The sequence below is a fragment of the Psittacula echo genome, assembly GCF_963264785.1.
Source record: "Psittacula echo genome assembly, chromosome: 5".
NCBI lineage: Eukaryota > Metazoa > Chordata > Aves > Psittaciformes > Psittacidae > Psittacula > Psittacula echo.
Window position 1 is genome coordinate 21,283,293 of NC_137739.1, and position 72,089 is coordinate 21,355,381.

The 72,089-nt window shown below is 40.8% G+C and overlaps 1 protein-coding gene across 1 annotated transcript; it reads left to right on the plus strand.

The window, feature by feature from the left end:
- Window positions 1-39,374: 39,374 nt before the first annotated feature.
- FGF3 (fibroblast growth factor 3) lies at window positions 39,375-45,258 on the plus strand (the record flags this gene model as incomplete). Its single annotated transcript, XM_080618503.1, has 3 exons — window positions 39,375-39,615; window positions 41,453-41,556; window positions 44,518-45,258. 3 exons carry the CDS (start codon window positions 39,375-39,377, stop codon window positions 44,848-44,850), a joined length of 678 nt encoding a protein of 225 aa, XP_080474629.1. The 3' UTR covers window positions 44,851-45,258.
- Between the last annotated feature and the right edge of the window lie 26,831 nt (window positions 45,259-72,089).

The following is a 72,089-nucleotide window of genomic DNA, read 5'->3' on the forward strand; positions in this document are numbered from 1 at the left end:
TGATATTTGATGGCAACGTCTGTTTTAAGAAATGCTTTACTTTTATACTGATACAAATTATGGGTTAATTTCTTTTTACACTTTCTGTAAATATCTTCTAAACTGCAACTAGAGTAGAGACAAGGAATCAGTGAGGGAAAGGTAAGGTCAGTGCATCAGGTTCTTTCACCTAAGTTTTCCAGGCATGATCAAAATAATTGTTATAGTTTGGTTTACTTTTTATTCTGGCAGTAGCCCTGTAAGTGGGCCTTTGTGTTAGGATTCCCCTATGGAACTGCCCTACTACCATTTGTCGCATCAAAGACCTTCTGTTTACAGCTATCTCATGGCACCTTGTGGCTACAAGGTTTTGTAGTTCTCACATTTGTTGAATGTCAATGAACTATAAAACAATTAGCTGAGAATCAGACCATTTAACCTGAATCAATTTATGACACTGTGTTTTCTCAGTGCTGGCTTCATCACCTATGTCAGTACTATGCAGGCAGTCCCATTTATACCACTTTAAAATGGACTTGATCATACATTAGTTAGCAATTTTTCACAGATGGCCCTCCAGAATAATTTCACAAAGAGCTGTATAACTGAGAAGATGAAAAGAAGCTGGATTTCACTGCTGGTTTAATATGTGCAGCTGTTTCACCCTGACATCCCTCTGCTAAATGTTCATGAAACTCCATGTCCTAACACACCATTTAAAACAAAACAAAACAAACAAATAAACCAAAAAAAAAAAAAAAAAAAAGAATTCACTATTCTCCTGAGCATTTCAGCTCCAGATAGGAATGATAGTCCAAAATATATCATCTGGTTTAAGTCCCATATAGCTGCCACTTAAAAAGAGAGCTTTCATAAAGCACTATCAAAGGATATGAACTCTAAGGTAATTAAACTGGAGATTCAGTTGCATAATGATAATGATGATGATGATGAATCTGATGATGATAATAATAATATTCATAATAATATTCATAATAATAATGTAAGTTGGGCTAGACTAACAGAGTCTCAATCTAGAAATTCAGCTGACCAGCAGTAAAGACATGCTTCTAAAGCCTGTACTGGGTTTTCAGAGCATGGACTTTGGTATCCTCAGGGGGAGAACTGGATTCTGCTCAGACTTCAAAACTCCTGAAGAAGCAGAGGAAGGGAAAAGCAATACGAACTTCAAGAAGGCATGTAATAAATGGACATTCTTTTCTGCTGATTTTAACTATGGGTGCTAACCCCATGAGTATGGATGGTTTAGCAAGTCCCTGCAAAAGCAAGGGTGCTTAATGATGATAAAGTTGTCATCAGCCTGAACTGACATTGCTGTGCAAATACAAAGTAACTTTTTTTCTTGGCCTTCTTCATTTTGCCCAGGAAATTCTCAACACCCAAAAAAAGACGTCAGCCATCTTATGGCCTCTGCCTTAGAATTAATAGTACTGACACTGCGTTATTACTGTTAATACTGAGAGCACTGATCATAGCACAACATTTTCTTGTTATTCAGAGTATAAAAATGACCTGACAGCTTTTATTCATATAAAACTTTTAACTTCTATGTGAAAGAGGGGATGGGAGGCATTGCCTTATTAGAGCATATAAGTTTACCTCTGCGTTCGAGACATGGGCCTGAAGGCCAAACAATCCGTTATGTGCACAGATATATGTTTAAGTGGGAAGTCACACTCTGCTTTAATAATAACCAAAATGCTGAGCCAATCATGACCCAATTGCATACATGAATAAGCATGTGCTGCTACTCAGCCATTAATTCTGGCTAAGCCATTTTAATAAGAATAAAAAGTCTTAGCCATCCTTTCAGATTGGTTAAGGTTCTACAGTAAGTACTGAATTTTTGTTATTTTCCTAAAAGAAGTTATCTTCTTTCTTCTAATAACTAACTAGCACATGAGCACTTCAGGGAATTAAAGCATATTATAACCTAATGAAGGAGGCTACTCCAATAGAAGGTATTTGTAGTGGTCATAAAAATTGCCAACGTGATGGAAATAAATAAAAAACATCTTATGAAATCTTTGTCATTTTAAACAGGGCATCTTAAGGTGTGAAGTCTCTACGGTTGGTGCAAGGACTGGCTCTGGTATTTGCCAGTATTGCTTTGTGTCTAATCAAATGTGGTTGACAAGGCACAATACTGAATTTCTTCATATTAGGAATCAGTGCTCCACAGCACTACAGAAAAATTTGTAATAGACCACATGAAAAACATGTTCTGCTTCCTCTTCTTGCAAAGCTTTTTTGATTTCATGCTGCTCTAAAAAGTTCAGGATTGTGTCTTCCAGTGATATCACTCTGAGTGGGAAAAGATTCTTATGGGTGGGCTTTGAACTAGTCATCTACAAGTACTGACAGAGTTGTCTTCACAGTGTTATTCTTTTGGGCAAAACCACTTCCTCACTGCCAAACATCTAATAAGAGAACTGATAGAACAAGACCTTTATCGTTAATCCTCCCATACATCCATCCATGCAGTTTATGGTCATGTTAATAAAAACTAAATGTAAGAATCAAAGAAATTCTACAGTAAGGAAGACTTAGACACGGATTTGCAAAACAATCTGGAAGTTTGACTACTGAACATCTATTTTTTCTGGTAAGAACAGCATTTCAGTTCCTTTATGTTTAGATTGCAAAATAGCATTTGGAAGTTTCATTCTGAGAAAAATGAGGGATAGGTTTCTCAAGTGACTGTTGAAGAGGCAACAATCAAATGCTTCAAAGTTTTAGATCTCAAGTCAATCAAGATGCATTTTCAAGATAACAGAAAGCTACAGCCTATCTTGATCATTTTATTATGGGATTTTCACACTAATGTTTCACATTCAAATTCTTGCCTTATTATGCTTAAACCAGATGCTTTTCTAGATCTGATGCTACATCTTTAGCCCTTCTTAAATATGTACCTATTAAACATAACCCTGCTAAGAGTACTTACTTCAGTGCCTGCCAGAGGAGTAGACAAATGAGAGAATCTGCATTTTCCTGGAGGCCTCCTGAAGCCAGGTCCTTGTCCTATCTCTTGTAGACCTTGTAGCTGGCAGAAAGAGGAGAGGGAAGTATTCAAGATCTGAGTTTTAGAGTAGCATAAATCAATGTTTAAGTTAGCCAGTTAATCAAAAGAAGTCAAGAAGTAAAACACAATGCTTCAGATTATAGCAGCACAGGAACCCAATGGTTTTGGCTTCCTCTTGGAAGCAAACTGGCCTGAGACAGAGCCCAGTTCTTGTCCTGGTGTTAAGTCAGGAAGAATTCTGCTACAACGGGACCAAAGCAGAATCATCACTGATTTCCCAGTGCAAACGCCTTGTGTTATAGATCAGGATGACAGGCTGTCATATGTAAGTCTTTCCTGTAAGCATAAGTTGGCCAGGTTCTGAGCTGGCGCTGAAGGGTATAAGGTTATAATAGTTAACATACCCTTGAATGGCAGAACGCCATGGGTCATTGGTAAAATGGAAGGCTTAGCAATGAATCAAATTGTATCTGCCAAGTATATTTATTTTTCTGCTTGCTAAGTGTTAAAGAGTCCTGGTGACACTGATAAGGGAACTGTTACTTATATTTGCAGAGCCTAAATACATCAGGTCATGACCCCAACTGGATAAGTGGTAGCTAAACCCTTATGGCTTTCAAACAATAGAAAAAATTACAGCACTGGTAATTGGGCACCAGCTATGGAGGAAAATGTGAATGGCCATAAGTACAAAAGCAGATTATGACTTTCTGACTCCTTGGCATGCTTTAGTGAGTATGTGGACCATACCACTTTAGTTGATCTTCACAAAGGAATTGTCTTTGAACAAGCCGAGACTGACAGCTTTTTTCTGACTCTGTGTGAGGTTAAAGTCTGGGACCCAGCACTCATGTCACTGGTGCATGACAAAAAGTAGAGTAGTAACACTTTAGAAACACAGTAGGCCTTCTGCTTCTTCTGTTGTTGCCTGGACAGTCCAGTGTTCTTTCGTATCACAACAATACAATAAAGGTGCTAGCCATAGATTTGGTCAAGGATGAAGCTGGCATAACAGACTTGCAATGGTGCAGAACTAATCTGCAGCCGGGCCTTTCCTGTGTGATAAGCCTACAACCAAGTAACCTAATCTGCATTGGGAAATCACACACACAAAAAAAGTGCCCAGCATTTAGTGATGGCCTGAATTTTTTCACAGTCATTTGAAGGCTTCCATTGGGGTCCTCTAGTCATTTGATGTGGCAATTAGCAAAAGGACTTCTGTACTCTACGGAGATGAAACAGCCCTCTTCAATAATTATTTTACACCTTGAACAGAAAAAAAAAAAGCCCAGAGAGCAGATAACATATTTACATCAAACAGCAAATGGGTTGAGCTTGTAACTATCGATTTTTGTTTATTAAAGCAAAGTGTTACTTTTCCCATGAGAAAAAAAAATCCTTGAAATTATAAGACAAAATTTCCCCATATTGTCTCTAGGCTCCCCACATTTTTATCTAAGGCTCATAACCCTGTCTGGTTGCTTTGATCCTATAGCATTTTTTAATTCTCCTTTTCTTTTAAAGCTCTATATGAAATATTAGCAACCTGAAGGTGAAAAGTGTCAACACCATCTGATCTTGTTTTTTGTCCTCAGAGCCAAACACACTGAAATATAAAGTATGAAACTTCCTTAGTACTCTTAAAAGCTCCCTTCCTCCCCATCAGTAACTTTATACAAAGTACATGTAAGAAAGAATAGTTTGATTTCTCCTTAGTCAATACAATCTGCGCTGGAAAAGCTACACGTGCAACACAGTAACCGGCTTCATTCACACTTCTAGGAGACATCATGATTTGCCATGATTCCTCCAAAGTAACTGTAATTATCACATGGAGTGGCAAAACCAGTTAACATCCGTCATCTCCAAAGTAGAGTGAAGAAAGCATAAAATAGCCACTTCTTTTCCAGTGCAAGATCAGTCAGATTTTATTAGCAGGAAGATCTGCTGGAACTTCCCTCTGTTCCCTCAGTTAAACACGTGAGGGAACTGAGACTTGCAAGTAGCTCTCTAAGAACAGCAGAATAAATTATGTCAGAACTTAACAGTTCCTAATTTACTGCACTGTTTTTATTCTTTGAGAGAGAGAGCAAAGCAATCAGGCTTTTAGCACTGTTAGAGAATTTTTTTTACATTTTCTTTTTTTTTTTTTTTTTGTTCGTATCCTGCCTTTCTTTGTAGATCATAGAATCATAGGATCATAGAATGGTTAGGGTTGGCAAGGACCTCAAGGTTACCTAGATGAGCAAAGACTTAAGCATTAGTAGATACAAGCAAAGATGTTTTACAAAATAAAAAAACCCAGATATTTAAGCCTGGTTTTAGAAATTTAAACAGGTAACATTTTATAGTTTAGCTTATTGAGGGAACTGTACATGGAACTGGAGATTCCTTCATTGGCAATGCAGTTTCCTTTGCAGGAAATCAGGCTGGCTACGTGTTGACTTGCCCAGGATATAATTAGAGGTATTCTAATTCGTTTAATAGGCTTAAACTTCAACAAGGGAAGTTCAGGTTTGATATGAGGAAGAAGTTACCCCTGTGAGGGTGGTGGGACATTGGAACAGGCTGCCCAGAGAAGCTGTGGCTGCCCCATCCCTGGCAGTGTTCAAGGCCAGGTTGGACGGGGCTTGGAGCAACCTGGTCTAGTGGAAGGTGTCCCTGCCCATGGCAGGCAGTTGAAATTGAATGATCTTAAGGTCTCTTCCAACACATACCAGTCCGGGATTCTATGGTTCAATTTATTTATCACTTGGTCAGAATAACTGATGAAACTACATGCTTTTTTATATTGCAACATTCCTCTGCAAATATGTGTTTTCTTCTACTTATCTTCTTGCACTCTAAAGAAAGGGGTTAAAGTTACTTAGACACATGGTCATTGCACATGTTAACTTTTCACCCACACTGCAAAAACCCCTGACCCAACTAGCATGCTGTTATCAGCATTTAGTCCCAATGAAAGAAGTATTTTTTTAAAGGCAGAATGAGTGAGCCTAGTTACATCCTCACTTGGATAAACTGCATCCAAGGGAGATAATCTTAAAGGTCTTTTCCAACCTAGTTGAGTCTATGATGGTATGAGAGAACAATTAAATTCAAGATGCTTTTTTTTCCAGAAAGAGAGGCAATAATTCTACCAATTTCATTGGCAGTTGTTCTTCCAGTTGGCATTTTCATTATAAAAAATGTGTTTATTTTTCCACTCCCAAGGAGTTACCTCAACATATGTTCTACAGATCGTGTTTCACAGCTCCACTCCTTTGTCTAAACTGTGCAATGTTTTCTTTTATTAATTATGAGCTTTTTGATGAACATTTTACATGAATACAAAATATGTCTAACTCAAAGTCAATAAGTTATTTTGGTGTAAGAACTCACATTTGACAACTCAGAAATCACAGCTTGAAGCTATTTTCATTATTTTCATTAAAATTTGTATCCATTTCTGCCAATGAACATGCAGATTGATGCAAAGGACCATAATGTTTTCAGCTTTTGTAAAAAGTAATTGAACTAACATGTACCTGAGTCCTGGCAAGCAGCAACAGACCCATCAGAAGATGTGAACACCAGGAACTTCTTGGTTTTCTTCTTACATGACTGATGTACATTAGGAGATGTGCACTACCCATCAAGTATTAACCCCTGGGAAGCAGTGAAGAGCTTCAAATCCTTTTGTCCAGGAAAACCAGAAGCTGAAGGTTAAATCTTTGCAGGCCCTCCCTCGCCAGTAAATCACCCAGCCTAAGAATAGCTATTACACAAACCAAGAGCTATCTAAACATGGTTTAGCAGCACCCTTATATTAGACCTTTCCATGCACACAGACACAACACACTCTCTTGGAGGACAGGCAGAGCAGTCTGTCAGTAGTTTGCCCATATCAGCATCCAGTTATTGAGGGATATATTTCTCCTCTTCATGCAGTGGCCTCACTCCAAAATTGAGCATAAAGAAAATCAGGTGTGAAGGCACTACAAACTCATCTTCACTTTGACAATCCCTAATGGTGTTTGGGGTGCCATTCTCTAAAAGAAATGAGAAAAAAAAGATGTTACTCTGATCATCAGAGCTTTTTCACCTCTGTACTGCCAAGGCCTAACTACAACACACAAACTATGTGGTTTGTATGAAAGATGCACCATACCCAAAGCATCTGTCATTTCCTGCTACTTTGAATACAAATGGTACTGACTGGCTAAGTAAGAGGCCTGCAGGAGGTGAAAACACCTTGTTAGTGTTTTGTAGGAGAACTGAGCCACTCTCCTTAGGCACAAGAATTCCCAAACACCTATCAATAGCTGACCTGCTGTCACAGGGAAGAGGTGTAAATCGCAAATGGAATTGCTGGAAGCAGCAACGGTACTGCACTTGTTTAAAATACAGTCTATATGAGCACATAGAAAGATAAGAACACAGCATAAGACTGAAGGTAGAAGAGAAGAGCTATTATTACCCAAATAAGCTTCAGGGTTCTATGCAGGAAGCAAGAACCACAAGAAAGAAGAAGCTGAGCTATGAAATGGTGTATGCTTATCCTGAGTTTAAGGAATAAAAACACAGATAGGGACAACGTATAAAAGACATTGGAACACAGTTTCGGGGCTTAGGAGGATCTGGAGCAACTCACTGTGTCAGCTGGGCCCATACCTCCTATGCAACATCCATCTATCCTGCTTGAAAATTCAACAGTTTGTATGATTGTGCTAGTTAGAGAAAGTGGGGATAACAGGTCAGGCATAACCACTCAACACGTGGTACTTACCTGAGTATTTATGCAGATATCTCTGGTTTCATAGTCTGTCCTGAGCACCACATTAGTTAGGCTGTTGCTACACTGATACAGATGTGTTAATGTGGAAGTAAGTATGATAAGTCTTTATCTGCCAATATGGCAGAAGCAAAGGGGATCTTGTTAATGCATTGAAATATCTCAAAGGGAAGTGCCAGAAGGATGGTGCCAAACTCTTCACAGTGGTGCTCAGTGACAGGATGAGGAGCAATAACCATAAACTAAAATGCAAGAAGTTTCACCTCAACTTGAGGAAGAACTTCTTTCCATTGAAGATGGCAGAGCACTGGAACAGGCTGCCCAGGGGCTCAAGGAGCTTCCCTCTGAAGGGAAAAGTTCCAAACCTGCCTGGACATGTTCTTGTATAACCTGCTCTTGGGTGGCCCTGCCTTGGCAGGGGGTTGGACTGGATGATTTCCAGAGGTCTCTTCCAATGCTAATGGTTCTGTGATTCTGTGAAATTACCATAATCCTAAAGTGACACTGAAGTGGAATTTTGTTCATGACAGCAGAATGAAGCATTTCATTCAGAAGCACTCTTCGTGTGTGCCTTGAAGGCAGCATGCTTTCCTGTCTTGTTGACTTCAATAGGATTCAGACTACAGCTTAAGTGTTTAACTGAGATACTAGCTTTAAAAACCTTTTTTAAGGCCGTAGTTACATGGGAACGTTGCACTAGTTTGACCTACGTTATGAATTTAATTGATTTAGGTTAATCAGTGCAAATTCTTGTAGGAATATATTCATTTTAACATAAAAGAGCAGCTGTTAGTTTGTCTTAAATTAGCTTAGTTTTAAATGAAATTAGAGGTGGTATTAATTTAATTACCTAATTTTTTAACCAAGCTTTAATAATGTTGATTTAAAAACTGACTGAAGTTAAACCAGTGCACTTCTCCTGTAGACACAAGACTTTTGACCTTGTTGCTTGAATTATGCAGTCTTCATTTTGTAGTCTTCTTGTACAGTGGGTGTGGGGAGAAGCCGACATCATTACATGTGTTCACTTGAGTCCCTTAACAATAATAGCCAGTTACTTTTGTTTGACCTATGATATAGATGTGTACTTCTAAAGACATGTTTGCAGTCTGCTGCAGTGATATACATGTACATACGTTCTTTTAACTGCCAGAGATGTAAAAAACATCAGAGTTAGGAAATGACAGTGTGAGTGGGTGACAAGAAAGAATCACAACATCCTCAGACAGTCTTCTGGGCACAGAGTAATCTGAGGACGTGAATAGCAGCTGTGGGTTTTCATTGCTTACAGCACATCAAAATTCTGACAAATTTCCAGATTGGGGCAAAATAGCTAAGAATATGAAGGGGCTTTAATGCGGGCTTAGGATAGAAACCTCCTTAATGGTTCCTTGCCCTCCTCCACCGTACTGCCCTTAAGGAAAAGAATGGTTAAAGAAGTAACAATAGGACAAGGGGAAATGGTTTTAAACTTAAACAGGGAAAGTTCAGGTTAGATATTAGGAAGTTCTTCCCTGTGACAGTGGTGAGGCACTGGCACAGGCTGCCCAGAGAAGCTGCGACTGCCCCATCCCTGGCAGTGTTCAAGGCCAGGTTGGATGGGGCTTGGAGCAACCTGGTCTAGTGAAAGGTATCCCTGCCCATGGCAGGGGATTGGAACTGGAGGAGCTTTAGGGTCCCTTCCAATCCAGACCAGTCTGGGATTCTATGATTCTATGAAGTCTCATGCTTTACTTAATTGTCTTGTACATCAATATTTATAATGTTGTTTCCTTTGACTATACTGCAAGTATGGTATCTTTCAAATGGCACTTGCTAATACGTCTCTCATATCTCAAACCACACAGATCTAGATTTTGTTGCTAAGGGCCCTTGTCTTTTCCTGGGTGCTGATGTTGATCAGTACAGAAGCCATAGCACATATCTTATACACATTTAGACAAGAAAAGACCCAATACTGAAAGTATTTATGGAATTTTCAAAAAGAAGGAGAGAAACAGTCAGTCCTCCTGAGTCTAAATGGTCCACAATATCATATAGCTAAGACTCGCCACCATCCAACACACACACAGAGGAGCACTACTGAACAGCCAACTCAGGTAGGGATAGTAGTAGTGTCACTGATCTTCACATGATTACTTTTTTTGGGCATGTGTGAAAGAAGAAAAATCTTAAATGCTATGGTAGGCCTATGTCAGCAGATTTCTTTGAGTGTTAATAAATGTATGAAGAGCTACTCCATATGCCAAGATACCTGCCACTGATGTTCTTGTAATGCCAAGGCTCTGATGGTCCCTTGCCTCCAAAGCTGATGGTCCCTTGCCTCCAAAGCATACATCTGCTACCTCATCCTGACTGCCCCGTTGTTCATGTCTTAAAAGTCCAGTTAAGGAACAAGAGCCCCAAATACAATGGAAATTCAAACCAGAAAAACATTTCCAATTAAGATGCCATTAGGATTGTTCTAGTTCAAGTCTTTAATGCCAATTACATTAATTGGGAAAATAAGACCAAGATACTAAATACTGATATGACTCAATTACGGATGGCATAATAGGATACCATTCAGTTCCTGGGCTATTTTGTTCCCTCCCCATGGGGTTGTCTTGTCTGTTTAGATCATAAACTCTTTGGGACTTGAGCTTGCTACTGCTCCACTGAGCATCTAACACAATAGTGGTCCTTTCACAGCTGGCCCCTTGGCAATCCAACAAGACTACACTTATGATTACTATTGTTCAGTGGGAATTTTTCCATTAACTTTAACTGGAATTAGATAAGGCTCATAAACCCTTTGAAATACATTACTCATAATGTTGAAGTAGAGCTGTGCTTCAGCATATCGTTTCATGGAATGTCAAAGGTCGGAAGCAGCAACAATCCCAGACATTGTTCCAGTTTCCTACTTCTGACAGTCTGCAAAACAGTATTTTTGACTGCTTTTCTTGGATTTTCACAATCATTTTCTGACAGAAGATACATGTGAAATTAGGCTGGTTCCTTATTTTATTTTAGGCAAAACTTGCCAGCAAGCAAGCATAAACACAGAGAATACATTTGGTTTGGGTCTTAGAATCATAGAATCATAGAATGGTTAGGGTTGGAAAAGGACCTTAAGATCCTGTGCTTTGCCTGTGTTAAATTTGATAGGACATAAGCAAAACCTAAATAGCAAAACCTAAAAATGTTTCAGTAGTTTCAATAACCTACAGGACTCTCAAACCCAGGTATGTGTAACCCCAGGCAGCTGCACATATAAAATCTGTGTGCTTTTATATCAAGGGTTTGCATATAATTGCAGTGTAAAGGTACACCAGATAATAGCATTTAATTACCATGTGCACTACGGGTTATCCACTATACAGACAACAGAAGTGAGCCGGTGTCCTCAGTATATTTGACCTCAGCCATGCAAGTCCAAATGGATATTAGAAAGCTTATTCCAGGTATGAATTAGATTTTCTTTCTAAAACTGAGTAATGTTAAAGTCTATTTAAATTATCTCAGAAGGGGTTCGGACACATTTTTTCATGAAAATATTGAAGGAAACTGTTGTGAAATTTCACTCACAATTGAACTAAGAGTAATCAAACAGTGTGTAAAACTTTCACTATTACACTTCTTGCAATGTTATTTGCTTCAGAACTGAAAAGGATGCTCCATGCTGTTTGCACTCTGACAAAAATGAGAGAAAATAAGCATTACCATGGTTGTCTGAACAAGGCAAGCAGAATTCCAGGCCTGGTAAATAGCAGCCCGTCTGCCATCAAAAATCTCTAGAACACAAATTGGAGTGATGACAATTCGCCACTGCATGATCTTGAGCTGCAGGAACACGCTGGGCTCTAATTCAGATGCTAAGAGACTTAGGAAATGGAGAACAAAGGGCCATTTTATTTTCAAAAGTCACTGTGCTAATAACCCAGCTTTGTAGATTAATAGCAGTTTACTCCATAAATAAGACTACCTGCCTTATAAGAAGACATGATAAAAAATACCAGTCAACCTAAGAAAATAGTTCAGAATATAATCTAAACAAGTTAACTCTGAATTTAGGTCAGAGCATTATCAAGCATTAAATATTTTCAGGCATTTTTCTTGCTTATAACTTGTAAAATGTTGCTTTAGTGTTCTTGAGGAGATGAAAGACTAAGCTAATATTAAACCAAAATTTTTTAGTATAGCTAACGGTGAAAGAAAACTCCTAAAGTGTTTACCAAGCAGGTACTCACCATGAGTTAGGAAATTGGTGGTTCAAATGTCATGGGGAAATAGCATGTCAGTGCAAGTTCTTTAGTGATCAATAAAGTATTCTGCATTCAGGCTTCACAAAAAGGTTTCTGAGAACCTTCTCAGCCTCCCCTAGGGACAATCTTTTGACATATTCATTGACACCTACTGGGGTAGTTGTCTTTCTAGTTTTGCTATAAGACAGCAATTTGCCACCTCATTATCAGTGTGATTGATGAGAACACCATCTGAAAATCTGTCACACGATGATTGTTGGTTTGACTCCTTCTCTAGATTGATCTCCTTACAGACACACTGATGTGCATGACAAAATGTTTTCTGGGGAAAGATGTCAATGACAGGTTTTTTGAAAGAAACTGCAGCTTCTGCAAAAGCAATTGACTCTTCTCTCCCTCCTCCCCATCCCTCCAACTCGCTCTTTTTTTACCTCTCTTTGATATCTGTGTTTAAAAAGTAGAACATTAGATATCATTTGCTTTTAATGGCGTTCCAGAGCTGGCTCACTCTACTGGCAAATGTGGTGGCTTTGGCACTCGTGTGTGAGACACTTGTAGATCTTTTCTTGTATGAAAAGTGCTTTGTAAATCAGAGATACAATCCATGCACAAACACTAACCCTTATTGAGAGCCCACTAAACACTACATCACTGCAGGACTTTCAAAGATTTGCATAATTTCGCCCTCTCTAGCTACTTGTTCATTCCATTCTGTTTCTGTCACACTTTTATAGCTCTTCTTCCTATAACAGCTGAACCACATTTTGGATTCTTCCTTTTATCCTTCTCATAGTTAGCCCCAGTTTGTTTGTCCTGTTACAGGGAGGTGAGGCTGCACCATGGTAGGAAGCCAAGCAAAGTTTCCTAATGGAAACATGCAAGATAAAGTCCTTTATTGCTGTGTCTCCCCAGCTTCTGTGACCAGTGGCAGCTTGGTGGAACTGTGGCTGCATGTATACTACTGCCCAATGCAGTGCTGTCCCATCTACCATGCAAATGTGGCCAATTTCTATCTAGGCTTCATTTAAGAAAGCATTTCTAATGATAACATGCAGATATGAATCAACAGGCCACCTCTGTACTTCAGAAGTTCCTACTGAAAGCCAGCACAGGTTGCAATCACAGCCTTTGGATGCCATGAGTTCACTGCTGAGCAGACACTGCTCGTGGGCTCCAGTGGCATGCAGGGTGGCAGCCCATGATTTGGAGGCACTTGAAGAGCACTTCCTTGTACCACCTTGCTGCTGGCATGAAGGCAAAGAGCACAGGATACGGACAGGGCTGTACTCTGCTCCCCGCCCATGTTTTGCCAGGTGCAGGTGTAGCTCTTTGCTAGAATCAAGGGTGATGGTGTTCACTGAAGTTCCTCAGTCTCGACTAAGATTGGACTCGGACTTTGGATAACAAGAACCTAAGTAATAATCAGAAAAAAAAAAAAAAAACCAAATATTTTGAAGTTTTATAGAATATAAACTCCACTTGCAATATTTCATTCTGTGTTTTTCTACATTTTCACTTCCTGACAACAGTCTTACTCTTCCCTTTGTCCACTGATGCATTTTCCTTCTTTTCTCTTCTTCTTTTTCATTCTGTTACAACTTTTCCTACAGAGGATATCACCATATTATTCAACAACAGGGAACTGGCACCTGACAACTAGGATAATAAAGATTGAATGCAGATGTTCGACTTGAAACCACAGTAACTCCTACAATCCAGATCACCTTAAAATACCAAATGTGGTTATCAATTTCTTCCTAAATTCTGCAGGAAATCCCAGAAAACTGAAAATGTTATGCAATCAAAAAAAAACCCATTCGTGTCTTCAACCTAAAAACTAGTCTTTCAACCTCTTTTTCAGCAAACAGGTTTTTTCCTGTGTGAGTAGTATACATTTTTATTGATGTTGTTTGGGAAAAAATCTCAGTCTCAAAGAGATATTAAAGGACTTGATCCCTAATGTATGCATTCTAGTCCACTGTCCTGAACAGACTGTTACACAAACATATCCAACTGTTTCTATAAAGCTTTAGAGGTAAAGATTGTCTTAGAGGTCTCTAAAATGCATTTTCATTATGTTATTATAGAAAAGCTGTCTTATAAAAGATATTAAATGAAGTTTTTGAGAGCTTTCTTCTTCAGCAAAATTAAAAATAGAACAGATTTGCTGGTTTGTTCTTTGACTACAGAAAACAGTACTTCTTTAGCACACCTTCTGCCTTTGCGTTTCTCAAATATTAAATAAGGTTCACTGGGGACAGAGGCATTGCAATTCCCACCGTATTCACGAATATACCAACAGCTCCAAAATGGCATAAGGCAACTCTGTAACACATCCCAACAGCAGTACAGTGCAGGGAGAGGTGTCTCTGCCCAAGGCATGGGGGTTGAAACTGGATGATCTTAAGGTTTTTTCCTACCCAAACCATTCTGTGATTCTATAATTCATATTGTGGTGGGAAACTCAGTCAGCAGACTGCAATGAGGTTTTGGAATATAGTTAAAGCCTTAAGGAAGACACCTTGGATAATGACTATAAGTGAAGACCCTGGGAAACCCCACTTGCTACCTGACTGTGGCCTCATTACTTTTTCTGCATCAGAGCAGTGAGCAGCACCCCAGCAGTGTGAGTACATTGGAGGCTGTGTGGGAGGCAGGAGCCATCCTTCCTCCAGTGCCACTGGGGCTGAGAGTGGCTGCAAGGGGGAGGGAGGGAAAGGATGTGGGAGAAAAGAGAGGTCGGGAAGTGGGGGGCCAAACACAATGTGGAATGACTTCAGGCAATTAAAAGGAAAATGAATGAAATATCTGGCTGAATGCCAAAGTGCCCTCTTTTTTTTTTTTGCCTTTTTTTTTTTTATTTCACTGCCAATAGTCCATGAAAATGGGAAGGTATGTGAGGAATTCCCCACTTTATATTCCAGCTCCCATCTATTGTATTTTAGCTATGCCAGAGCAACACTGTTATTCTCCCATGCAGCCTGGGAAGTCAGGCATCTTGTCCAACAAGACTGATGACAGTGCTGAGGCTGACTGAGCAGCAGCCGGGTTTATCAATGCAAGCTCAAGGAATCTGCTGATCAGATAGGGAAACAAGAGCACTGACTTCTGCAGTGAACCACCTTTTTGGGAGATCTCTTTTGTTGCGTCTCTTTGATCTATATGAAAACAAATAGCCTTTGCTTAGTCATTCTGCTTGCAGGAGTAGGAGGTCAGTGATAGCAAATTGATACTGATACACATTAGAAAGCTCTTTAAGTTGTCCTGCTTTTACTGTACTATTTGAGTCTCATAAAAACCTGCTTGCTTGTTTTTGTTGTACAATTAAATCCTCTCCCTGCCGAAGCTAGTGGCAAAAATCCTACAGATGATGACAGAGACTGGAATTCAGTTATAGAATGCTTCCTAAAAGAATTATAGAATCCCAGACTGGTTTGGGTTGGAAGGGACCTTAAAGTTCATTCAGTTCCAACCTCCTGCCATGGGCAGAGATACCTTCCACTAGACCAGGTTGCTCCAAGCCCTGTCCAACCTGGCCTTGAACACTGCCAGGGATGGGGCAGCCACAGCTTCTCCAGGCAACCTGTGCCAATATTCTCACCACCTACACAGGAAAGAGCTTCTTCCTAATGTCTACTCTAAATCTCCCCTCTCTCATCTTAAAGCCATTCTCCCTTGTCCTATCACTACATAATCTCCACATATATCGAGTCTAGCAAACATCCTTGTGTGGTGGACTAACATTCTTACTAGTATACATCTGACAAAAAATCATGACTTTACCAACCTGGAAAAGGGCAATAAACTGTTTCATCTGCATAAACCTTAGTTGGAAAATAGAACAAATTGGTGCATCTTTAATTTTTCTCCTTTAAATTTTTCTGACCAGCTTTACTTAAAATAATAGCAGCTCTCTCCCTCTCTCTGTCTGCACATTTAAATATACATGTATGTAAATCCTCTCTATAATTTTGCAGTGATTCTACTAAAACCAAAAGACTTTTGTATCCAAAAGTATGAAGAGGATGCACATATACTATATTCCAGGGGATTTCTTAGTTGTCATATGAATACCTTCCTATAGGTTCTCATGCAGTTTGACATGAGGATATAGAGCTTTTTGAACAGGTCCATGATTTAATGATTAGCAGCTGCAGCGGAAGGGATTTCTGGCCTAGTTTTTATTGCATGCGTTCAGGGAGACACTCCAAACTTGTTTTATATCACATTACATAGCAACAAAACACAGAAAAGCCAAGCACTTCTCTTTCTGAGTGTGGACAGTTAAGAGGCAACAAGAATTAGAATTAATAACAAGGAAATAACAACTAACATGGAATGACAACACTGCATGCAGTGATGATGCCCTTAAATCATGCAGCGAATTCGATTCAAGGCACATAAATGATTTATCTCATTGAGGTAACTGAGCACAGACTTTCCAGCTCTCTGGTTCCCTTTCACAAAGGGCTGCTTGCTCAGAGAATGTTGTCCCATCTCTTTTGCCTATGTCTGCAGATGAGGAAACTCACAACTTGTGCTGTTACTTCAAATAGCAATACTTCTGACAACCCTAAATCAGAACAGCCCACAGCCAAATTCCTCTCAGTTTTGGTGCAACATCTGTGTCAGCAGACATATTGATTGTGCTGATACACCAGAAAGGATTGTCTGAATTTAGTAGATTTATCTGGTTTCAGAGGAGCATAAAGAAAGGCTTATTTAGGTGGAGATTGTGGTGCCCAAAGGACTGTGATTACAGCCCAATAGCTGCCTACACACAAACATTCTATGCTGAAGTTGCATCTAATGGTGCTCCCCGCAGGGTTCTGGCCTTCTCTTTGGTCAGAGCTTAGCATGTATCTCATGTGCCCTGCTTCTTTAGGCTTCCTTTCCATAAAAGTGGGGTAGGATTGGGAAGAATGGGCCAGTTCACATCCAGGCCTCACCCTGCTTGGAAGCAAAACCCCAGCCACGACTTGAAGCCAGGCACAGCAACTCAGGTCCAGAAATAGACACACCCAGGGTGCCCCAGAGGAATGAAGGACCTCCTGCATTCCCAGAACTGCTCTGGGAGAAAGTGCCAATTCATGGGCAAAAGGTGAGGTTCAATTCATCTTGCTTCAGATGTCTACACTTGTACATCTGCATCCTTTTTTTACAATCCTTTTTTGTTTAAGGAAAACAAGCACTTCTGTGTTGGCACTCCTCTTATTACAACTTAAATGACTAACTTTGGAATTACATGTAATCACAAGCTCTGCTTATTTCTCCCCAATACCTCTAAGGAGAATCAAGATGGCAACTGAAGTAGAAGCCTTCACTGCAGCTGCGAGGCTGGGAGACAAGAGTCCACATACAGCACTTGGGTGTATTAGCTACCTCACATTGTGGTACATTTACCACGAATACAACCTATGACTGAAGCCAGAACTGGATGAACTAACTTTGGTTTTATAGCATCATAAATTATGACAGAACTTAACCCTTGATCTAAGCATTTCATTCTTTTTTTTTTTTTCTATATAGAAAAGATAAAAAAAAATAAACGAATAATAAAGAATCTACTCCCAAAACAACACCTAGCCTGACCTAATATCTCTGTATAATCTAATCTATACGTTCACATATACTGTCATCTTCTTGGACTCTTGGACTTTGGCATGTTGATTAGCAAACACAGAAATGTCATCATGGTGGCTGGAAGTTGTCTGACACTTATGTTTATCAGTTGTTTCCTTATTTTATGTGGAAAAAATAATAGCAGCAAAAAATAAAAGGTGCATGCCAATGACTAAATGTTCAACTTACTATGCAAATCAATTGATATAAATGATTAAAAAAAGAAAGATAGCTCCTCAACTTGAATTACTGATCAGTCATTAAAAACATGGAAAGGGAATAAGGTAAAGAGGAAGAAGCACTTCAAGGCATCCTCTAAGATCTGAGCCAATAGGTAGGAATCCCTACATCCAAAACCAAACTGAGAGATCTGCAACCCACTTTCCAAATTGAAATTACCAAGTCCTTCAGCTTCATGAAAAATGTGTTTAGCACTGGGATCTTCACTGGGACCTTCACTGGGACTTTCAAAGAATTGTAGAAGACAAGGCATCATGTTTTTCCCGTTTAACAGCTGTGTGAGGGAGAAGTATTATATCTTTTTAGTTACCTTTGTCTACATCAGCTGCATAGGATCAGAGAATAATTTGGGTTGCAAGGCCTCTTCTGAGGTCATCCAGTCCAACCTCCTGCCTGAAGGAAGTCCAGTTAGAGCAAGTTGCTTAAGTTAGTAAAGTTTTGAATATGTAGAAGGGTAGAGATTTCAAAACATCCCTAGGCAACCTGGACCAATATTTGACTATCCTCACAGTAAAAAATATCTTCTTTTTAGAGACAGGAGACTCAGAATTTAAGGGTCTCATGATCTGAGGTGTTGAATATGAATACAAGAAGACAGTCTCTAAAGTCATCCATCAGTTCCCTTAGCTGTCTTAATTGCAGTGCAAATGCAAAGATAAATCACCTTAAATCACTGTTCAATATGATGAGCATTTTTACTAATTAAGCAAGACTAGTTAAGTGTCTTTCTCTTTCCTTTTTCTTTTCTCTTTTTTCTTCTCTTCTCTGCTCCGTTATTCTCTGAGAATAAGCAGACATCACAGTGTCTTTAGACCTAGCCTTTCCCACTCATATTTGTGTCTTCAATTTCCAGAAGAATCTGCAGCTTTTGTCTGTGTATGGAAAAAGAGATGAAAGCAGAACACAGGTAAAGGCAACGATAGAGTGTATCTTAAAGTTGAAGATCATCACAAAATGTGGGGAGAAGAGAATAAGATAGTCTCCTGTCTTTTGCCCTACAGTTAGAGAAAAATGCTGTGATCTTGGATTTAAATGGCATAAATAGAGTCATTATACCAAATGATGACATTGGGCACTGGCCCAACAGACTCTTGACATTCTTTCTCACATTGCCAAAATAGAGTTTGCCTAATCATAATGTTGTTTGTGTCATTTTCAGTGTCAAATCTTTTTGCAACAGTGCTTATTCTGAAAAGAAAACCCTAAGTACTTAAATCATAATTTTAAGCCATTATACTACAATTAAGAATCAACTTGAATGTCGGGTAACTGCTAAGAGGCTTTTGGACATATTACTTTATGTAACCTGTAACAACAACAGCAAGTTTTTCTTTTCAGCTGATACTCACTTTCAGTTTCTAGTGTGCCTAAGGGTCTAATTGTACAAGATGCTAAAAGCCCTGATTCTTACATCCTTTTCAGACTCAAGTAGGCTGCAAGCAAATGTATGGCCTGAAATCATCAATGTCACATTTGAGCTGCACTAATCTAGGATGCAGAGCTAATAAAAGCAGAGATGATTTGGCAGGGTGTACTGTCTATGTGCATACATTCACTATCTTTTCACCATGATAATTTGCCATGGCAGTGTTAATATAATTCAAACAAATACAGCCGTAGGATACTGGAGATGCAACGACTTCTGATTCAGGCAAGTACATCTGGTTCCACAAGTTAAAATCTACCTGTGAGCTATATGTCATGTGAACCAGGCTTCCTTTTCACACAGCTAAATACAAGATTAATCTGAACTGTGTCAGTTGAGAGTGTCAATAGCAGTACAACAGGTCATCTTGAAATACTGCAGCACCAGTCCCACTGAGTCCTAGTGGAGTATGCACACAAACACATACACACACTTGTAGTTATTGAAATGGCTATATTGATTTGTAATTATGCACATTTATATAGGAAAAAAACTCCCAGCATGCACTGTCTCTGAAAGCTTAGTCAGAGTGCATTATATATGCAGAGATGTAAAACTGCAGGAAACAGAACTGTGTAAGTACATAGAAGTTATTATAGAAGAAATGGTTTGCTTCCCAAGCACACATAAAGTCTTCCTCATGTGGATAAATGAAAACATATAATTGAGGATCCCTTGTTTGTATTTCTTCCTTAACCTCTAACCCATGGAGTAGCACAGTGAAGAATAGCAGTTCCTTCAATAACAGGCATCAGAGTATGAATTACACATTGCTGTTCTATTTGAGAGATTAATTTATCAAAGGTTTTCAGAAGCTGTAGTAGATAAAAGCCAAACTCACATCAAAGGCATGTCTAGGTTACTTTCTTAAAGGCAATTTCCAAAACAAGAAAAGATTATGGAGCAGTTGAGGATTAGGGGTTATCAAGTCCACCTTGAAGTGCCAGGTTAAATGGTTTAGTTGTTAAAGAACCATAGTGAGTGTCTGAACTGATGAGCATGTTCAAAAGAATATATATTTTCAAATGCGTGGCAGAGTATTGATGAAAGAAAGAAGATTTGTCTTTAATATCAAATTGAGACCAGTCAAATTACAGAACAAATAAGTAAAGCAAAAGGCACTTGCAAAGATTTATACCTGCATCTTTGGAAATAAATCCTGCAGTTGCATACCTCCGTTTACAACAATGAGGCACTTGAATGTTAGTTTCTAAAAATTAGATCAGCGACACTTGGATTCGGATTACCAGATCTTCACTTCTGTGTTTTCATTTGATGGGATTATAAATATTGAATCTCAGCTTGTTTTTTAGAAGAATTCCCAGGGTTAGGTAGCTGAATACAGATAGCAAAGAACTTTTGGACCAAGACTGAAAAAGCTAATTTAATTGCTGGATCACAAACCTCTGCATAGCATGGAATATATGCTGGATGTTACAGTGTTCTTCCAAACATCCTTCTATGATTTGTTTTAATAGCTGCCTCTGCACTAGGAGGTTCTTACAGCTTTATCGATTGCATGCCATTGTGAGTCACGCTGATGATCAAAACAGTTATAAAGGAAAAGACCTAATGGAAAGCTAACTGTAAAAATGTGGGGCTGCCTTTAGGTTCAATGACATGTGATGAGCCAGTCACCTCCAGCTCATGTTCTAGGGATTTATTTCTGTCTAACAATTGCTAACAAATTATCCAGATATACTTTCAGAGCTACATCTGCACTTCCTTTTCTCCAATTTCCTTCTTTAGCTTTGTTAGGCCAATATTTATGCATACAAAAAAAAAAAAAAAAAAAAAAATCAAACCACCAAATATTAACATTTAATCAGAAATATCAAGAAATTTTTTCCCATTCATTGTCTTCAGGAAAAATATGTTGATTTTGTCCACTGATTCTTAAGCTTTCCATTTTTCCTGACACCACTGGAGGAATATTGCTTCTCCCCATCTCTCGGGTTAGAATTACTATGAATTAATCTTGTGAGTGCTAAATACTGCTGAATTAGGACAGTTTACATCTAGGTTACAGGATTGAAAATACTTTTTTCTGTTCTGCCCTTTGTTTACCCTCTTTGATTTATTAATGGAGGTTTCCTTCTGATCTGGCTTTACCTTCTCAGTCCTTCATGTCCTACCCAGGGACTTTTTATTTCTTTTTCATCTGGTGATGCTGGCAAAGAACTTTTTTTTTGTTAAAAAAAGACAGAGGAAGGGATTTAGGATTGTCATATAAAACCTGTGTTACTCAGTTTTCAATATCTCATTCAACTTCTCACAGCTTTGATATTTTAAGTAGGTATCACAACAAAGGGAAAAGAAGTGACTGGAAAGGTAATGCAGTGTATTAGGCTTGTTAATGGCCCTGAAAGTCCCAAGAAAACTTGCTGAAAGAAGGATCCTTTCCCAGGAGTACTATTTAATTTCTCACAGAAGGTTTACCTGGTGAATTAATCTCAAAAGAGCACATTTAAGCAATGTGACTGCTATCTCAGCCTGTGCTATGTGCACAGCATCGTTCACCTTTATTTTTAAAATCCTTTTGTTAAAAGATCTATTGCAGAGAGATTTCTGAAGAATCTGTTTCTTCTTTTGCTCTGCTGCTAACTTACTTGGGAAATGTAGAAAACTAGAATAAAACCCCACATTTTTCCCACAAGGGCCAACAAGATCAAATAAGGATAAGAATATTTTGCTAGATAATTCCTCTTAGGAGTTGTAAGAAATACCCTGCTCTAACACTTCAAATTATGAAGTGTGACAGTACAAAGCAGATTAAACATGTAGTTAGAAGAATTTAACAGTGCAACATATGGGAGTCTAACAAGCAGAAGGAATGAGCTGGGTTTTACATTGTCATTTGGGGTCATGGAACACCCCAACTCTGATCTATCTTCTGCCATATGTTTGTATAATACAGACAAGTCAATTCACATCTTAGTTGCCTATCTATAACCCAGTTGATATCATCCTGGATTCACTTGAGAACAGACAGGAGGTCCTGAATGTTACAGATGCAAGAAGACTTCTCCTGTTCGTGCTTGGGCTAGAGGTGAGGTTGGCAGCAGCAAGGATGCAAGCCCTGCACCTTTGCCCTGGTCTGCCCGAGAGAGCTTCTTGTCTCTCAGAGTCACACTGGCTTAGACCCCTTCCTGTTTCCACATCAGAATAATAAAGAATTTGTATAACACCATTCCTACTTCCATGAGTGGGCAATGAAGATAGTTTAATTGTTCTCAATTTCTTATTATTTTCCATTTCTGGTCCCCTCTTCAATGATACACTAATACTGACTGGATTACACCCCAGAGAAGTTTATACATTACATTACAGTGCTTATGATTGAAGAATGTAAACTAAACGTTTCTGCATGGATTAGACTTACAGAATCTAGTTCCTAGAAGTGAAAGACAGGGGGCATTGCCCCTTCCAACATAAAAAACCCAACAAGCTTCTTTTCATGATGGAATTCTGTTCTATTCTGTCTAGACAAACATTGTTTTGAACTTCCATAGAAGGATATAGAAGGAAAGAGTTTGATTCAGGGTCCATCTTTACATCTGAATAATTTGATCATTTAACTACCACTGAATGTGAGTTTCATAGAACTGAGCATTAAATTGTAGTAACCAGAACCAGAAAAATACAAGATTGAGGAAGAATAAGGGCAACCTGGACCAGCTATTGATCACCCTTGACGCACGGTTTGGCTTCCACCAGTGAGGCCAACACGCATTTCCATTTGAGTGATTGGCTTTTGAAATTCCATGTTCCAGCAATTGCTTTAATCTCTTTATTTCATGATTTCTTACATTAAAGATCCTTCAAATCTGACCTAAGCATTGAGTTGTTTCAATTAGAGATGATGCCTGCTTTAACTTTCCAGAAATTCCTTGTTTCTTGTGCTCAGGCTACAGAATGGGGGATAATAGAGGGTTTCCAGAGCTCCAGCTCAGTACTGTATGAGCTGTGTCCCTGCAGCACCCAGTCACACTCAGTGAAACTATTTCACCCATGAAAACAGTGTGATAAAACACAATGCCCTGAAAAACTAACCCCAACAAAGCCTCCAAAGTAAAGCCACTTCAGATCCATGTCCCTGCCAGCTAATGCTCAACACAAAGGCCAACCACTGATTTCTCAGGTAATGTCACAAGGAGGAACAGTCTTTTTTCCTGTTTGAAAAGAGGTTTTCTGGCAGTGGCAATGACTAGAGTAATTTTTATATTTTTCTAATGTATTTCTAAATGATCCTTTCCTTTGAAAATACCAAGGCTGGGTCCAAGGCCAGGTTTGAGGCTTGGAGCAACCTGCTCTAGTGGAAGGTGTCCCTGCCTGTGGCGGGGGGGTTGACACTGGATGAGTTTTAAGGTCTCTTTCAACCCAAATCAGTCTGGGATTCTATGATTCTATATCATCAAATCTGAGGTATTCCAAGTTTATTGTTATACTTTACATCAACCTTAGAGGTGATATTTCTGCAGGATTCGTTTTCTTGTTGGTATACTGGGACTCCACTGGGTCAGATCTATAGGAGAGTATCTTTAGCATTTTTGAAGCCATTTTCCTCAATTAAAAGGAAAAAAACACACAAAACCCAGTGCTGGAAGCATGGAAAATCAGTGCTCTAATGGCCGCAGTTTAAGTATTAGAATCTAAAACAAACTCCTGACAGAAAAGATAGGTTAGGAAGATTTTATTTATATTTGAGGCTTAACAACTAAGCTGCTACCCTCAATGTAAAGCACGTGAAATGAATTTCTCGCACAGACTAAGAAGCTGCAGCATAACTTTACAAGATTTTTGATTGTGTTATGATTTTCAGTATTTCTAGTCAAAATTTTGCCAGGACATATATTTTTGTTGATAAACAGAAACCAAAATCTCAGTATTCAGTGAAAAAAATTAAACCATTTTGTCCTTATAATTTTTTTTTAATTCAAAAATTAAAAAATTTCATTTTATTTTCCCCAAAGAAGTAAGCGTTTATAAATTCAGAAACATCTCATCTTCCATACCTTTTCTTCGTTTTAAAAACAGAAAATTTACCTTCCTGTGAATAAAGAGTATCTTACCATTCTTTATAACAGTCACAGTCCCACTTCCTTTTTCTGATTATGATTTTTCTAATGATCACATATGTTTTGTACTACACTTGAAGAAGGTGCAGTACAGTTTATGTAAGGGATAGCTGCCAGGAAGGAAAATTCAATTTGAGCAGTATTGCAGGCTCTGGTCAAAGCTTTGCCCTTGCTGGTTTGGAACCTCTTGACATCCAGTTACATACTTTCATTGTGCTTTACACTAATGAGTAAATACCTTTTTCCAAAAAACAAGTGATTATGAACTATTGCTTTTATGAATGCTGCCCCTCTGCCAATTATCAGGTTTTCTGTAGCAGATCCCCCTCTGTGTGTCTACTCATTATTCCCATATTTCATGAAAACTGCATTTTCTTCACAAGTGATTTATAAAACCTCCATTAAGAATACTTAGTATTTGCAAGGGTACTCTTTGAAATTGACTGGACCTGTATGCCAAAAGGGTATGTTTTCTTGTCCTTATTGGACAATTCTTTTTTGTATACCTGTTACACCTAAAAAATATTTATGGCTGTGGATTTGGAACTCAAAGAGCTGGTAATCATAGAGTCATAGAATCAATTAGGAAAAGAGTTTTAAGATCACCAAGTCCAACTGTTCTCCAGCACTGCCAAGGACACCACTAAACCATGGCACTAAAGACCTCTTCTACATAGTATGTGAACACTTCCAGGGATGGTGACTCCACCACTGCCCTCGCCAGCCTGTTCTAATGCCTGAACACCCTCTCAGGGAAGAAACTGTTCCTAATCTCCAGTCTAATTCTTCCCTGAAGCAGCTTGAGGCTGTTTCCTCTTGTCCTATCACTTGTTACCTGGGAACAGACAGCAGCCACCTCCTGGCTCCATCCTCCTTTCAGGTAGTTGTAGAGAGCAAGGTCCCCCCTGAGCCTTCTCTTCTCCAGACTAAACCCTTCAGTTCCCTCACCCATTCCTCATCACACTTGTGCTCCAGGCCCTTTACCAGCTCTATTGCCCTTCTCTGGACTCACTCCAGCACCTCAATGTCTCTCTTGTAGTGAATGGGCCCAGAACATTACAATTTGCTGCTCTGTTAGATACTCCTGCTTTGTCCAAACACGTTTGTTGGTAGTAAACTCCAACTCTACTGAATTCAACTCAACTATGAAATATATTTTTATGGATTGTTTTGCTGTTACTTTTCAGGATATTTGAAGAATTTTTTCCGAGTTGCAGCTGAAAAGGTCAGCAAAAATACTTTTTGTACTACCTAGTTTCCCAATACCAAGGGGCACACTTGTGTTCCTAATTCCGGACAAGCAGGGCTGTATTAAAAACTGAATTTAATTAACATATACTTGCATGTATAGGCAAGAGTCCTGTGGCCATCTTAACCTGGGAATAATGGAAGAGGGCAACTGGGAATGGTTTTGTGGCTGCTTGAGGATCTTTCTCTTGTTACAGATTGTAATAGAGGATTTCTTTTGCTACCCCTGTTTGAGAGTTGATCTAGTCTGCCTTACATAATAGTTTATTCCCAAATAAGATATTTCAGCCTTGTGGTCCTCAGAGTGCCCATTGAAAGCACTAATTAGTGATCATTTAAAGTACTTAGGTAATGTTAACCCCAGCACACAAGGGATGCTCTTGAGTCTGACCCCTGATCATTCCATTTCTTTTTGGAGCTTTGAAGACAATTGAATTTTGAAGACTGCAGCCTTCCCTTAAAATCAGGGACTAAAAGAGTGGGGACTTAATCTTGAGTCAACCATTCATGCCATCTCTAAAGACATGTTTACTTTTTTCCCCTCTGGATGTCAATTAATAGATTTTAAAGTCAGTGAATTAACCCAATGTGAAAGAGTTTGGAGCACAATTGCATGTGGGCAGAAAATGCTAATTATAAATAATCAGGCTCAAAAAGAAAAAGGGAGTGCACCTTAAATAGCTGATGGGAACAGGTTAAAAAAGGAAAGAAGCAGGGGGTAGAACTTTTAAAGCTAGCTTGAAAGTGGTATGTAGAGTTCCATGGAGAATAACTCCAGACAGAAGTATTGATAGGATAGGTAACTTGGGGCTGACTTCTCCACACACTGGGTCAAATACAAGCTGTGATTTCCCTTCATGATTAAAAGACCCTCTAGGAAAGATTTTAATGTATACTGGCTGAAAAAAGATAACCATAAAGATATCTGGAGACCAGTATGGTAAAGGAACTTCTCACTGGCAACATCTCCTTGCAGTAGGTGCAATTGTATTCTCAGTTGCAGTAAAGATAGCTTTACAATATTATAATTATTACCTCTCCTAACTGTGTCTGCCCCACTGCAGTTGTGCTTGGGTTAGCAGCAGTGGTGTCACCACACTTAGCATCATCAGAATTTTCGTTAGGTCTAATTCTTGTCACAGCTAGTTTAGATGATCTGGCCAAGCTGCACATCAGGTCAAAGGAAACCCACAAAATTCCTACTCCAAACTTACTGATTTTCATTACAGACACTTTCCTGTTAAAAACTATGTGATTTAGGATTCGTTACTGGACAGCTGTTAGGACAACATTAGGCTTTATAGAAATAGAAAAGAAGCCTCAAATATTTTCTTGATGGCTGAGCTCATACTGAGCATCTCCAAAAGGCAGATGGTCATGAAATGTCCTTGAAGTAGATCTGTAAGACCAGGTGGAAGAGATACTTTTGAAGAAGAGCACTTGATCCTGTTTGGGAATGATGGAGCCTCCCATCATTTTCTAGTCCTCAGGTTTTGACAGTAGCTTTAGCACTGCAACCGTGAGCAGAGTACACTTTCTGACAGTTCTCAGATATCTCAGTGCCAAAAGTGTGCCATAGTCCACTGTTTTCTGAAAAAGACTTAAAATTTGAAGTTGAGAAGCAAAAAGAGGTGAAAATACAAAAAGTCTGTCCAGTTTCAAGTCAAAGAAGCCATTTTCCATCTCAAAGACATGAAGAATGATCAGGGGAGACTGTTCAACTCCTCCATTGTGACAAGGCCATCTTTATACACCAAATTGAAGGAAATTCTGATGGGAATATGTCCTACATGGAAAACAAGAACCAACAACTTCTTCTAACCCAGCAAAACCAGCTGATACTGAGATTCTGCTCTAATGCTTTGGGGATTAGGATTTCTGAATATGAGGTTGTACTTAGCTCAGTTTAAAAACAAAAAATCCCTAATGCTTCATTGTTAAGAAGCAAAAAAAAAAAGTTAATAGCATTTTTACTTCAATTACTAATAGATTTGAACATTATTGCAGCATCCATCAGAACAATGAACCAAACAATTTGGTAATAACTTCTTTTCACCATTTATAACAAGACCTTACACAGCTTCTGTCCATTAAATTTCAGAGAATATGTATTTGTATGATAAATAAAGGATTCTTTGCTTGTGAAGGAATTAATGGAGCAACACTTGAAAGAAAAACTTACCCCTTTAAACCAAATAAATATGCAGGAGTATCTTGAAATCAATAAAACAATTGCTATTGTTTGCATTCGAAAGTGTGGCAGCTTTCAAGTTTTACCTAAAAAATGGAATTTAACTATTTCTTTTGTGCACTATGCCCCTGGAATTTAACTATTTCTTTTGTGCACTATGCCCTTGTTTCATTAATGTGTATGTCTGAGAGCAGGTTTGAATGTACTTTCTTCTTCTCATCACTGCTCTAGCTTTATTTTCTCCAAAAATCTATGCTGTTGCTTTGAGCCTTTAAATAGAAGAGAGGGATGTGTTAAATATTTTCTTTCTTTGAGTATTAAATGTTTTGCCGGTGCATCTGGAGCTAAAATAAAGGTGTCAAGGGTTTTGATGGAAAGCAGACTATTGGGTAAACAGGGCTGCTACTGGAGAAGGAGAGCAGGATGCTGGCACGTGGTAGTGGTTGGGAGCAGATAAATGGGAAACAGATGAAATACACCCATGATCTTGCTCATCTGAAGTTCAGCAAAGATCTGCAAAAAAAGGGAGTTTTGTTTTTAAAATAACAGACACGACTCAATGGGAGCAGGACCAGTCTAGTAGCTGCATTGTAACTGTCCTAGGAAAAGACTGGATACCTTTAATATGCCAATGAAATACATACATCTTGGTAAGTCATAGCCAAATGTGAAATCACTGTATAATAGCTCAATAATGCCTTTTCTAAACTTCATGTGCTGAAGAACTGTAAAATGTAAAAAAGAAAAATTGACTAAAAAATTTAAAATTACATATATTAAACTCACTTCTGGCCAAGTTTGTCTGTTGGAAAGGATTCTGATGGTTCATTAAATACTCCAATGGTTATTTACAATAGGATTAATTTCATTCATATTGGAGAATACCTATTATGTTTCTTCAGTTTCTGCTTAAGCAGCTGTGCAATTAAAAGGAATCGATCTTCTACAAAGCTTGTACCTGCACCTAGCACTGACCACTGTGCAATAACTCCTTTGTATCTGGGAGCTAAGATGCCATGCAATTATGATCTGTAGAGGTTTGTTGTGGTTTTTTTGGGGGAAAAAGGGGGTTAATCCTCCAATTCCTTAAGAAATTATCACTCCACCATAATTGAGCATTCCTTCTCAGACCTCCAGGCCAATGAAAGGGTTAAAAATTCTCTATATCTATCTTGACCTTTGCTGAAATGGTGTATGGGAATGAAATGGTTGCCAATTTGTTTGCAATGCATTCTGACTGTACGGGAGTTCTTTTTTGCCTGACAGGCAGGTGAGATCAAAGTGGTGCAGGACAAAAGGAGCTCAGCAGTGATTTGTCAGGGGACGAAAGGCAGTCCTGTCTGGGAAAGTGGCTGCAGCCCAGAACAAGCCTTCAGATCACTAACGGACTAAAGAAATCATGGCATGAGAAAAAGTACAGCAAAAAAGGTTCAAAGGTCAGTTTTATTTGGTTTGGATTATTGGTGCCTCCTTTTAAACCAAAGAGCAAGAAGGGAGGAAAAAAAGAACAGGCTAATAACCTTTGTTATTGTCCAGAAAAAAAACCTCTTTTGTACACTTTGCTTGGGGGTTTTCTGTAATTAAAATGCTGTTGTTAGATCCAGGACCTGATCCTGCAGTTTTACTCGTGTGAGTTATTCTCCATTGCATGAATAGTCCTATGGGGTTACTCACGTGAAAAAAGATTACTTTCATGACAAAGAGTTTGCAAGTTCAAGCATTACATTTGTTAGGGAATGCAGGTGTATCAGTGTGTGTCTGTTCAGAGGTGGGTGTCCTTCTTTCTAAGCACAGATTAGATTTTAATGAGTGACCTGAAAAACATTGGGTCTCTAAAAATTCAAAACTTAAGGCAAAAACAAATAGTTCTTTGTAACTGTTTGCATTCTATTTCCATCAAATTCAGGTGACTATGACACCCACTGTCCTCTTTTAGAATCATAGAATCTCAGACTGGTTTGGGTTGGAAAAGACCTTAAAACTCATCCAGTTCCAACCCCCTGCCACAAGCAGGGACACCTTCCACTAGACCAGGTTGCTCCAAGCCCCATCCAACCTGGCCTTGAACACTGCTAGGAATGGGGCAGCCACAGCTTCTCTGGGCAATCTGTGCCAGCCCCTCACCATCCTCACAAGGAAGAACTTCCTCCTAAGATCTAACCTGAACTTCTCCTTTTCAAGTTTAAACCCATTTTAATCCAGATGTTTGACTGACATTCACCAATTAATTTGAGAGGAGTTCGGTGAATCGCCATCTGCTGTAGCTCACTTCCAGCGATCAGTATCTTCCAAATGTGATTGCGCAAAGAATGTCTTAGTTTCAGTTAGAAACAGATGGTCTTATTCCTTAACCAGTGAAGGATGCTTAGAGACATGGGTTGCATCCAGCCCATTGGGAAATGTCAATCTTTATCCTAGGAGGAGGCCTCAGCATGGCTCTCTGGGGAAGAGGACACTTGCTCTGACATACACCCTACCAAAAGGCAGTGGAGAAGCAAGGTGGGGAAAGGCATGGTCTGACCAACCCTCCTGTTCTCACAGTAGCCAAATAGTTGAGTCTCAGGTGGTAATAGAGTGAGAATAGGTGCACGCCTTGCTGGGCAGAGCTTTCTTCCTTCTGAGTGGGAGAAGGCAAGGGCACACAGGGAACAGAGGAGGCTCTCTTGCTTTTGTGTGCTGCTTTTGGTTTTTCTCTTACCCAAGAATTAGTGTATTTTGGATATGTAATGGCTAGGCTGGATCAGATGAGATTGGATTGGGTAATAGACTGAAAATTATATGTTTATTTTCACTTCCATGAGGGGAAATGGTACAACAAGTGAGTGAATAAGTCTCTGAACTTCTGCTCCACACTGAGATTACTTCCAGTGCAGAGTGGGGAAACAACCAAATGGTCAGTCAAAAGAAAAGGGATTATGTTGAGATCAGGTGCAAGATTTTCAAGCACAGGGTAGATTTGTTATCCCTGGATGAGTTGTGCATGGTGGGGAGAGTGGAAAGTAGAAGAGGAACTGTGGATTTTCTGGCAACTTCTACTTTATCTGAAGAAGTGTCTTTGAAAAGCATTCCTGAATTCCCTTGTGAGGTCTGATACAGAGATCAGTATTCAAGGAACAACGCTGCATTTCGATGTAGCTGGAGCACAGCTCCAGGTAATATCCTCTATACTTGAATAAACAAGATGCTTCTGAGATAGATAATGGTGCCCTGGACCTTGCATAAGGGATACAACTTCTTCATGTTAGAATCCACCCTTGTTCATAATGATGAAGTACCAGAGAGGTAACAAACCTGAAAGTTCCCAGAGACCTGTGGGGTTTCAGTAGTATTGTTCAGATTGTCCTGCAGTTTGGGGCTGTGCAATGATCCTAGTTTGATTTCTTCCTCACTGTAGTCCTAAAGCAAGAGCCATCAATCCAGAAAAGGACTGAAATAAGCATGTTCAGAACAGGGGCTGATTTTCTTGACTCTGCAGATTGCTGCTGTGGTCAAGTTAGAGTCTTGGCAGCCTATGAACCAAAAACCAAATCAGAATTGGCTGAAGTTGATTTGGACTCAATATTCTATACATAGTTTGTGAGAAATGATACAGGAACAGCTCTGGAAATTTTCACTTAGAGCTTATTAAAGCAAATTACTGGATTACCTAGAAGTGATTCATGGTAGCAAGAAATAGATTAGGGAAAAACAGATCTCAGACATCAAGATATTGGGGACATTGGTTGGTGAGAATTTCACCATGTCCCAGCAGTGTGTGTTTCTAGCCCAGTGTGCTGGGCTGCATCCCCAGAGCATGAGCAGCAGGTCAAGGGAGGGGATTCTCCCCCTTTGCTGCACTATGGGGAGCTCCCCCAGCAGACCTGCATCCAGCTCTGGGGCAGCAGCCCAAGAGAGATGTGGAGCTGTTGCAGCAAGACCGGAGGAGGCCACAGAGATGCTGCGAGGGCTGGAGCAGCTCTGCTCTGCAGACAGGCTGAGAGAGCTGGGCTTGTTCAGCCTGGAGAAGAGAAGGCTCTGGGGAGGACCTAGAGTAGCTCCAAGTGCCTGAAGGGGGGCAACAAGAAAGCTGGAGAGGGTCTTTGGACAAGGGCCTGTAGGGACAGGACAAGGGGGAATGGCTTTAACCTGACAGAGGGGAGATTGAGATGAGATCTTAGGCAGAAGTTCTTCCCTGTGAGGTTGGTGAGGCACTGGCACAGGTTGCCCAGAGAAGCTGTGGCTGCCCCATCCCCGGCAGTGTTCAAGGCCAGACTGTATGGAGCTTGGAGCAACCTGGTCTAGTGGAAGGTGTCCCTGCTTGTGACAGGGTCTTGGAACTGGATGAGTTTTAATGTCCCTTCCAACACAAATCAGTCTGTGATTCTACGAAATAAGTACCTAGCCTCCTGTAATTCACTGAAGAACCAATTCTGCAAGGTCATCAATACTTTTAAAATGAGCTGAAGGAAAAATTCTGGTCCATATAAATACACCTAAAAAAAGGCCTTAGTAAATATATCCAACAAGCCACATCTATGGGATGCACTTCACCTATGCTGGGAGTATTTGGGTGTGAAGAAAAAGTTAATCACCTGTGCTTAATAGTCAGACACCTCAAGCAGAGCAAAAACATGGCCAGATTTCATTACCCAGTAAGAAAAATCTCTGAAAGAGAACAGTGAAGTGGGGTGAGATGTGCAATAATATTTAGAGATGGGTAAAATAATATTGGCCATTAGCTGTTGCTTTTGTTATTCTGAGTTTATGAGCTTATGTTACTTAATTTCTAAGGAAAAGGTGATGGCTGCCACAGTACTAATAAGAAAAATACTCATTGCAAATTCACCTGTGTCTTCCAGCACAGTGGAATTTGTCTGTAGATGTTGGTGATACCAAGATTCCCCAGACCTGATGCTTACATGACCCCTTCTGTGCACACCATGAGCTCAGGCATCACCTGAAATGTGGTACGTAAGCACTGGTATCTAGGACTGAGTTACAGCATTCAGTAGTGTTGCAGTTGTGCAACATAAAGACCAGGAATGAAAATGGCCCTGACCTGTTTTCTTGACCCCAGTATATCTCTTTGCCACCAAAAAGCCCTATTCAGTGGGAAAATATTCTATTCATGCTAATAATTACTAATTTAAACTAGAAGCTACAAGTATTTAGGATGGAGTTAGAGTGCTTCCATTGTGGTTTTGCAATCCCAGCCTTGTCACATGTAATCCTCAAACCACTTCTGTGTTTTCATCAATCACAAATTATGTCTACACCTTCCTTCTAAGATTCTTCAGGGATATCTTTTTACCCTCACAAGGAAGAACTTCTTCCTGAGATCTCATCTGTCAGGTTAAAGCCATTCCCCCTTGTCCTGTCCCTGCAGGCCCTTGTCAAAAGCCCCCCTCCAGATTTCTTGTGGGCCCCTTTAGGCACTGGAAGCTGCTTTAAAGTCTCCCTGGAGCCTTCTCTTCTCCAGGTTGAAGAAGTCTAGCTCTCTCAGCCTTGATCTAGGTGGAACTTCAACATACTTTGCATCACAACCACCTTTAGGACAGCATATAACCATGAATGAGATTTTTTGGGGTAATACCCTGCCATATGATTCAAACCTCGATCTAAAGTGGTCTTCCCTAAAAGAAGAAGAGTTCGAATGCAACAATTACTAATCTTCTTGATCTTCATCTTATGGAAGGGATAATTCCTGGCACTAGGTTTTTAATTCCAGGGACATATGTTCATGCGTGTGGCATTTCCCTGAGGCAGATGCTTTGTGCTTTGATCCTGGTGCTTGAGCAACCCATGCCCAGACCTAGGCCTGACCCTTCTGCCTGTCATCTGATTTTGCAAAGTGCTGATACAACCCCGGCTTGGAGAAAGAGAGATCTTTTATCTTCAGGTAACCCAAATCCCAAAGATTTGCAGGGCTGACTGAGATCATAACAAGCCTCTAATTGTGAAAGGAACCAGGGGATAAACTCTAAATGTAGTAGGAGATTTCTCTGAATAGCCCATCTTGGAGTGCAATTCCGTCAGATATATGGTCCAGATATTCCTCTCAGGTACACCACACTTCTCTGTAAATCTACATAAATACTTTGAAGCTGATTTCAAAAACGCATGCTGAAGAGTAACATAAAGGAGAAAAGTTTTTCCCTCAATGCTCAGGCTTTCAAGTGACGATTGAGATATCAAAGGTGTGAAATCGGTGTGCAAATTTGGTCCCAAAGTTATCAACACATCCCATTTCTATTGTTTTTACTCTCCCTTGCTTCTCTTCTACACATCCCCATCTCCCTCATGGTTAGTTATTTAAACACCTGCACTTTACAGTTCTGTATTGGTCTGAATTGAGGTGCTGGAGCAGGTCCAAAGAAGAGCAATAGAGCTGGTGAAGGGCCTGGAGCACAAGTGTGATGAGAAAGGGCTGAGGGAACTGGAGGGGTTTAGTCCATAGAAGTCTCAGGAGAGACCTTACTGCTCTCTACAACTGCCTGAAAGGAGGATGGAGCCAGGAGGCGGCTGCTTTCTGCTCCCAGGTAACAAGTGACAGGACGAGAGGAAACTGCCTCAAGCTGCTTCAGGGAAGGTTTAGGCTGAAGATTAGGAACAGCTTCTTCCCTGAAAGGATGTTCAGGCATTGAACAGGCTGGCGAGGGCAGTGGTGGAGTCACCATCCCTTGAAATGTTCACAAACCATGTAGACGAGGCCCTTAGTGCCATGGTTTAGTGGTGTCTTTGGCCACTTCTGATCTTAAGTCTTTTCCAACCTTGTTTATTCTATGATTCCATAAATATCCCTGGTGTAGCACAGGTTGAGCCTGACACAAATCTTTACAAGCCATCTAAACCCCACCATCACAAAGTTTTTGGTTGCATTGCATTTCTTCTACTGTCCCCTTTATTTTTTTGTATTGAAACAGAATAAGCAACAGAGGAGAAAAAGACAATTTCTGTTTCACACTGCTGCATTCATTGTTTTGAACATTTTATTCCTAATAAACCATTAGATTATCTGAGAACAAATGAAAAACAATTTTTCTAGTAGAAAGACTGGGATTGATCCAACTTCACCAACATTAAAAAAAAAGGGTTCTTGGTGAATTCACTGGAATTTGAATGAAGGATTAATTCCTCAGTCCTCAGCAAATGAAACTCTTGCCAATTTTAGTAGGAATTTCCTGGAGTAAGGAACTTACCCATTCGCACGATGATGTCAGTGTAATAGAATCATAGAATCCCAGACTGGTTTGGGTTGGAAGGAACCTTAAAGCTCATCCAGTTCCAACCGCCTGCCATGGGGAAGGACACCTTTCGCTAGACCAGGGACCAGGTTGCTCCAAGCCCCATACAACCCAGCCTTGAACACTGCCAGGGATGGAGCAGCCGCAGATTCTCTGGGCACCCTGTGCCAGGGCCTCACCACCCTCACAGGGAAGAACTTCTGCCTAAGATCTCATCTCAGTCTCCCCTCTGTCAGGTTAAAGCCGTTACCTCTTGTCCTGTCCCTACAGGCCCTTGTCCAAAGCCCCTCTCCAGGTTTCTTTTAGATAATAAAAATAGATATTGTAAAATACATATAACAGCTAAATTAGCAGATGTTACTATCAGTATCAGTTAAAATCACACATGCTTTTTACCTAAATTCAGAAGCTTAAAAATTCTAAACTAATTTATTGTCTTAAGTGCCCTATAGCATATAATACGTAATCTGAAGATCTCACATTGTTTGCTCATGAACCACAAAAAGTACCTATAAACATGAAAACCACTTCATATGAAGTGGATAAAGGGAAAAATTGTAAGTCTGATAGATGTTTAACACTGCCTTTAGAGAAATCTTTCTATCTATTTGAAAGGATCTAAATCTTATTTTCTCCACCTAAGAAAGCACCCCGAACCTAGAAAGCCATGAATTTACTCCCTAGAACTTTCTTCTTCTACTCTCCATTCATCCTGCTTTCATGGAGTTAATAGTGTCCAACATACTAAACAGCATTTCCCACACATGTAGAGCTGGGTAATGTGATGCTGTGTGGTCTGGAAAGTCATTTAAACAAGATTATATGGTTCACAGGGTATGGAAAAGCCCTGCTAGGAAACTGCAAAGAAAACAAGATATAGCTGTATAAAATCAAACGAATTTAGAAGGTCTTCCCACTACCAGCAGGTGTGAGCAGGCAGCACCGGGTAGGGTAGCCCCGATAGGGAGATGACATTAGCACATTGCAACCAGACCCCTAATAGCCACCGAGCTGTTTGCTTTGAGCCCTTCCCACGGCCCATAGTGGGGTTAGGATGGAGTTTTAATTGGAGGAGGAGGAGGGTCTTTCTTTTCTGCTGGGGGATCCTCCCACCGCCTGGCTATTTATTGCTCTCCAAATTGTAGCTTCCTTCTCGCTAAGAGTAACAGGCTGGCCGTAAATCAGTGCTGGGGCGGTAGACCACGGAGTAAAACCCTACCCCAATTCAAGCGGAATCCTCACACAAGGTGTATGTGTAACGTTTATTACAGATTAAACTCAGTTAAGATTTTTAAAAGGGGGGGGGGGGGGCTTTCAAAATTTTATGAGGCTTGCGGGGTTTTCCTCCCTTATGTTTATTTACTTATTTACTTAATATTTAAATAGAACTATGCATTGCTGGGCTGTGAAGATCTCAGACGCACATACCCGAATGTGCAAGTGAAGAAGACAAGTGCTTTGGGTGCTTCCGGTGTGTGTGGTGTAAGGATAAATACATCTGTCCCAAATACCCTCTTCTACCCAGGAGAAACGCTGTTCCACCGAAAATTACCCATTCCCAACCACTTAATAGCTCGTTATCGGCTGTAATCCTAATGTAGTTGTAACTACATTACATACTAGAGCGCATTTTCCCCTTCATGTGAAGTAACAGATTCAAATTGCTCCTTGTGATTATTATTTCGGGGTTATAAGAAGTTTTGGGGCATAATTAAAAATATTTCCAGCAAGCCCACATCTGACATCCCCCCTACCCCAGTTAGAATAAGACCACATCAAACGGATCCTTTTTGTTTGCAAAAAAAAAATGGTCACCAGATAACTGAAAACACAAGAGTGGGCTTATGTTTTATTGTAGAGATGTCTGGCTCGAGCACAACAACTTCAGGTTACATGCTACTCAGTGTTGTACTAAGCGAGACAAAGTATTTACAAACCCTTTGCTATTTCCTTGGAGGTTGTATTCGTTTCGTTGTAGAAGGGAACCGTTAACGACAGAGCCGTTAAGTGTTGCCCTCCCTAAGAAGCAGCATACTCAGCGCTGGGAAGCCTGTGTCAGATGCCCAGGGCGGAAAGATTTGTAGATGATGGTGCTAATTACGAAGATGTGATCAAGATGGAAGCAATTTGAGCAGAAGTCATTAATGTGCTACTCTTCCACCCACTAAGCTTTGGGGTTTCTTATTCGGGCGGGAGGGTGTGGGGGGAGAGGGTCTCGCAGCATTGGGGGTGTTTTTAATGAAAAATTGCCTGCAAATCCCAAACTGTAAAATGTCAGCTGCATATCCATGGGGCGCTGCTCTGACCAGATATGTCCTCTGAGGAGATGGCTGTAATTACTGGCAGTAATTAAGTCTTATCTCGCCTTCACGACGTGCCGCTGAAAGCGTCTTCCAGGAGACTTCCACGTTCAGTTATTTTTCTGCCACCACTTTTGCCTTGTAGCTCGACAGAGGGTCCAAGTCTGTACGACCCGATTTCCAAGGGATTCTTAGGAGAAAGGGCGGCTTCTTTTGGGAAGGACTGAAGGATTTAAACCTCAAGCAACGAGTCCAGCTACACGCCAAGATTGGGGTCCCGCGTGTTTCTGTTCTCGCGTTTTTCCGTAGATATGGTGCTTTAATTATTTGAATTTCCAGTGGTTTACTTTTACTACATGCACTGGAACTGCAAGACAGCTTGGAATTTGCATTGCAGCAGCACGGCAATAAAGAATTAATTGTACAAACATTTATCATTCCCCAGATCAAACCCTCCGTGTGAGGCTGAGGCTTAACTTGTGGGGAGGACAAGGAGGAGGAAGGAGTGGTGGTGGTGGGGTGGTGGAGAGGGGTGCTTGGGGAGGAAGAGAGTTATGTGCTTCCTTTTAATCCAGGCGACTGTATAATGAAAAGCCTTTTACCCTTGGAGAACTACTAAATATTAAGCACAGCTTAAAGCAGGGAGAAACTTTCGATATCGTTTCGTCCTTCTGCAATTCCTGTTATGGAAAGGTTGTATCCTTTAATTTTCCCACTAGTAAAAGCTTCTTGTTTAGTTTTAAAGCTGTGTAAGAAAATCCTCGTGCTCCACATAAAAATGTCCTTAAAAATATTTTATATCTTCAAGTTCACCCACTCTAGGAAAAAAAAAAAAAATCACAGATTGATCAAGGTCAAACGCTTGAATCCTGACGTGCCTCACTTCAAAGGTGTATTTATGTGCCCTTCCAGCACATTAATACTAATTATCTCCCAAACACTTCCCTAAAACTCCTACTGCCTGTTTCAGATGCAAATCTGATTAACGAGCCGCACACACAGGGAACAGCGCAAATCCCGGAGCTGTTGCACCTTTTGCCTTCTTTTCTATTTATTCCTAGGCAGCTCCATCACCTTCGGAACTCGTAGGAAGGGGTGTAAAGATATGTGGTAGCAGGGGCAGATCTGCTAGAGCTAAGGAGTACCATAGCTAAGGAGAAGGGTATGCTCCAACTTCTTGCATATCATAACGCTCCCGGTTTAGCGTTAATTTAGAAATGACTAAAAGACCCTAAAGAATGCGTATCTGTAACAGTGAGCTGTTTGATTTACTAATAACTGTTTGCTTTCAATACGGGGGACAAAGCGAGGCGGGTGGAAGACGTTCCCTCCGAGCATCCCCCCCGCCCCAGCCCAACAGCGGCTGCCGCGGCGGTGCCCAGCGGAGGCTCCGCGCCTCTCCTCGCGGCAGGAGCAGCAAACACCTCCCCCCCCCCCGCCTTCTTCCCCTTGCGGGGTGTCGGGGCGATGCTGTGTAATTTTATCCACGCCGCGCTCTGGGAGTTCACACGAGAGCGGTACCTTTCGCCTCCTCTGCTTTGTATCAGTTGGTCGCAGATCAGGCTATTGTTGCAGGAAGCTGCTTTTATTTCTATGCTCCGTCGATCAACTATTTCCCCCGCAGTCTCTGCCGAAATTCAGCGGGTGTCACCCTCTTCTCTGTCTCCCCCTCCCTCCTCCTGCCTCTCTGTCTCTCCTGCATGCCGTCTGTCTAGCTAGAAACCCAAGGAGAAGGCTCATCATGGCAGCTCCATCTAATACAAACAGCTGGGACTTCTCGGTGGCCTTTGCTGATGTCTATTGATTTAAGTAAATCTGAGACAGATAAAAGGGCCAGTTCGGGGCCGATAAAATCTTGCCAATGCTTCGCGGCTCGAAACAGTGTGTGCTCTGCGACTTCGGAGTGCTGCTAGCAAGACGGCTTTAATGGGACCCTTGGTGCCATTTGCTCCAAGCCTCCATCTCCCCGGCAGACTAAGCGCTGCGGCCATCATGCCACAATGGTTATAATTTGGGTCTTGTTCCTGACTTTGTTGCAGGAGCCGTGGGCCCCGGGGAAGGCCACTGGAGCCCTCCCGAGCCACCCCCGGCAGCGCCGGGATGCGGGGGGCCGCGGCGGTGTCTACGAGCACCTCGGGGGAGCGCCCCGGCGAAGGAAGCTCTACTGTGCCACCAAGTACCACCTCCAGATCCACCCTAGCGGCAGGATCAACGGCACCCTGGAGAAAAACAGCGTCTACAGTGAGTATCGGCAACACTCTTCCTCATCTCGCGTCCCCGGGGGGGGGGTTTCTCCCTCGGACCAATTGCTGCGGCGGCGGCAGAGACAGTGCCGGACGGGGCGGTAGTGAAGCCGCTCCCGCCTCTCCTCCTGCCCGGGGCTGGAGCTGGACGTGCGGTGGCTCCGCCAGGGCTCTTCGGCGAGGGAGCTTGGGTACCCCCAGTGCCGGAGCTTTCTCGCCCTCCCCTCGCCGGGCTCAGCGAGATCCCTTCTCCGATCCAGGGGCTGGTGGGCTCGACGGGGCAGCCCCCTCAGCCCGTTTCCTAAGCGTGGGGACCTGCCCTGCGGCGGTGGGGCTCAGAGTGGGATCCCTAAATCCCCCCCCCAGTCCGATGGGGACCGGGACCCTACCCTGCTCATCCCGTCTGACCTGTCGCTTGTACTCGCCCCAGTGGAGGATTCCCACGCTAGCCCTGCCCAGGCCCAGACCGCTGGGCAACAGATGCCCTCCCCGACGGGCAGCAGACTACCCTTGCCTCTCTCAGCTCATCTCCCTCCGGGAGCTTGAGCTTCCACGGGCTAAATCACATCTGTCCCCTTTGACATGTGCCGCGGATAGGCGGTAATTAAGATGAAACAGGTTATGTGGGGAGTGAGGGAGTCTGCGAGAGGGCGGCGGGAGGGAAGGGGAGGGGAGGGGAGCGGAGCGGAGCGGAGCGGGATTAGCGCTGCCCCTGCCCCTGGGGAAGCACAGGGTCCAGGCCGGCCTCGCCATCCCAGAAAGCGTAAATCCCGCCTGGTGAGCACTGACAGAGATAAGGGAGACCTCAGTGATCTGTCTGAAGTCCATAAAGGAAAACCACTGTTTCCTAGAGAACTCCCCTGTCACTATCAAAGCCTGGAGGAGGCATCCTCCGGCAGCGATCAGGGGCCTGATTCAAAACAGCTGTACCAAACCCACCCCACACCAAACCCACCCCGACTCTTCCAGGCCAGTAATCCAGCTCTGTAGAGGGGACAGGCGTCGGCTTTGCCGTATCGCTGCCAATAGACAGCAATGGGTTTGAGTACAGGGGGCACCTTTTGCCTTCAGACACTCAGGGAAAGTCATTAAGGGAATTGAGAGTAGAATCTGAGCAAGCCAGTGAGAGAGCCCTGCATGTATAATGCTACATCTCCCAAGCCGTTTGTGCCTCCGTCAGCATTGTGGCACCTTTGGCTGGACGTAAACACTTTAGCAGGTATTGTACCAGCCTCACCTGTGATGCTTTTCTTGTTCTTGAGACCCCGTCTTTGACAGCCTGAAAATCTCCTTCCTTATAATTTGGCTTGGACAGTCATAATGTCCTTGTCTGGAGGGCTATGTTGACCTCTTAAATGACAAGTTCCTTTCATGATTACATACCTGACTCCAAAATGCAGCCGACTCACTTTGGTTTACCCCCTGAAGACCTCAGCAAGGGTTTTGTCCTGCAATGAGCAGCTTTGTGACTGGTTTCAATAAGTCAAGAGCTCTTGTGCTAGTAAGAATTAGAGGATTTAAACTTTTTTATATACATATAGGATTAAGCGAACCTCTAGTTCAGTGTCAGACCTTTTCATTTTTTAAAGAGTTCAATCTCAATCAGGCATCTTAAGATTTATTGTCAAGCTTGTCTCAAGTAATTCCCACATTGTTGGTTTATACTGTTTCAAATAACAGCCTGGTTTAACTCATGGTTGCACTGTGATCTTGATGTGAGGTAGTGAGAGCTGTGAAATCATGCTCTGCAGGTAAGCAGATGTTCAAATATATCTCAGAAAATTACACATGATGATGGAGCAACAACATATCTCTTAACTTTTTTCTGTTTCTAGGTATTCTTGAAATAACTGCTGTTGATGTTGGAGTCGTTGCCATCAAGGGGTTGTTCTCTGGCAGATATCTGGCCATGAACAAAAGGGGCAGACTTTATGCATCAGTAAGTTGTACTGAAGATTGATGTCTGCCTGTCACTTCCTATGGAAAGAAGGCACCTAGTGAGGAGCAGTGATTTGTTATAAATAACCATTTAGAGAGAAAAGAGTAATGTTCAACTGATTTCTGTCTGGAATTGCTGCAGATAACAAATTGGTATATTTTTTAAAGTGGAAAGAAGCTGTGTTCTAATTTTCTTTTTGCCTGTATTTGATGTGGATCTTGAGCACCAGCAGACGATACGCATGGTGGATCACAAATATTCAGAAGTAAATGAGCATCTCTTACAGGAAAGCAGCCTACTGACAGGAGTTTCTTTGCACAGAGCATTTGGCTGGGCAGTGAAAGAATTTACAGGTACTAAAAGGCAGGGCTATAGCAAGGAAAAGAAGTACGAGAAGGTGCAAGAAGATAAAGGTGAAAATAAACACCTTATTTTACTCATTTGACCTAATTTTTTGTCCTGGTCTTTAAGGTAAAATCTAAGCTTTGCTGATATTAGTGGGAGCCTTGCCTTTTCAGCCCAGCCAATATTTCACCTCAGTGAACAAAACACTTCAGTTTAGACTTCCTTGCACTCAGGAACATATGAAGGTGTATTTGTCAGTGTGTATACTACACACATTATCTACCTCCCTAAATTTCTTCAATTGTCTTTGATTGCATCCCTAGCAATCTTGTGATCTCCTACTGTCTAACAGCCATACTGTGCAGTTTCTCCAGGAATCTCGTGGTATGGAAACAGATTTGAGGAGGGTAAATATGGCTATGTGGAATTTGCTTCCTCCAAATAGGCCTTAGATAAGATTCTGTCAACTTGAACAGCATAATATATCCTCAAGCAATGTCAGCTTTTTCCACGTGAATGCCACCTTGGTAACACAATCAACACAGTTTCCTCATTTAACGTGTTCATTCCTCATTTAATGTATTTTACTCCACCTTTTTAAGAATGATCTGATAGTGTTTACGACCCAGCTTCTGTAATGTGTCTCATGTGGCGTACACTGATTAAAGCAGAATCACAATTCCTGCAAAGGAAAATGCAGCTGAAGTAGCATGAGAACATGCTCTGCTGTAACAGAGCTAAGGCTGGCCACTTTTATGCTTCCAGTTAGTATTCTGATTAAAGTGAGCGTCTTTTTTGATGGAGGTTGCTCCATTAGCTGAGAGCCAGTATTGCCCCAAAGAAATTAATGGGAAGGATGAATTTTCAATTTCTTTCTCATCTTTCTTTCTTTTTGTTTTTCCTACAAATGAATTAAACTTAATTGAAACAAGACAAAAAAATTCTGAATAAAAAGCTGCTCGCCTAGAGTATAGCCCAGAGAATCCTAGCATAAGATAGCCCAGAGAACTCTCTTCTCCTGGACTTCCGTTTCTAGTGTGAGGAGCATCAGGCCATCCTGAAGTTTGTTCAGCTGTCATGTGCCAAAGAATATCAGCCACAAAAGGTTTCTGAACAACTATAAAAAGATTATTTTTGCTGTTCCAGCTCAAGTCTGTGAGAGACTGTTTCAGATTTGTGTTTCAGAGCTGGAGGGACAATCCAGGAAAACCTATTTCTGTCCAACTTTTTTTTTTTTTCTTTTTCCACAGAAAAACAGTATTGGAATAACTCTGCTATTCCTTGGCTCACCAATTTTCCCACATCAATAAAATGAATTTGTTGAGCCTGCAGAATTCGTTTGTATCCTTAGCAGATTTGTGATAATCCTCTAGGTTTATCCTCAGTGGTAAACCCTTGACAACCATAACTGAGGCAGACAGCAGAACAAATCTACCTACATCTGGTAGTTGCGTGTGCTCCAGCACCACAGCATCTGAAACTCTTGTTCTTGTGAGGAAGGGCACTTCCGTTTTACAGCTGTGAAGCTGAGACATGTGGAGTCTTTTAAAACCTTATTAAACTCTGTCAGCATTCTGGTGACTGAACAGCATTAAAGACATGTTGTTAGTGGAGCCTATGGCTTTTCAAGCCCCAGCCTGACTACCTGTGCCCTTGCCATGTCCTCCACAGAGGAAATGTGAAAGAAGAAAACCTCAGTGAAGACCAGGGTAACAGTTCCCCTCTGCCTCAGGGCCTTACACGTTAGATACTGAAATCCTCATCACGCAGGTACAGCAAAGATGATTTTAGTTAAGAAAACATGCACAGTGTGGGAGGTCCTTTACTTGCTCTGTTCCTGCTGCTCTCAGGGAGGAGGAAAGAGGCCTCATGCCGGGCTTTTGCACAATTTTCTCTCAGTTGAGATGAAAAGGGGGAGATTTTGACAGCTCATGTAAAATGTGAGCACCCAGGATGGATGCATATTCTCCCTCAGGGTTTGTGGTAAAGGAGCAGCCTAGCATTTTGGAGGAGCACACTGGTGGGCAGGGTGTGCTTTCATTTTGTCATGCTTAAGCAAACAAAGAAGCCTCATAAAGATGTTTTTTTACTTCTCAAAGATCCATAACAAACTGGATGTAATAGACTACAGGTGTATCTAACTATTACAATACCAATTGAAGAGCCAGATTTTACATTAAACTGTAGGATTTTACCTTTTTAATAGATGGCAAAGGTTGATAGGCAGCACTTCAATCATCCATCAGGTTCACAGGCATATTTAGATCAGTAAGCACAAAAACAACACATTTACAGCAGAACAATCAATCAGCAAAGTATTGATTCCTGTTGACACAACATTTTTTGTTTTCACATGGTTTTTTGGTTTCTTTCTGTCTGTGATCTACAGAGCATCCTAGCAGTGCTGACAGGGAGCACTTTGTTGCAAATCAGTCTCAGTGCTTCTCTTCTGCTTACCTTTCATCACACAAAAAGTCTCAGTTTTTCTTATCACACATATTGTTGTCCCTATCCTAAAACTGAGCCTTGCTTAAGACTTTAGTCCAGTCTTCTGGAGGTAGAAGAGATCTTTTACTCATATGGTCTTTCTTAAACTTTGTCATGCTTTCTTTACAGGAAAATTATAATGCGGAGTGTGAGTTTGTGGAGAGGATCCATGAATTGGGTTACAACACTTACGCATCCCGTCTCTACCGAACTGTACCTAACAGAGCAGGCACTAAGCGCAAAGCCAGTGCAGAGAGACTCTGGTATGTCTCAATCAATGGGAAAGGACGACCCAGAAGGGGCTTTAAAACTCGCAGAACACAGAAATCCTCTCTCTTTCTGCCCAGAGTATTGGATAGCAAAGACCATGAGATGGTCCGACTGTTCCATACAAATGTGAAGTATCGAGAGAGTCTCCTGAAGCCCCCAAACAGGAACCAGCGAAGAAGGAGAGGACACTGATGGGGGTGGAGGAACCCTCTTATGGGGGCTGGAAGCAACAGAGAGCCTTCAAAACCCTACTAAAAGCCTAACAGCTATGATTTTATGACAGGCATTAACACAGACAGTTTTTATGCGCTGTATAATATAACTGACAGTCACATCACTTAGTTTTAGCTATTGTAGAATTATTATCTGTGGTAAAAGAAATGTGAGATAAAGTAAGGCACATTCAAATGTATATTAGTTGGATGTAATAATTTTGTGAATGACTTTCACATTTTCTTTTCTAAAAAAAAAAAAAAAAAAAGAAAATTCCAACAAAACTATTTTCATTACTAGTATTTTCATTCTAACTTTCCAGAGGGTATTATCTTAGTGACCCTGTCCTCCCAGAGCATATGGATGTTTTACACTCCACAATTTTGTGTCCACAGAGAAGATACATCACTTTCATAGCTGTTTTGGCAGTTCCTCATAAAAGGCTACATTCCTATTTTTATGGAATACAGGAGTTAGAAAACTGGCTTATTTTTTAACATACATATATTTAGTTTATGATCAGCCAGTATCATAGAATCACAGACTGGTTTGTGTTGGAAGAGATGACCTTAAAGCTCATCCAGTTCCAACCCCCTGCCATGGGCAGGGACACCTTCCACTAGACCAGGTTGCTTCAAGACCTGTCCAACCTGGTCTTGAACACTGCCAGGGATGGAGCAGCCACAGCTTCTCTGGGCAACCTGTGCCAGGGCCTCACCACCCTCACAGGGAAGAACTTCTGCCTAAGATCTCATCTTAATCTCCCCTCTGTCAGGTTAAAGCCATTCCCCGTCTTGTCCTGTTCCTACAGGCCCTTGTTAGAAGTCCTCCAGCTTTCTTGTAGCCCCCCTTTAGCCTCTAGAAGGTACAGGTATCAGTTACACTGTCCAAGAAAAGTAAAATTGTAAGCTACTTCAAACATTTCAATAGAGCTACACATTACTAGATTATTCTTGAATTTGTTTAATTAAAAACCCAGGACACCTTACCTTGTCATTCAATAAATGAATGTTGGTAGAGTGGCATTTGCATTGGCCAAGCTTTAGCAATATATACCTCTTAACCGTCTGATGAATCTTCTCCTAAAATAGGACCCAAATAGGATGTAGAAGCTGAATTTGTGGTGTGGACTGAACTTGTGATATAGGAAAATTCCACATTGGGGATGAGACTTCTTATCAGGTGCTTTTGCTTAGCTAAGTTTTCCACAGGAAGTCCTAGTTCTGGGTTAAATATGTTTCAACTATTTGGGGGTCAAAATAACAGTCCCATTGGGCATACAAAAAAACTGTAGTGACACTGATTTAAGGTGGTCGCTCTGTTCTGATTTTCCTTTCTTTTCCAATGCTTGTTATTTTCACTAGTCCTAAACTGAAACTCACAAATCCAGATAGGGGTTAATGATCTTGCGTTTTGGCTCAACCCATATAAAATTGTGTTTCTATGCATTTTTCTACTCCAGTTCTGGAAGCTGACTTTTACAAAGTTGAAGGGATTCCACATCACAAGTTTTATTTTGAGCAAGAGGTTAAGCTTTAAAAATGTCTCTTGACATCAATGGAGATGATAGAGTACCATGAAGATTTAGATGTGCTTGAGAAGCCCAAATAATGGCCATTTCAATGAGATTTGGTCTTGTGCTCTTCACTTCCTAGAATTAGACCTTGATCCAGCACAGCTGGAAAAAAGAGAGGCTGCACTGAAATAAAAATTCTATCTGAATTTAACTAAAAGTCTGTAAGTTAAATACAATTATGAAGAATCAGACAGGAGCAAATCCCATTCCTGGTCATATTGACAAAAAGGTCTTCCTGTGAGCTACCTACTGAATAACAGTATGATCATTTAAAACTAGATAGTGTAAATCTTCCATCACTAAGGAGGGAATTCTGTGAGAGACATAAAATTAGTCCATAGAATGAGTTTACTAAGCCTAGTAGCTACAGGCTTAGCACTGCTTATATCCCTACAAAGCTAAAACCAGAAAGGTATCATTATACCACAAAGTATGCATCTTTGTATGCTTTTTGTAATACTCTAACAAAGAAGGAAACTCTGTTTGAATAAGAAAGTCAAAAGTCTTTGATCTCTGCTTTTCTTTATACCTAAATAATGTAAAAAGACACTTAAAGAATGTACATTAAGCAATGCAATATAATGCACACAGACTAGATCTAGGTTTAAAAAAGGGTACTTAAAACCATAAACCACATTCCCAAATTGTCTTGTTTTTGTAAAATACCCAAAAATAGCGATGGGATGGATCTCCCCACAAGTAATCAGGTAATATCATTTCAGGAGCCACTGAAAAAGCTGTGCAAAGAAGAAACAGAAGAGACTGAAAAATAAACAGAAAAAATCAAGTTTTCTGTTTTGTTTACTCACCTGTGAACCATACAAGGTCCAAACTACTGCAGAATTCAAGCTAACTTTTGGAAAGTTGATTGCATCAGTGAAGAAAGAGAAGCTTTGCATCTTGGGCATCAGGGGTGTTTTCGGGAACCATTTGTTGACAACGCCAGTTACCCTATCTCAGCTCTGCATTTCCCTTCTGGCTACTGAGGCGGCTGAACTATTTGACTGAGTGGGAAATCCTGCTGAACTATTTGACTGGGTGGGAAATCCTGCGTGGCTCCTCAAGCTTCAAAAACAAGATGCAAAGGAAAGAAAGTGCCAGTAATCCCAACTGTCAGGGAAAAATCACCTCCAGCTAAAGAGAGCTGTTTTCCCCCCATGTCTGATTTCTGGGCCATTTTTATTTTGGCCACCTTCAGATCTACTTCACCTCAACTTGTAAGAAAACCAAGATCCATTATGAGCTTTCTCTCCCCTAAAAACTGTTGTAAAGCTAATGACTGATGTCTGCATCAGGTATTTTGGATGCAATCCTGCTTGTCTACAGAAAGTGAACAAACTTCTGTTTCCTATGGCATAAGGATGGCATCTTCATGCCAGCTCCAAGTCCATTTCATATCAAACAAACGTTTAGTCTTCACTCTTAGCTTCTCTCAAGGGCAAGTGCTTGTGCTGACTGTATCCCTGTTTTTAATCTGGTTTTATGTGATTTTCCTCTTATTCTTTTCAAAGAATCATGGAATCACAGACTGGTTTGGGTTCGAAGGGACCTTCAAAGCTCATCAAGTCAAACCCCCCTGCAATGAGCAGGGACATCTTTAACTAGATCACGTTCAGAACCACATCCAGCCTGGCCTTAAGTGTTTTCAGGGATGGTACTTTTCTTCTTCTCCTCCTCTTTTGTGGTCAGTCAATCTAACTGCCATAATGCAACAGAAGGTAATTGCTGTAGGTGATACAGGAATATAATTCATTACAAAACACTTCCTTACTCCTGTCTCCATTTTGAGCTGTATTGCATATTCGTTGTAGTAACATTGTTTTAACCACGCTTTCCCATAGGAAACTGCGATGAAGTTTAGCCTAACACATGAACTAGATCCTTATTTCAGTTTCAGTTTTCATCCCAACAGAGTCTAAAATGCTTACACTGGAAAAAAGGAGGAGGGAGACAAAAGAAAAAAACATTAACTGGTTGGATATGATGACATTTTAACTACAGTAGGTAAGTGATGATTTTCACATCAACCTAAAACAATTTTACTGACATTCTTGGCATTTTTCTTTGCTCAGCCCCATTGCAGATATTCAAAGAAGATAGTTTGGGGATATGTCTTTTCTTTTTTTTTTTTTTTTTTTCTTTATCTTTTAAGAAATATTAATATTCTTGTTGAAATACTTTCCATTACAGACATTTGTTACTTAATATACTTTTAGCAACCTTGAATTCCACAGTTCCCAGTTACTGACAGGCTGAAATCCTACTCATGATAATTATCTTAGTTGTATCCTTTATTGCAAATTATTTATTTGGATCAGAAGCTTATTGGATACCTTACCAGAGGCAGTAGATTTGAGTTACTGTTACTTTCTCCTTGGATTATAAAATCAAGCTATATCTTCTCTTTTAAAAGTTTTTTTAGTGACTTTATACTTTTCTATTATCAGACTGGGCAGTTTTCATTCCTTTGCTCCCCAGCAGAAGACACTCAGCTTGATCCATGACTTCTTGATTTATTTCTGAAACAGAGGGGTCTTTAGTTCATTCAATTCCTGCTTTCGCCCATCATAGCTCTTATATTTCAAGCTGTTCAAAAGTTCATGTAAAATCTTCTGGTCTTTGATGATTATGTTAGCACTTTGGTGGTTATCTGTTCATAAAGATCAAGAGTTGTGCATGAAATATAAATGTCAAACAGCTAAGATACAAAAAGTGATGTTTCCTAATTTACTTATGTGTTTTCCTCCACTTTCTCAGCATGGATTTTCCCTTTCTTTGAGGGTCATTACTCTGCCATCCTGAGATTCTATTTTAGTAATTTTGTGGTATTTCTGACTTTTTTGTTTCATTAATTGCTATAGGTCTGATACTCGTTTCCACAAGCCTTGCTACCGTCACCCCTCTCTTCGGCAAGAGTAGTAGTGCACTGTATTTGTATTTGGAAACTGCTTCACACTTACACCTGCAGCATTTAGAAGAGAGACTGGCGACATTTCTTGAGCTAATTTATTTGATTACAAAGAATGTATAAAACCTCTTTTCCTCAGTCACCACAAGCATGAAATAATGCTAGAGGGGATTTTTTGTTCATACTTCTTAATAGCAGTACCCAGCCCCAAACCCTCTCTCTTTGAGTTCTTTTGTGAACTCTTCGATTTCCTACTTTACTTCCTGATGCTTCCTCTTTCTTCTCTGCTTTTCTTTGCAGATGTACAACCTTTTGCAAAACAATAGGCAAAGAAATCCTTTTGACCACACATGCCTTTTCTTTGGGTGGTTGCATGGACCTGGTTTGGGAATGGGGCTGGTATTAGTTCAACTATTCAGTTGACAAGGCTTAACTGTTTCTCATAATTGTCCGAGTTGAGAATGTGGTTACTCCCCTAGCTTTCAGAAGGTTTAGTCCCATCCAGAATAGTTCAGGCTGAAAAAAATTCTAGATAAGAAAGCTGATGTTCCTCGTCAAAAACTTGGTTCATAGCCTTATTGGTAAATATGAGCTTGGAGGAGCAGACAAGTAAATATATTTAAAATTGTAGCCAGGCAGGACAATGTGAGGCATCACAAAGCAGTGAAATTATAAAGTCTCTTTGAATTACAGCAGAAACTTTTCTCCTGAGCACCCTGCCACTGCTGTGTACTGACGTCCAGAATATCCCTCTCAGACCTAAACAGTAACCTCATCAAATAAAGCTGTTAATGATGACAGTGAAAACTTTGAATCTTAGTGCTTATTTGTATTTGATAAAAAGCACAAGCTTATTCATATTTATATGTACAGGTATTGCACCATCATATAGAATTGTCCTCAGAAAAGAATTTACAATCAGTTGCATTAAAAATGAGGAATCCCTTTTTGGCCTCAAAACCTGAGGGAAAGTACTAAAAAAGAGTGGTTTACAGCATACCTCTCCAAAAAGTAGTAAGACAAATTAAGCCAAACCTTTCTAATTTTAGTCATGATGAAATTACTGAATGCCATATACATAAAGCAAATACAATTCCATCCTTGCTCAAAGCAAACAAGATTCTACATATTTTTCTACTCCTGGAACTGAATGTTTCAGTTTTAACTGAATGTTTCAATTTTAACCAGGAATGTGCTGAACGCCTTGTAAAAAGAGGCATTCAATTAGGATTATGTGTTGTTTATGTGCAGAATTGTTTTCTAAGAACCAAACATTTGCAAGGTGATCAGGATTGCCACCCTGCCAAAACACCCTGATAGGAGCTGCTGTGGTCTGTCTTATGAAAACAATAACCTGTGTACTGAAGGACCTTCCTGGCAGCTCTTCTTCTCTTCTTTTAGAATGCAAACTATTTTTATTGGTGATAAATATAGCATCTTTCTACTTTTGCCAGTAAAATACACAAACAAAGAAGAAAACAAGTGAAAACAACATCTGGTGAGACAAAGTACATTAACTTCCACTAATTCAAACACATCTTGTTAGAATATTCTTTATTATATCAATAATTTGCTTAATGTAAGCTACATCTGATATGATTTAAAAATGACCTTTTGACTTTGCAAAAAAGATACTGATGCTGGAGTTCGGACTTCAAGCTTTGGACACAGGGGAGGAATGCTAACCTGCCAAAAAAAAGACTGCAAAGAGTGTCTGCTGATGAACCAGGTCCTGACAGGTATAACTGCATCTTCTAGAGCTCAAGAAGTGGATGTGAGATGTTTTTGGTTGCTTCTGGTCTCCTCAGCATGCCATCACAACTCTACAAGTCTTCAGGGACTGAAGAATTATTATATTTGGTTTGTTCTGGTGATGGCATTTTAAAAACTGATCATGGATTCCTGGTTGTTTCTATGGCCTTTTTTCCAAACAGTGAGTTCCTTGGTTTGTCCCCAAGTGTGGAGAGGAGCAATGTGAGGAATGTTCCCTCCTTTGTGGTTGTTTTTCATGTTCTTCACGTGCTGGTGTATCAGCCAAGAAGGTGCCTGTAACGGGAGATGGATGTTCTCACCTGCATCTGTGTTGTGACCTCAATCCTGAAAGACAAGCTGATCTAGGGAAGGAAACATTTCCAGCTGCAAACATTGCTTTACACATATTGTGGCCATTAAAATGACAGCAAAAAGAAATTACCAGCTTCTAAAAAATATCTGAAAATATTTCACTAATAAATGCAGACACATAAATAAGTGTGAAATGATTAATTTAAATTTGACATATTTCTCTCCAATTTGAAGCCAATCTTCATTCTTGTTACTATATTCAGGGGATCTATTGGGCAGAATATACAACAAAGAATTCACTTTGTTGAAGTGATTTGAACCAATTTGTACCAAAATGTTCAGCTTTTCAGCTCTAATCACTTTGTCTCCAGCACAGTCCAGTTCCCACCACAGGTAGTGGGACTTATTCTGTTACTCTCAGTGGACTTAAATAATTTGTCATCTGATGTTACAACATCTTAAATTTTAAACAAGATTTTGGAGTACTTTGAGCTTTTTATTCATGAGCGCAGTAAGCAGGTCAGGGGGACATTTGAATAGAAGTTACATTTTGTAAGCGGAAGATGACTTGCTTTTTGTATGTACAGTTCCTCAGATGAGAGGGACATGATGTTGGGAAGGTTTATTTCAGTGGCATGTATTAACAGAGGGAGAAAGAAAGTGAGGATATGTCTAAAACTCAAGGGAAATTTAGGAAGCTTGTAATCTTCTGAGAACTAAACAATATAGTAAAACTGAGTAGCTTGGATAAGGTAGCAGTTCTTTAGTTTACCTACCTGCTCTCTCTTCTGTTAACGAAGATTTGCATTCTTAAATCTTGGATTTTCAGATGTAAAATATATTGAATCAATTGATTTATTTTCCCTTTCTTAAGCTATCTTAAATAGTCCTTTGAAGTCTGCAGTGGTGCTCAAGTTCAAATGTCTCCTGTTTCCTTTCAGAAGGTTTGAAGGATTTGGGAAGGTGATCAAGCAGATCTATAATTAAAAAACAGTTGATGGTAACTGTCTTCCTTTGTTAGCATTCTCAGGCCACCTCCAGATTTAGGTTAAAGAGAATTGTCCCATTTTAGTCCTGCAATTATTTAGATACCACCCTTGCATAACAGAAGGAGAAGTCTTTCTGAAATCTAGGGTATGTCCCCTTACTGACCACAGAAACAAGCTCCTGGTCTTCACTTTGCATATTAAAGAATATACTATGCTTTCCTACAGTAACAATCCTGAATACTGTAGTATCTTTATTGCAGTTTGAAATGTTTGGATTTGAAGAACAGCGATTTGCCTGTGAGGAGAATTTAGAGACATTCTGAGGCTAATGCAAAAGTTTGAAGGATCGGGCCCTGATGGGATCTCTTTGGGGTGGGATCCCTGGTGTGAAATCTCTTTGGCACCAGCTGCTTGATTTTGCAGATTTTTGTCCTGGAGCAAAGAAAACTACATCTGACAGTTTCAAAATACCACAAGTTCTCACACTAAGATGTTGTTAAATGGAATGTCTTTTTCATTTGGAAAAAACCTTTTTGGGAATTACTCCATGCAAGTTTGATTACACTGTCCAATAATACATCATATGTGATAACCAGCCGCAGAAGATAATAATTTGTCTCAAATCCATTTTTATCTTTTGAAGTTATTCTTGGTGTGGATTTTTGAGGAAGATTCTTAAATCCTTTGATATTTTTTGTTGGCAACATGGATCTAAAACTACAGCAGCAGAAACCCAGTTTATTTGTGTTCCATAGTCTGTCTGCTCTGAGGATCTGGTATCCTTATTCAGTAGTACATATGGAAAGAAAACTCTCAGGATCAGATTAACCCTTTCTTTTCCCAGTTCTGAATGAAAAACACATTGCATTTCCAACACTTTACTGCAATGCATTCAGAAAGAGCTATAGGAAATAAAGATTCTCTAAAATCTTCCCAGAGGAGGACCAGGGTGGTAAAACAAAACTCTTCAGAATTGAGTTTTTTGCCTTCTTTTCATTTATTTGTCTTTTTAAAAATCCTAGATTTCCTAGTCTAAATGGAGCAGGGTGATCCCACATATCTGTTGCTTTTCTTAAAGAACTCAACCCAATGTTAAGTTTCCCCTTATCTCTGCATTGCACAGATCAAATTCACTCGTTTTATATCATCTCTTTTCTGCCATGTCCTTCTCTAAGCATGTTCACAGCTTTAATAAAAAGCTGTACCAAAATCTCCCCCCCTGCAACTTCCCTTCCTCTGGACCGTGCTCTTCCCTCTGGTTCAACACTTCTGTGTGCATTTAGAGAGAAGACAATCTCTTTACTTTTGCTGTCCTCTATGTAGATCAAATACTTATATAGATAAAGGAAAAACTGCTTCTTCCCGAAAAGCCCGAAAGCACATGAGCAGCCTAGTAATCCAACTTCAGAATGATCTTAAAGAGACTCCACCACCCTTAAGAAAGAGTCCCCTGTGCCAAAAGAAAGCTCCAGGTGTGCCAGCACCTTAGAGCCTGGCAAGGGCACAGATTAATTCAATCCCTACGTTTTTACCCAAGGCAGCTAGTGACTATTCCGTGGCCAAAATCAACTCCTTCCTTGGTAATCCCTATAAAAAAAATGTGGTTACCTCCACTTCTAGTGTTTCTCTAAGGAGCTGCAATAAGCCCCACAGCTCAATTGCTTCTGTAAGCCTGATCTGCAGGCACATACAAGGCTCCAGTTACTGGAAAGAGGGGTAACAGTGCTTGAGTGGGGGGGCCTGGGGTTTATTTTTTAGGTGTTTGTGACTATACAGGGACATTTTGGGGCAGGAAAATAAGTAGCTGGAATTTAATCAGGTTTACTAGCAGGTAGACTATGTCCTGCTGGGATAAGAGAAAGGATTCCAATCTTGCTTTCTTCTAATACCTTTTCCTAAAGCATAAGGATGGACTCCTGCCTTGTAGTTCAGTATAAGGTAAGATTACTTTAATGTGAACTTAATACTGCTTTCTTTTTGTCTAAGTTTAAACCACAAGTTAGCTTCTCTGTCTAGAGATGTTATGATTTTTGCAATTGCACTATATCATGACATAAGTCCAATACTGTACCCAACTCATTTTTCATAGGAAACTTGAATTTAAAACAACATTTTTATCTACACTTATACGTTTATTTATTATAATTTTTGTTTAGATCCATTTCCTATGGTACCTACAGTGAGACGAAAAACTAAATTTCTGGAACAAAAAGATTTTTGTAAAACAAATTCTTATAAAATAATACAATTTATAAAGTCTAAGTGTGGAATATTCTAGTGTTTTACTATTGGAACAAGATTACAAGTCTGGAGGAAAATTAAAAAGGTGGGCAAGAGTTTGCATTCTCGATAAGCTTTGGAGGTTATGGTCAATGTAAAGAACATGTAGGGCTAAATAAAAGAAGAATTTTTTTGTAGAAAATAATGATGCATTTGGTCAGAAAACTGCGTAAAGTCTGAAGGACACCTTGTGCCTTTCTTCCATGCAATCTTTTTAAAGCAGAATTAGAAAGGAGATGTGGAGACAAATTAAAATGCAAGGAGAGAGAAGAAAAACACTTGTTCAACTTGAGCTGCTATTGTGGTGCTGCTATTTCCTCCATGAGACTGATAGAGGAAAAAGAAGGAAAGAAGCAGGGACAGTGAGAAAGAAGAACCAGTGTCCTTTCAGAACAGTGCTTTGGAGAACGTTATCAGATGAAGGTCTGTGGGTTTTTCTCTTACACACACTTTCAGGAATAAATTACTTTAGCAGAGACAAACAAAATGCATCTCTTTAACATCAGTGACATCCATCATTTACTTGTGGATCTGATACTTTGAGTTCACATCTCAAACAAACTTGTAGTTTGTTTGTCTAGACTGTGATGGAAAAGCAGTAATACATTTAACAGTTGTGAAACTGTATTCAACCTTGGAGGCATGTGAATAGAAGTTCATGTTATGCAAGGAAACGACAAGATGAAAATCCTGCACAAAGGCTTTTGGAGAGTCTGATGCCCATCAGAGCAGCTGGGTGGGCATGAGTCCTGAACGCTGTCCTGCAGATGGCAGAGGGAGCATGAGCTGCACAGCTCTGCACAGGCTTCATGTGTGGTGGTGGGGAAGCAAAATAAACAGGATGCCAAGGCAGGAAACAGGCTGCTATCATCCTCACTGGCAATAGTGACTTTGCAAGAGTCAGTGCAATAGAAACTAGAATTACATTTCAGGAACTTGGCTCAACTCTCTAAGTCTGTTGTATCAGAGCTGCTGTTCAACCTTGGTGCTAGTGAAAAGCAGCATTTTCAATTAACTGTACATTTTGGAGAGGAAGGAGTGCCAGTTTTCTTGCTCCTGCAAAGACAAAAACTTGCCCTGAGTTCCATGAATATTAGGGCTCTGTGAGCGTTCTTCCTCCTTTTTAGTTTCAACAAAAGTATTCAAAGGAAAACTAGGTCTTTCTCTTTTGAATAGTTTTGTGCAAACATTTGCATAGCTTCAGTACAGTTCTGAGAGGGGAAAATGGGCTTGGGCAAGCTGAATTAATTGCAAATTGATTTAATGGGTCAAATTACTGAAATTGAATAACCAAGGTTTTGAATAACTGAAATTCTTCTCAATGTAAGCAATAAATACCAGGGATAGAACTGTATTATAGGAAACAGAGACTATGACTGTGCTTTGGATAATCAACATTCTAGTTTGTATCAAGTGTACTTTGGCAGCAGCTGATTCCTATACGAATAAAAAAGTAAGAACATGTGCAAATTGCAGCATGACACTACCACTGTGACCTCGTCAACAGCTTCAAGGTCATCAGTAGGAGAGTCTATAGCTCTTTTTCTCTTGCCTGGGTGCATGTGGGTTGTTAAGATTTATTACAATCATTGCAAGAGAACACCTGCTAAATGTCAAAGGACTCCTGGAAAACTTCAAGTATTTCTTGAGGCGAAACTACACCTTTTACACAGTTTTCAGGAATCCAGGCTGATGGAATACAGTTGAGTCTTCATCAGTTTTTTTCATGCTCTAAAGCAGAAGCGTAACCATAAGTGCAATTCAGAAAAAATATTTGTCCTCAGGACAACTTTACCTGTGCCTAAAATAATCCATGTCTTGCTTACTGGTATTTCTGCTATATATCATACCCTCAGTAAGGACAGATCCTTGGCTGAAGTTAACTGGCATTGCTGGTGGCTTTGGTGAAGCTGTGAGGAGTTGTGCCCTCTGAGTACTTGATGAGTTGACTAAGCACTAAACACATTAGGAAACACTATCTGAACACTTAAATTTGACTGGTGAAGTTTATACTAAACAAACACAGAGAAATGTCTTAGCTTTCACATTTCTAAAGGCTTTTGCTGAAGTTTGCCCTGTATCTCCTTTGGTTGCATCGCAATGTTCCTCCCCTACATCACCATTTTATTTTCAGCTCAGTAATTCTTTCTTTTTGAGCCATGAAACTCTGTCTGCTTTTCAAGACTAATACGTGGTCCCTGAGTGAAGGCAAGGCTGTGATTCAAATCAAGAGTTCTGTTGACATTATAATCCTTAGGAGCACAGCTGGAGCATTTCATGAACGGCAGCAAAGACCCTCCATTGATTTACTGCCTTGGTATTCAATCAGGAGTCCATGTTCTGTGTTGTTAGCTGTAAGATACAAAAAATAACTTGGTGAACTTCTAATTAAGGCACTCAGCTCCTTGCCCATCTTGTAAGAAAAGATTTGTGCTATATATGAGATGTTGCTGCTTTTATGGCTTCTTCCCTATTTTTATAGCAGGAGTGCTTCAGGCCCTAAAGAAGGTCCTGCAGGCAATAAATGGGACAAACATCAAAGCTGCTTTCTGATCCTCCTAAGCAGAAGACAAAATGGTGTGGGAAGGCAGGAATTTCCATACATCTCTGCATGCACTTTTTCTTGTTGTCCCAGTTTTACGTAAACCTTTCCTGTCCAGAATCATCCCTCAAGCTCTAAAAAGAATCTTATCCCAGTTCTCATGAGAGCTGCAAAAGGGCATCTATAGCTCTGCTTCTGGGCAGTAGATAAACCCTTCCCTCTGTGCAGTTCCAGTCCCCAGCCACAGCATGCATGAGAGCAATTTCAAAGCCGTGCTCTTTCTCGTCTCACCCTTCGTTCCCAGGGAGAGTGCGACCGTGCTGCCAGCCCCCACTGACCTGAAGATGAGAGTTCCCTAGATTGTTTCCAGCTTGCACTGAACGAATAGCACTTACAGTATTTTTGGGGTGGTGACTCACAAGAAAGTCTTGTGACCCTTAAGAGGCTGTCAGAAGCCCCCTGGTCAGAAGTGCTTTGTTTTCCCTGCTTTTGTTGTCCAGGCTGCCTGCAGATATTTCCACAAGTCTCCACCACTGTTTTCTCAATTCATTGTTCAAGCAGCAAGTTGTACCCTAAAAAGCAACAGAGCAGACATGCAGATCCTAATCTGACACCATTCCTATTTATCATACCCCATAGTATTAGCCTGAACTTACAGCCCCTCTAGTCATGGCAGTGGGTACCAAAGTGCCAGTCAGGACGCAAGCCACGGAAGCTCCTCAATGTTTTTTGCTTACTTATCTGCCTGCTGATTTCAGTGGTACCTTCAAGGCAGCTAAACACCATGGAAATTCAACTGTTTAGGGGTAAAGGTGTGTTGGCAGATCCAGTATCAAGTGTGTCAGTCTTATTTTCTTTTTTTATCTTCAGAAAGTCCTTTTGAAACTTTACTGATCCTCTCAAAAATAACATCAAGTGGTCACAGGTTACCACAGATACTTCTAGATTCAAGAGATATGAGGTTTAAAGGCTTGATCAAGACCAAAGAAAAGCTGGTGTTGAAGCATGGTCTGGATTCAAAAAGAGGCTCAGAACAGCTGTAAGATCTGGAGTTGTGTTATATTTGGACTGAAAGACAGCTGTGAGAAGGAAAAACGGCATTTGCCCATTGGGGTTTTTTTCTGAATATGCAGCAGGAGATAAAGGGCTTGAACAGAAGATGTTGTCTGCTTACCTTCTTTCATGTCTAACATTCATATTCTTCAAGGTATTCTCTACTGTATTTCAAGCTCCAGTAGTGTCTGGGTTTCAAACTTGCTTTCTCTTATAGCGCCAGAGCTTCTGCTGGTCAGAGCTCTGCTAAAGCTACCTTGTGCCAGGAAGATGGTGGTCAGGACCTTTTGGTACGTCCAGAGCTTAGTGAAAAAAAAGCTTAGTAAAAAAAAAGCTTAGTGAATAATTCTTCATAGAGCACATTACTGTTTTATTTGACCTACACTGGCAGAAGTGAGTCCTCCAAGAGGTCTATCATGACAATATGGCACCACCATGAAATCACTCTCTGAACAAGGCTGGCTCCCAGCTCTGCAGCAGTCCCTCTATCAAGTTGATTTCCCCAACCATAAAGATTCCATCGCCTTCTGAAGAGTGAGCCATTAGAAACACCAAAGTCAAAGGAAAGCTCAAACTAAAACTTTTGAGCCTGGAAATATCACAGAACGAAGGAGAGCAGATGTCGCCTGAACCACTTTCGGCTTTACACGTTGATGAAACAGGTCAAATGTGCAACCACGGAGGCCAGCCTCTTGTGCCAGAATTACCCTGCAAGTGGATTAACTGCTGCTTCCTAAGGTGACCTCACATCCTGGGAAGAGTTGGAAAAGGGCCTGGAGATACTGGGCAGAACAAAATTGTGTGTGTTTGTGGGCTTTTGGGAATAATTTTATCCCCTGTCAATTTGCTATGAGGAACTGGGTAGAGAGATTGGCTAAGAACAGAAAGCCTGGATTGTGTCCTTCATTATTTAAGGGTGCGATATCTGCTGCAGTGGGCTTCTGATATTTTAGTGACCCTTTTGAGTACCATAAAACCCAGAAGAATAAGAGTTGATTTATGGCTTTTGGTTTACTGCTTATCTATACTAGCAGCAGAGGTGTTCACTGAAAATCTCTCTTAAGAACTGTTCAGTATATTCCTTTTGAAAAAATTTAGCTGTGATTTCTCTCACTTTCATGAAGAGGAAGAACTGTTATGAACTGTTACAGCATCTCACTTTCAGTCCAACAAAAAGCTTCCTAGTCCATGTGTTGTTAAAGATTAAGTGCCAGTTCTTCAGGAGCTGAATAAGAGTATGTAGATAAACCAACCATGAAATATTTCCATTATTGCTACTTTTAAAGTATTTCTTAATGTTAGCGCTATTTTTGTCAGTTAAAATATTCCATAATATTCTTTTCTCTTGGACCTCTGATTCTAACTTAGTGAAAATCAATGAGGGGGAAAAACAACCAACCAAAACCACTGATTTGCGCAGTGCAAAGTCTGACATTAGTAAAAAAATGTAGAGTAAAATAATGAGAGCATAAGGTTTATGACTGCTTATTTGGTGGGGCTGGGGTTATCCAATGGGAGAAATACCACCAAAGTCCAGCGAGATATGGTTACCAGGCAGGAATCCCAGGAGATTCTGTTACTGCACAGGAATCCCAAGTATTATCAAGTATTATCAAGACAGTATTATCAAGAAGGGATCTGTAGTATTCAGTTCACCACAAGGCAGTAATATTAGATTTTTAGAATTAAATCCTGTGGTATCTTGTTTTATAAGAGCTGGCACAGAAGGAACGGAGAAAAATGCAATGGAAGAAAGATGTCTGCCTGGAACCTGAGCTGGAAGCTGTAATCATTACACTGATTTATAGCAAAACTAAAATGTCATCAATTCCAAGGCATTCATACTGTTGTGACTATTTTCTGATTGATGTAAATGACTTTGGGATGGTTTTACTTATAACAAGCGTTTTTTTTATTGCAAGCATACTACTTTGTTATAAATGTGCAACATGGCCATTTTACAGCAGCAGTAGCCAAGCTAATGAGCTGTTGAAATCACATTTATGTGATGCCTCACATGATGATGCTTACATGTAAGAGAATTAATAAAACAATATTTGTTTTCCTCATTGTTTTTCTCTTATAGTACCTGTAGCATTGGTCTTTTTGGTGAGAAGTGACTGGGCATCTGTCTCAAGAAGACCTAACTAAATTTTGGCCTCTAACTGGAGATTGGCCACTGCTCCTGTAAGTTTTGATAGCCTTTGGCCAGCAATGGAGAGCATCCTCAGAAAGCTATAACCAAGGATGGAATTAGGGCTTGCTATTACCCTTTGATCACAACAGATAAGTTTGAATCCTCATCTTTAAAATGCAATATTTTGCCTGTGTGTATCGTGGAACATCTTTAATCAGATAAATTCTGATCCAGGACAAAAGTCCCCTTAACACAAAAAAGAGTTTAATGTGAAGAGACAGATCAATTTTGTGATTAGTCTGAATAAAGGTTGATGAGCCTGAATAAAGCATTAAATCAGGACATAACACCAAGTTCCAAGTGTATTTTTAATTCATCAATATTTCAAAATAGGTCCTTTCAGAAACATATGAGTGAAGCTCTGATTTAAAAGTGACAGATGCAGGAGGTCACAAATTCATGTTGCCCCACATGAACAGAGTCAGAAATCTGTCAGAATGTCTCGTCTCTCAAAAGTTGATCTATTGAAGAGGGAGACAGGAAAACTCAGGATTTTAGGTGAGAAGATAGGAATAAGAGTGGAAACCTGTTGAAAAGAGCATTTATAATCTATGCTGGGAAATTTAAAATAGGAAGAAAAAAATCAAGCAAGGGAGTCAAGCATAACGATCAAGACCAAAGGCCACTGAAGAGTTTAGTGGCCCAATAGATATCATTGCTTCTTGGATCCAGCCCTCTGTGTGACACATGGATGACGGCCGTCCTGAAGCATCACATCCTCCTGGTTGTGCTGACAACAAAGGTACCATCCGTGGAACAGTGTCAGGTATTCCCAGTGTTTTTTAAAGCTGCAGAAGACCTTGTCCCTGGTATTCAGATGTGATTACAGCAAGCTGAAGAAAAAGAAAAGGGGGTGACAGGAAGGAATATAAAACTCAAGAGGCATTAGCTTGTTTGCTGTGTTTGGGAATACATTTGCTTGAGTGCCTGTGAACAAGAAAGCAGACACAGCTGAATGGTAGGCTTGAGGAAAGTCAGTTAACTTCAGAAGAGGGTGTATATGCACTGATCATATCTTAACCCTAAAAGACATAATAAAACAATAGTGTAAGCACGGAAGACTTCTGAATGTGCAAAGTGGACCATTAGAAAACACAACACCTATAGTGGGGATGTTGGTGACACAGAGGTACTAGGAAGATTACAAAGTGATATTACGGGTAATGACAGATGGAAAAGTTATTGAATGCACACATTGGAGAGATGCAAGTCACAACCATAGCACTTCTGTGACAAGGATTTAACTTGATAGGTAATAGTTTGGGACCATTAGTTCACATACTGTGGCTTTACCCTACAGCTCTTAGATGCTAAGGGCTTGCAGTCCTGGTGACAACAGAGTTGTGTCACCCGGTGTCCTGCGTCAGTCAAATAACTGGGCTCTTTGTGAGCACCTGAGAACTCCCCTTGCACCTCTGATGCACCTTTTGCTCTGTATATGATAACATGTACCTCTGTCCAGAAGGCAAAGAAAATGTTAAGGGGAACGTCATTTGTGAGTGAACCCTGCAGTGAAATTCATTATGAGCAGTGACCAATTTCACATGTTGTTACAAGAAGGAAAAAAAGTCAAATGACTGTATCATCTTGGAAGAATTAACAGCATTAGTACACATAAGACCAAGCTGAAGGCCAGGCCAGTAGTTTGTGGATCTCTTGAGACTGACGATCTGTCAGTGAAATCTCCTCTATAAGAAACCACTGGCATTTCACAAAGTAAGTCTCATCCTGTTCAGTTAAATACCTTTTTCTTAGTATAATGTGCATCTAAAAGCTTTTTCTCTTGTATTGCAAAGAAATCATTCTTATCTTCCTTTGTTTCCTCAGAAACTTTCACAAACCATAAAATCACAGCCTGGTTTTGGTTGGAAGGGACCTTAAAGTTTATCCAGTTCCAAGGCCTTGCCATGGGCATGGACACCTTCCACTAGACCAGGTTTCTCCAAACCCCATCCAACCTGGCCTTGAACACTGACAGGGATGGGGCAGCCACAGCTTCTCTGGGCAAGCTGTGCCAGTGCCTCAGCACCCTCACAGGTGCTGCCTCAGAGCTCATCTCAGTCTTCCCTCTGTCAGGTTAAAGCCATTCCCCCTTGCCTTGTCCCTACAGGCTCTTGTCCAAAGCCCCTCTACAGCTTTCATATCGGCCCCTTTAGGCACTGGAAGCTGCTCTGAGGTCTCCCCAGAGCCTTTTATTCTCCAGCACTCTCACAGGCAACAAATACTTTCTGCATTATCAGTCCCACTAGCAGCATCTCTTACACTTATCTGTATGAATGAACATGCAACATACATTTATTTGCAAAAGTCAGCCTTAGAAACCACCAGTTTCAGTGACAGGGGTGTTTTTGCAGTGTGAAGGCAGGTGGAGTTGAGAAGCAGCCTACACAGCAAGTTACAAGATTGAGACTTGAAGCAGAAATCTGGTTCATGAATTTGGCTTGAGATTCATTGCTCAGCAACTTGGAAGGCAGCTACTCAACAGCCGGCTCTCTACCCAAAACACACTGGCAAACAGCAAAAATATCGTGGTAACAGTGTTACATGCAGATTGCAATGGCAGTCTGGTCTACTAAGGGAATTTCTAAGTGGTACCACAAAATACAACTAATAATAACCAGTAATAGTAACTATTGCTACTCCTAATAATAGCAATAAATATATTTGTATCTTGCTGTTGTTATATTGTATTTGGCTCATATTTAGTAATTCCAAATTGCTGTTTAAACACTCCTGGCTGATTTCTTATACGCTCTCTCTGCTGAGGTATTGCAGCCCATCCAGCAGTACAGGGTTAGTCCATGAGCAAAAGTGTTCTCTATGTTCCCCTCTACAGCTAATGGGAATGTCTTTCACTTATCCCTAATTACCACAGAAGCTTAATATATAGAAATATGCAACTTCATCATACGTGAGCATGCTGTTGGTGATGGGAGCACTGAAGCCCCTGAAGGAGCAGGAGTATCACAGCAGAGCATTGAGTACAGACTGTTGCAAGCTCCTAAAGGGCAGGGTTCCTGAAGCCACTTTTCCAACATCATCAGATCATGATCTGATGTATTTAGGAGCTAGCTCTGCAGCCTGTATTCATGTTGGGTTGAAAGCACCAAGAAGCATGAGAACGGGTTGCAAGCCACTCCTCAAGCTCAGTAAAAAATAATGGCAATTTGCTTGTGTTAAATAATAACCTACAACAGTGTACAAGGTTTGTTCCCATGATTCTGAAATATGACTGCACTTGAACCAAAACAGCTAGAAGAGGGAGTTTTCATAAAATCCTAAAATGGCTTGTGTTGGAAAGGACCTTAAAGCTCATGCAGTTCCAACCCCTGCCACGGGCAGGGACACCTTCCACTAGACCAGGCTGCTCCAAGCCCCATCCAACTTGGCCTTCAAAGCTGTCAGGGATGGGGCAGCCACAGCTTCTCTGGGCAACCTGTGCTAGTGCCTCAGCACCCTCACAGGGAAGAACTTCTGCCTAAGATCTCATCTCAGTCTCCCCTCTGTCAGGTTAAAGCCGTTCCATCTTGTCCTATCCCTACAATCCCTTGTCCAAAGCCCCTCTACAGCTTTCTTGTTGGCCCCTTTAGGCACTGGAAGCTGCTCTAAGTTCTCTCTGAGACTTTTATTCTACAGGCTAAACAAGCACAGCTCTTTCAGCCTGTCTTCATAAGAGACTTGTAGAGGTTCTTCAGGACTGATCTGCTTTCTCAAAGTGTGGCTCTGGTTTGACATGTGCTCTAGGTCCTGGAGGTCCTGGCATAGTGTCTTAACCAGCTTCAGCTCCCCTTCTTCTGTAGCCACTGCTCTTGTGTGGGACAAGACATGATCTGCCTGAGAAAGTTGGGGCTGTTCAGCCTGGAGAAGAGAAGGCTGCGTGGAGACCTCAGAGCAGCCTTCCAGTATCTGAAGGGGGCCTATAAGGATGCTGGAGAGGGACTCTTCATCAGGGACTGTAGTGACAGGACAAGGGATAACGGGTTCAAACTTAAACAGGGGAAGTTTAGATTGGATATAAGGAAGAAATTCTTTACTGAGAGGGTGGTGAGGCACTGGAATGGGTTGCCCAGGGAGGTTGTGAATGCTCCATCCTTGGCAGTGTTCAAGGCCAGTTTGGATGAGGTCTTGGGTGACATGATTTAGTGTGGGGTGTCCCTGCCCATGGCAGGGGGGTTGGAACTAGATGATCTTAAGGTCCTTTCCAACCCTAACTATTCTATGATTCTATGATCCTCCTCTTCAAACTAGTACACAAATAGATAGGTCCTGGTTTTCCAGATTGCTGTGCTGGTGTTGGCCAATAAAGACTAAATGAAAATATGAAGAATTTCTTTACTGTGAGAGTGGCGAGGCACTGGCACAAGTTATCCAGAGAAGTGGTGAATGCTTCATCCCTGGCAGTGTTCAGCGTCAGGTTGGACAGCGCTTGGAGCAACCTGGTCTAGTGGAAGGTGTCCCTGCCCATGGCAAGGGGTTGGAACTGGATGAGTTTTAAGGTCCCTTCCAACAGAAACCATTCCATGTACTGTGTAGCAGGCAATACGAATGGCATTTTACATTAAGGACTATTGTATCATCATTGCGTCTTTTTATCTTCCAATCCAGAAGCACTCATGAAGACTCCAGTGTTTTTTATTTTTTGGAGATACCGCATTTGAACTTAGAGTAACAAGTAGCTTCTTAACATGCTGGTCTAAAACCTCTCAGGAATATAAACTTACACGTTAAAAAGTGGAAGGTGGGAGGAGAAAGTTTAATTTTGAAAGGACTTCTTTTCATGACAGAATCCTTTTTCACCCGAATATTGGTACCCAAATTTAGTTTTCAGCCACTGGAAAAAAAATGAATATTCCAAAAACTCCAAATCATTTTATAATACCTCATTCCAGCATTAGGAAGTTTCATTAAGGTAGCCAAAAATGTGAGTGTGCTGAAACCAGCCCCTCTGATTTTGCCTGGTTCTTCACATACTGGGACAAATTGCATACAGCTTGTTCTAGCAGCTCTGCTGTGCTCCTTTTGTAGTGGAGGGCATGTTTAAGTGGTTATTATAAGACTTTGGGGTTCACAGGCTTTTTCTGGCCATGTCTCTGACTGAGTGGAATATTTTGTGACTGTATATAGCATGTGGCAAATAGCATAGGAGTGACTGCACAGCACTGTCTGAATTCCCTGAGCAGGGAGTTTTCCCCTCATTATGTATCATTCCCATCCCACTGTCCTAATTCTGCTAGCTCATGTCCATCCTCCATTCCCATTAATATCAATAATAATGTACATGGAGATTCATATCAAAATACTAATTCTGACTGGATGTGATCTGAACATCAAAATAATATCTCTGGTAGGGATCACACTTGGCTTGGCTTCTTTTTGTTTATCCCATTTATCTCAGGAAAAGATTTGGAAGTGACTGAGAATAAGGCCGAGCTCATATAATAATTTACCCATTATTCCACTTGGGTAGTAGCAAACTGAAAATGTTGCTGTGGGACATGTTCTGTTTGCATGTGACAGCTAGCAGGTTTTAGATGACTGTACTATTATACTCGATGTTTGCAGCATGTGCATATTCAGAAAGGAGACTTGGCTTAGCTCTAAGCAGCTTTCAATTCACTGAATGGAAGGAACTATGCCTTGGTCCTGGGAAACTATTAAGAATACCGAAGTCTTCATTCTGTTGTTGTCTGCCTGGTTAAAGACTGTTTTCTTCTCAAGGCAATCTTTAAAATGGTAATTTCAAGTTTGTGTTTAACTTGTTCCACATCTTAAAAAACCCAAAAGCACTCCTAAGCAAGGTCAGTATCTAAGCTAAGTTCATGGGATCTCTTCCCAGAGACTTGCCACAGAGCAGTCTGGAAATTCTATGTTCTCTTGGTCCAAACATAAACACATTTCAAAATAGAAGAAAAATAAAATGAATGTTCATTGCTGAGACCTAAGGAGTTTGTGTGGCTTCATTGAAAATGCTGTCCAGTCCTGTTCCTTCCTTCATCTGCAGGCACAAAAGTAGACCCTGTGAGAAATGTGCTCAATACCAGGAATCATCAAAATGAAGATAAGCAGACTCTCTTTTTCTTTTGCTTGTTTATTTTTTACCCTGCATGTATTAGTTCCTGTAATGCTGATGTTACTGTAGCTCTCATAGCTTTATTAGTGAAGCAAGAAAGATAGAGAGGAAACAGGTAATATTAAAATGGTTGACTGGAACAAAACTGTTCTGGGCATTGGATGGTAAAAGGAATTAATTATTAAGTCAAAAAAATCAAGCAATACAGTGTGCTATCACTGCAGGTTTCTTGGTGTCAAAGGGATTTTTCTGGGCAAGGATCATTCCTCAAAACTTATTTACTTACATCTTGTGTGATCTAAACTTGGAGTGAGGACTGGCTCCCACTGTAATCTATAAGACACGTTATTAAACAGCATGAAGAGAGTGAATAACAGATGTGTCAAAACTAAAAACAAATATTCTAGACATATCTGATGACAGATGACTAGCATGTCTGTTGACAGATAATCTGTTTTACACACTTCTGCAATATGCTTCTTAGCTATGTATCTGTCATCTTTTCTTTCCAAATATCTTGAAGGAGAAGAAACTACATTTTACTTAATATATTAGCGCTGTCATTATGGGACATAATGCAGACAAAACATAAAGCAACACAGAATTTGATGAATAACCTCCATGCCAGTTGGTCCTTCAAGCTCTAGAGCTGTTATCTCTGTATACCTCATGGCCTGCAGTTTACTTTTCAAGTACTCACCCAGCACACCATGCAATTGTTTCTGTCTGACTTCAGCAGGAGTAACAGTGCTGAACTAGGTGCATGTCTGAGTAAACTCTCTGTTGAACTATGGAGTTATAACTGTTTTCAGGGCCACAGTGCAAGACAAAGCCTTTGCCGTTGCCAATACCACAGGTGGTTATTAAGAAAGGGCTTTCAGACACATTTCAGGATGTCTGTGTTCCAGCTTCCACCCTACACAACCCAGAAGGTGCAGAAATTTCTCCAAAATCAAAGGAGCCCAGCTGTGTCTCTTGGTGCAGGTGAGTGCCATCATTCTGCTAGACCCATTCAGCTGTCCTGTCTTCAAGGTTCAGTCATAGTCTAGTGGAAGGTGTCCCTGACCACAGCAAGCGGTTGGAACTAGATGATAAGGTCCTTTCCAACCCAGGCCATTCTATGATTCTATGATTGCGGGTTCTCAAAGTGCCGTGCCATGTTGAGAAAGCATCTTGCCTAGACCAGGCTTTGAGATCCTCCATCAGAGTAGTTATTCAACCCTGACAGATCATACAGACCTTCAACAACCTCTCTGATCTTGATTCCCCTTCTGCCACCCCAGACATGCTTGAGGGCACCTCATCTGACGGCAGCATAGCTGCCCCTTCACTGCCACAGCAAGCAGTGCACTAGGAAGGAGGATAGCAACACACAGCTCATGGAGGTATTCTGAGGATATGGCCTCTACCTCCTCAGAAGACTCAGACCTTGCAGTGATGCGCACCTCAAAAAGTCCAAGAGTAAATAAGGGAAAGAGGCATGTGTTCATTTCACAGTTGTGACACTAAAGGTCAACTGGAAAAGCTAGTCTCCTACATGCTTAGAGAGGTTAGGAATTGTACAGCTAGGTCCAGATATGTTCTGACAGATTTTAAGTGGGGCTTTGCTGGGAAGTTGTAAAATTCAGCAATACACGTCATTTGCTTACAGCAGCCAGTTTTCTTCATGTTAGCCACCGGTAACAAATGATTCATACAAGAGAGGCCACATGTTGAACAGATTCATGTAAAATGACTATGCTACATTCAAAGTCAGCTAAAACATTCTCACACAAAAAAGTTAACTTAAGCTCCTATTTCCCACAATAACAATAATGAAAATAAGCTTAACAAACACTTACCCCCATTCTCAAAACTAATTTTCTGTTACGTTTCCTTTTCCCAGTTTTGTTTGGCAGAGTGTCAAATGGTGTATCAGCAAAAGAGTGAGTGCCATAATCTGACAGAGGAAAAAAATGTATATTTTTAGTTTTAAAGTGTTTATAATTTCAGTAGGTAAAAAGAATATAGGACAAGGAAGAACAAAATAGCATATGCAGAAGTGTCAGCAATGAATGTGAAAGTATAAGCCTGTGAGTTTTAGTATAAGACCAAGCTTGGCTGGGAACTGAGTTCTCTAAAAAATACCTTCGTTAACAGCTGAAGCACTCTAAACATATTTCTCTACCTAGGTTCTTAGCAGACTTCCCTTTCAAACTTTGATTCAAACTTCATGAAGATGAGAGCCATGAGCCTATGGCAAGACCCTGGGACATGATTGCCCTCAAAAATCATCTGGTTTGACTGATGACTTCCCGAGACATTTCCATTTTCCCATCCCATTGAGTCCTGCTCTTCAATAATACAAACTCCAGTAATATTCCTGAGGAGTCTTCATATCCTCCATTTCCTCCACTTGTCCCACCACCCCACAGAAAAGTATCTCAGGTTTCAGGAACTGTCACTAATCACAACATCAGAGAGAAAAACCACTTAAGGCTGCAAAGAATTCTTCCCTTAGCTGGTTCTCATGGCATTGCTCCCCAAAGCTCATTTTCAAGCCAGGCATAGCTTATGCGTTCAAGTAAGCAGCAGCACCATAAAGGTGACTGCAGAAGATCCACCACGCTGGACACATCCTTCCACCCTGCAGTTAAGATCTGGGCGTTGTTTATTCATCCTTTACCACGAATGTAACTTACATGAGGGGCATTTGTTTCTGTAACTCTGTCATCTTGTCCTGAAGAGTGAGAAGAGAGTAGAACAGCAACAGAAAAAAAAAGACAGGATAGTAGGCAGCTGGAAGCATGGTCAGCAAAAATTGCTGATAACAGAGTGAAAGCCACTGGAGCATAGAAAACTGCTGGAAATATAGAGCAGTAGTGACAGTAGGGTTAGGAATTTTTGTGATGAGGAATGCACAGTGAAAGAAAATCATGGAGCAAAGCTTCAGCCTACAGAAACAGGGAGAGAAGCAGAGGGTATAGCAGGTTGTCCAGATGTGTTTCTTCACCTGAGAGCTATATGTCAGTGACAAGGACCAGTAGGACAAGGAAATGGCTTACAAAGGCCATGCTTGGGTAATGGCCTCGGGTCTCCCAGAGCTGTTGTCACCACATCACCATCTCACTTCGAGCTAATGCTGCAGGAACAGTAATCTTACAGCTCAAAAGCAATAATGCAAACAAATCAAGCACAGAAGCTGAGAAAGAGGCTACTGAGACACTGAATCTAGTTCACAGAAAGTTAAGTATCTGTGGCCTGCTCTTCCGGTGGGAGCTCCTTGGCCCATCCTTGCAGCAGTGGGTGTGTATTACGGACTGTAGTGATAGGAAAAGGGGTAATAGATTCAAATTTATACAGGGAAGTTCAGGTTAGTTATAAGGAAGAAGTTCTTTATTATGAGGGTGGTGAGGCGCTGGCACAGGTTGCCCAGAGAAGCTGTGGCTGCCCCATCCCTGGCAGTGCTCAACACCAGCTTGGACAGATCCTTGGCCAACATGGTTTAGGTGCCCATGCCCGTAGCAGGGGGTTGGACCTAGGTGATCTTAAGGTCCCTTCCAACTCAGACTATTCTATGAGTCTATATGAGCAGCAGGGTCACAAGCCGGAATTGTGTATTGCAACATCTAAGTTGCTGAATACCTACAGGAGTCACACAGATGGACATGGTCATGTCTTCTGATCTCTGCTTTATAGAGAGATGTACAACTGCACAAATTCACCAGCAGCAGAGGGGGTACCTGTTAAAAGAGTCCGTACCCATAACAAGCTAAGTAATGTTCAGAGGTCACACTGAATCAATGCAAACACACTGCAGAGGTTATTGGTGCCTTTGTTATCTGCCCAGTATTGTAGCTGCCTGCTGCTATACTCCACTGCCCTTTCTCAATATATAACACTACAACATCACTCAAGATAATAAGGTCTTGATCATAGCAAGACGTTCACAACAGCAAACAGCCTGGGCATGGAGAGATCAAATAGACAAGCTGCAAACAGAGAAGAAAAAGAGTGCATCTGACTCTCTAGCTTGTGTGGGGGTATGTGTGTTATGCAGGCAGCAGAGGCCTGGATGGCGAAGGTCTCCCAGCGATCCTGGCCATCCAGGGCTTGGGCCCCCAGCACTGTGCCACATTCCAACCTCCTTCTCTCCCAGGCATGTGCCCCTGCTCACACAGAAAGGCAGCCAGACGTGAACTTGAGAAAGCTTCCTCAGGCGAGTCCCTTCCTCAACATGGGGTAGTTGTCTTCCAAAATAATCATAATTAAAAGGGGCATACACAAAGGGAGAGCTGGGGTGTGATGTTGCTTTTTTACCGTGTCCTTATAGCATTCAAACATAGTGAAAGGGATTTTTTTCCTAACAATATACTTCTCCGTGCCCCTTCTAGTACACTCCCCATCCTTTGAAATGAAAGAATTTCAGTATAATATTTGCCTACAGCAGAAAAGCTCATGAGCAATATCTTTCAGGGTCATTTCCATCTATTTACTGGAGTTAATAAATATGTAAATTGATTTTTAAATGGTGGACATAGACCCCTTTAGAGATATAGAGACACAGCCAAGTTCAGATGACTGCTATGTCAGTGCAATTGCAGAATCATTTCTATAAATGTTGTAAAGATATTGCAGATTCCTCCTTATTTTCCCCTTTTCCTTTCGGAATAGATTATATGGGGCTTGAGCCTGGATGTGGACCTGAATTCTGCCCATCCTTTCTACTTTTTCCTACTTTAAGCCTAGAGGAACTTGGAAAGCAGAGCTGTCTGAACTGTGATATCCACATATGCTTCTCAGGAAACAGGCAATACAAAGATGAAGACGTTTTACCTGTTTTAATGTTTAAATTATTGCTGTGAAATAGTGTGTGACATCAGGTATAGGGTGAACTCTGTGGCTTAGAAGCATTGAGACTAGTGTTTTATAGGCAGACTGCACACAAACTCACACACACATATGCAATTTGAAAGCAAAACCAAGCCTCATAGTTTCCTTCTTAGCTGGAAATTTGTAGATTTTCCTCTCAGAAAGGTTAGTTTGAAGCCTGTATGGGAAAAGTGCCATTTAATTCTGTAACAAGTTGAAGTGAACTTGCAGAAGCGTCCCTTATTAATGGGTGATATGACAACGTGATTTGGTGTTTTGGACACTCAGTGTAATCATTTAGGATGTGCTTTAGCAAACATGTGATTTCAGAGCCTAACAGGGCATTTTAGGACCCATTTCCATATGTCCCAAAGGGATGAAGGTATTCAAAGGGATGAAGGTATTCCAGGTCTCTGGGCCTCCAGTGCACATCCCTACATTCAAGCTTTAATGTGCTTTCACATTCACAGGACTAAGGCCTCAGAGTTCGTGGTTTTTTGGGTCAGGGATAATCACTGTCAGTGGCAGTAAGACCTAGCCCTGACCCATCAGCTGAGGGTGTTAGACCGCACTTCTGCTGCAGGAGAGAAGCTGCTGGTTAGGGATGTTGGCAGAAGTACTGCTCCTTGGCCTTATCCTTCAGAGGGTAAATAAACTTAATGTCAAATTCATCCACTGTTATCTGCTA